The sequence below is a fragment of the Bufo gargarizans genome, chromosome 2, assembly GCF_014858855.1.
Source record: "Bufo gargarizans isolate SCDJY-AF-19 chromosome 2, ASM1485885v1, whole genome shotgun sequence".
Taxonomy (NCBI): Eukaryota; Metazoa; Chordata; class Amphibia; order Anura; family Bufonidae; genus Bufo; species Bufo gargarizans.
This window is the reverse complement of record NC_058081.1, coordinates 675,597,180-675,669,268: the sequence shown is the minus strand read 5'-3', so window position 1 is coordinate 675,669,268 and position 72,089 is coordinate 675,597,180. Positions and strand designations below refer to the sequence as shown.

Genomic DNA, 72,089 nt, shown 5'->3' with positions numbered 1-72,089 from the left:
AGGAGGTATGGCGTGAAGCTGAGAGTACCTCAGGGTGCACTTACAAATTTCGTGTGTACGAGGGGCGAGATTCCCGTATTTAACCCCCAGAAGGTTCCCCCACTCTGGGTGTTAGCGGGAAACTTGTGTGGGACCTTATGCACCCACTGCTAGATAAGGGCTACCACCTGCACGTGGATAACTTTTATACTAGTATTCCCATAGTTTTATATCCGATTGTCAGTGGCTAAAATGGGGAAGGGGAACATAAATTTAGTACTCCATGGAAGTGTGGTACTCCTTGAAGCAACCAATAATGCAGAGGCCCGGATGATCGGGGCACGTGTCGCACTGAGTAGTCGTGTCCTTCCGTATCTCCCTCTTGTGACACACTCTGCACCTTTTTTGGGTCCGCCCTTCTTTCCAGTATAGGGGACCACACCTGGAAAGTGTTGGCCAGGGACGATCCGGGCGCCTCCAGTTCCCGAGGTACTCTGGCCTGCTCTTTCCCGGTCAGAAAAGATCAGGTCCTTGAGGACTGCCTCATAGAACTGAAGGAATGTCCCTGTGTTGCCAGCACTCTGGGACAGCACAAAAGAGTTGTACAAGGCAACCTGCACCAAGCAGACCGCAACTTTTTTATACCATGCCCGGGTTTTGCGCATGGCGTTATATGGCTTGAGGACTTGATCAGGGAGATCAACTCCTCCCATATATCGATTGTAGTCGACGATGCAATCAGGCTTGAGGACCGTTGCTGCGGTACCTCGCACAGGGACAGGGGTGATGCCGTTACCGTGAATTGTGGACAGCATAAGGACATCCCTCTTGTCCTTATGCCTGACCAGCAACAGGTTTCCACTGGTAAGTGCACGGGTCTCACCCCTAGGGATAGGTACCTGGAGAGGGTGGGCAGGGAGGCCGCGTTGATTTTTCCGCACAGTCCCACAAGCGAACGTGGATCTGGCGGTAACCCTTATCTAGCAGTGGGTGCATAAGGTCCCACACAAGTTTCCCGCTAACACCCAGAGTGGGGGGACATTCTGGGGGTTGAATACGGGAATCTCGCCCCTCGTACACACAAAACTTGTAAGTGCACCCTGAGGTACTCTCACAAAGTTTGTACAGCTTCACGCCATACCTCGCCCGCTTAGAGGGAACATACTGGCGGATAATGAGTCTCCCCTTGAAAGCAATGAGAGACTCATCAACCGCGACTTCCCTTCCAGGTACATAAACCTGCACAAATTTGGCCCCAAAGTGATCGATGACCGACCTGATTTGGTATAGGCGGTCATAGGCAGGATCACCTTGGGGGGGACATGCTGCATTATCTGCATAATTGTAAAGTGGGTTCTGGTAGAGGACGTCCCCACTCCAGTAATGCCTGACACTAGGTTTCTTGACTAGGCCCATATGCAGCACGAGGCCCCAAAACGTCCTCATCTTGGCTGCACAGACCGGAGTCAAGCCACCGGGCCTAGCCAAAAAGGAGCCTGGATGTTGAGCAATGAACTGTGGGGCGTACAGGTTCGTCTGCTCCAACATCAGATTCACAAAGGGGTCACTGAGAAAAAGACTAAAGTAGTCACATTCAGTGAAGCCCACTGTGGAAATCTGGATTCCTGGTTGGCCTACAAAATCAGGAATCACAGGCTCAAAACGCTCTGGGGTATACCAGACAAGTTCACCGGTAGGGGGCTCCGGTGGTCTTAACTGGTGGGCCGGAAAACTAGTACGAGCCCCAGAGCTTCTCGTACTAGTGTGGGCCACAGGGTCCCTAGCATGGCGGTCTCCTTGCTCCACCTGGCGGCGTCTCCGCCGCCTTGGGGTCTCATCATCATTGCTAGATGATGAGGAGGACGCGGATGACAACAGGAAAGAGGGGTTATCCTCGTCCTCACTGGGGCTCTCGGACTCGGAGGCAAGCTGGGCATATGCCGCCTAGAACATCTGGCAGGCCATAGGGGAGTGTGTGTGTGTGATAAACTTTATTTGGTGTGCGTGTGTGTGGGGGGACGGGTGTTCGGGAACTTACCCTAAACCTTACAGACACAAAAAAAAAAAAAAAGGCCCAAAAATGTGATTTTTTTATTTATTCAAACTCGCTGATCAACCGTCCGAAGTTGATCAGCGGTGGGGCGTGCGATGCGCTAACAGTGACGCTAAGAGTCCCGGCCACAGTCAGTGTACGCAGAAAAAAAAATATAATATGCTTGTGCCCCAAAAAAAGTTGTGAAAGGGGGCGGGAGGGGGGCAAGCTGCAGGACACCTGGGGGGTCTAGAGTCAGGGTTAAAAACATGGGGTGGAAAGTGGGAGGGGTTTAATCAAATCAAGCACGCAATATCTCGGAAACCAAAGCGGCGCAAACGTTAATTTTTGCAGCACAAACCAGCACAAACACAGCACAAACGAATGGTGTATTTCTTTTTGAAATTTTAAAACATGGGGTGGAAAGTGGGCGGGGTTTCAGCAAATCAAGCGCGCAATATCTCGGAAACGAAAGCGGCGCAAACGTTAATTTTTGCAGCACAAACCAGCACAAACGCAGCACAAACAAACGGTGTATTTATTTTTGAAATGTAAGAACATGGGGTGGAAAGTGGGCGGGGTTTCAGCAAATCGAGCGCAATATCTCGGAAACCAAAGCGGCGCAAACATTAATTTTTGCTGCACAAACCAGCACAAACGCAGCACAAACAAATGGTGTATTTCTTTTTGAAATTTAAAGACATGGGTGGAAAGTGGGCGGAGTTTCAGCAAATCGAGCGCGCAATATCTCGGAAACCAAAGCGGCGCAAACGTTAATTTTTGCAGCACAAACCAGCACAAACGTAGCACAAACGAATGGTGTATTGCTTTTTTAAATTTAAAAACATGGGGTGGAAAGTGGGCGGGGTTTCAGCAAATCAAGCGCGCAATATCTCGGAAACCAAAGCGGCGCAAACGTTAATTTTTGCAGCACAAACCAGCACAAACGCAGCACAAACGAACGGTGTATTTATTTTTGAAATTTAAGAACATGGGGTGGAAAGTGGGCGGGGTTTCAGCAAATCGAGCGCAATATCTCGAAAACCAAAGCAGCGTAAACGTTAATTTTTGCAGCACAAACCAGCACAAACGCAGCACAAACGAATGGTGTATTTCTTTTTGAAATTTAAGAACATGGGGTGGAAAATGGGCGGGGCTTCATAAAAATCTAACGCGCAATAACTCAGGAACCGAACCGGCACAAACGTTCATTTTTGCGGCACAAATCAGCACAAACGCAGCACAAACGAATGGTGTATTTCTTTTTGAAATTTAAAAACATGGGGTGGAAAGTGGGCGGGGTTTCAGCGAATCAAGCGCGCAATATCTCGGAAACCAAAGTGGCGCAAGCGTTCATTTTTGCAGCACAAACCAGCACAAACGCAGCACAAACGAATGGTGTATTTATTTTTAAAATTTAAGAACATGGGGTGGAAAGTGGGCGGGGTTTCAGCAAATCACGCACGCAATATCTCGGAAACCAAAGCGGCGCAAACGTTCATTTTTGCAGCACAAACCAGCACAAACGCAGCACAAACGAATGGTGTATTTCTTTTTGAAATTTAAGAACATGGGGTGGAAAATGGGCGGGGCTTCATAAAAATCAAGCGCGCAATATCTCAGGAACCGAAACGGCACAAACGTTCATTTTTGCGGCACAAACCAGCACAAACGCAGCACAAACGAATGGTGTATTTATTTTTGAAATTTAAGAGCATGGGGTGCCAACTTCACACAGGTTCACTAGGGGGGTATAAACCTGTAGTCCTTAAGTGGTTAAACAGATATGACAGATATGGCCAGGGCTTTTTTTCTGGTGGAACGCACCGGAACAGCGTTCCGCAACCTTTTGACATCACAGCCTGCAATGCTCCAGCATCGCAGGCTGCGATGTATCAGCGGGGAGGGACTGGGATGAGGAGCTGGAGGCCGGTGCATTCACTGTGCTCCGGCCCCGCCTCTCCAGTACAGTTATAAAATGTGTAATTCAATTAATAATGATTCATGCTGCCCCCTATGTAGTATAACATTCAATATATCCTACTCACAGGGCCACTGTTTAATCATAATGCAGGCCGGCCGGGCAGACAAGCGGCAGCGTCACTGACTGATGTCACGTGCCTGCCCGGCCTACTTTATGAATGAAGCAGGCGGCACAGGCACTTGACGTCAGTCAGTCACGCTGCCGCTCGTCGCCCCGGCCGGCCTGCATTAAGATGAAACTGTAGCCCTGTGAGTAGGATATATTGAATGTTATACTACAGAGGGGGCAGCATGAATCATTATTAATTGAATTACACAGATCCCCCATAACAGTGCCATCAACAGATCCTCCACCCCATAACAGTGCCATCCACAGATCCTCCACCCCACAACAGTGCCATCCACATGCAGTGTCCCAGGGGGTCAGTAGTGTATGCTGGGCTTTGTAGTGCAGATTAACCCACTAACCTGGGATCCACTGTCGTCTTCAATTGGGGCAAATACTGGAACAGGCAGGTATTTAATGTTTGTGACGCCAGTGTCAATTAAACGGTGACACGCCGTGTAAAGTAATGTAGAAGAATGAAGCAACCACGGGTTAGCCAACCAAAACTGGAACTTTACTGAATGTCAGTGAGAAGTATACATGGACGCAGTTGGAAGCGCAGTTCCATGGAAGACAGTTGGTTTCTATTTGAATACAGTTGGTTCTTAGAAGTACAGACTGGCCGGTTATAGCAATGTTCTTTACAGAGTGTTAATTACAGGAGATGCAGTACAGGCGGCTTGCACACTATTCCTGACTGGTCCTGAAACATGTGACTTATTCTCCAAGGTCTAATGCCCTATAGCTGGCGTATCCTTGAAGCTGTCTTTATCTAGTACCTCCTCTGTTATCTTGAGTACCTCTTGCTTTATCAGATTGGCCTCTGTTGTATTCTGTGTCCCGGCTGGTTGCTTATGATGTTTCAGCTAATACGGATGATGACTCAGGAGGGGAACCTTTTCCTTGGATCCGGAACCCGGTTACAGGGCCTTTACTACCCTCTCCTAGTCGGCAGGCTTCAGGCCTGCACTACTCTCACAGGCCCATAGCCTGGCCTTGACTCAGACACAGGATCATCTCTGACTCCTTTTCCCACTGTCTGACTGCTTACTACTTCCTGACTGGGCCTTATATAAACTAGGGTTCCCTAGCTCCCTCTAGTGACTCAGAGCTGGAATGACACCCTAGCCGGCCTGCACATGCACATTTCACAGTAACAGGAAGTACATAGCATTACATTAACAAGATATTTTATACCAACCTCCCCATAAATACAGGGGGAACGACAATACCCAAGTGACCCTTCTGTAGTGACGGGGTATTACTCTCCCGTACACTACACACAGATCCCCCATTAACAGTGCCATCCCCAGAGCCCCCATTAAAAGTGCCATCCCCATCTGGGGGGTTTATTTGTTGGGCTTGACTTTTATAGCCCCCCCAAATTTTACTTGCATCCCTGTTCTCTAAAGGGGCGGTTTTAGGGGGCGGTCCTAGGGGTGGGTAGGGGTGTGGCCAGGGGGGGGGCTCCACCACCTTTTCTCTGAGAAAAAAAGCCCTGGATATGGCCCTAATCGGACAACATCTATTTAATCTGGTACAAATATCCTACTGGCCCAAAGTGAACCTCTATTAGACATGGTTCAAAAAGGGGGGATCAGTCCCTGAGGAAGGTCTTTTAAAACAGGGTCGACTAAGAAAGGTGATATAGCAGTCACATGGACACCAGTCCCACCAACCAATGTTTCATGTTGGGGCCCCATGGTTCAGTGAGACCGTCATCAGCGTGCTATACCCCACCATTGCTGATGAGGACCTGCTGGCAGCTTTCACTAAGAGCATTGCTCTCAGAGCCAGCAGCCATTAGATCCCCCTCAAGCCAACGGTGGCGGCTTTCACATTGGGGAGTAGGAACCCAAGTGCTGATCTATAGAATTTCCCTTGCAACGACCTGACCTGATCACGTTCTCATAACCGTAATCCGGTCAGACCTTACACAGTGAGGCATATACAAAATAAACCTACATAACATTTCTAAGCTAAAAATAAATTCCACTATAGTCATCCTATGGTAATAAAATTTTTCACAACAGTTCCCTGCTCTTTGTAATATGTCCCCTGTGTTCCTTGAATCTCTTGCTGAATCTTCAGTTTCCTCAGCTTGCCCTCGTCGATTGTGGTGCTCCTTGGGTGTCATTGCCTCCATGATGACGCTCCATCCATCAGCTCGATTCTTCGGGGAGTTGACTCTGAGGGAGGTCCTGATGTGGGGAGGTGTGGCGTGACAATGGACGTTTAGTTGGACATCCTTTCCATCAAAGACATAGGTTGATCCGTAATATATCCAGGAGCTGCGATAAGGATGCGATCATCTGCACGTGCCTGGGCGATCTGATCGATCAAACAGCAGGAACATCTCACCAGGATATATAGGATAAAGAGAAAAAAGAACAACATGAGGATATATACTCCTACTTTCCTCAACCAGTTACCTATGGAAAACAGGAAATCTCCAAAACCACCCAAAGCCTTGAAAGGATTCCATCCCTCATTAGCTATAGCCCTAGTTCTGCCCTGAAGTACAGTGACCTTATCCATATGGGCCTGGACTTTATCACTGGAATCTGCGATCCAAGTACAGCAGTCCTCTACTAAAAACTCACAGAAACACCCCCTTAGAAGCTAAGAGATAATCCAGCGCCATCTTTTTCTGTAAGACGAGGGTTGGGTTGATTTACTTGTTGGCAAAGGAAACAAGAGCGAAATATCCTCATAATCAATGGTTAATTTCTCAATCAGTTTTGCCACATATTCCTCTTGTATCTGCTGCAAGTCTCCAGGCATCAGAATTAATGGAGTCATTGTCCACGAGGTTGGGAAGGGTCTTCCCATCAAACTACTACTCTTCCTTTGATCATAGACTGTTAGTGTCTTTGGTCAACCCTTGAACCTCCCAATAAGCGGTGTCTGCTGATGTTACAAATGTTTGGAGCTGGGACAACATTATGTTATTTTCAGGTGCTAGCAGGGAATTTACAAAAACTTCGGTCGCGCAATTTTGTGTGACACGGGAGGCTGCTTTTGTGTACCTGTCTGCTAACCTGTTCCCCTGGGCAACTAGTGTTATTGAAGTTGTGTGTGCCTGACCCTTAATGACTGCAATGGCCTCTGTGAGTTGAATTGCTGCAAGGAGATTTGAAATGAGTTGTGCATGTGCTACTGGCTTGCCTGTCTCTTTAGTGAACCCTTTATGCTGCAATATTACCCGAAAATCATGACACACCGAAAATGCGAATCTAGAGTCTGTGTACACATTTACTTGCTTGCCAGCCATAATTTCGCAAGCTCTGCAGCTTGTGCTGATGAGACAGCGACTGGCATGGCCTTAAGAACTCTATCGGGCAATTGTACAACTGCATAACCAGCATGAAATGTGTGATCATCTGGTCGGGTGCAGGAGCCATCTACAAAAAAATCTTTTGCATCAGGAAAAGGAACACTTTGTAGGGTGGGGCAGGGACTGGTAGCCATGTGAATTTGTTCTTCACATTTATGTTGTTCTGAAATCTCATCTTGTGGGCCCTTTAGCCCTAGGAGAGAGTTCAAAAACAACATTGGTGCAGTTGTTGGTGCACAATAATGGACCTGGATCCCTAGGGTGGTGGTAAGGATAACATCATATCCTGCCAACCTTTGGGCAGTCATGTGTTGTGTGCACATATTTTTTAAAAGGTGTAGGACAGAGTGTAATGTGTACAGTGTGGTATCGTGTCCCAGTTTGATCGAGCTTGTCAATTCTACAGCCATTGCACATGCTGCCAATGTCCTGAGACATGGTTACATGCCATGCACAGTGACTGTGTTAAGATATATGACATTTTCTTTATATGCCCTTATACAGCTTATCTATTGATCTACAGTCATATGAATATGTTGTCTGTTTGTTAACCAGAAAGTGTTTAAATAAAGTTGTACACACAGAGAAAAAAAAAGAGAAAAGAGGCTGCACAGTAAGCAGCAGTGTGTGTTCCTGAGGAAACAAAAGCATGGTGTCTGTGTAAATTTTGTCCTCCATCAGAGAGCTGCTGTAATCCACAGGATAAGTTCAGAAGCAACTTAATCCAGTTATCCTGTCTCTTAAGTAAAGAAATGGCAACAGACTGGGAGTAGTTTGGATATATATGCAACAGGCCTCAACCATCCTCCATGGTCCTGAGCTAGCACAGCAGCTATGGTTTCGCAATTTTCACGTGCATACAGGTGAAATGGTACATTGTATTGTGGAATGCCCAATGCAGGGGCTGAAACAAGATACATTTTTAACATCTCAAAGGCATCTATCATTTCAGACAGTGGGTGGTAATGGCTTCATTACCATCTGATTCCCCATTATTACAAAAGGGAATGCTTCAGCTGCTATGGGAGGGATATCTCCTGGTTCAAAACCCTTAATCTTTGCTGCCCTTGCATATATTGTTCTACTGGGCTGTGCGGACTTTACAATAGGTTGAAGAAAACCACAGAAATAAGATAATAATGCACTTATTAAAGCAGATGCAAGCACTATATATGGACTAAGTCCTCACCCTGATATGATAATGTCTGAGACACTTAGTCAATATATTTTGATCAAAACACATCTAAGCCCGCCTACCGAACGTCAAGGTGGTCTCAGGTCAGGCGGGTCCTACGCTAAACCTACCTAAGCCGTTGGGCTTCTATGTTCAGGAGCGCACACGCCGCACATATGGTGTGCTGCTCCTAGTAACCTCCATGTGCATCAAGCAACCAATGGGAGGAGGAGCAAGCACAGCCATATGTACCACCTAATTAAGGCGCTCATTGGATAGGGGAGGGGGGCAAAAGTGCAGAGGAATGCTACTCCCAAGATACTAGGTGCGCATTCACACTTGAAGGTGCCACTCCTTCAAGCAAACACTACATAAACAAAAAAATCACAGAAAAAACTAAGATAAAAACATCCTGCACGATATGATACAAATTTGCGGATGTCCCTGGCCATATTATTGAAGAAAACCACAGAAATAAGATAATAATGCACTTATTAAAGCAGATGCAAGCACTATATATGGACTAAGTCCTCACGTTGATATGATAATGTCTGAGACACTTAGTCAATATATTTTGATCAAAACACATCTAAGCCCGCCACCAAGCGTCAAGGTGGTCTCAGGTCAGGCGGGTCCTACGCTAAACCTACCTAAGCCGTTGGGCTTCTATGTTCAGGAGCGCACACGCCGCACATATGGTGTGCTGCTCCTAGTAACCTCCATGTGCATAAAGCAACCAATGGGAGGAGGAGCAAGCACAGCCATATGTACCACCTAATTAAGGCGCTCATTGGATAGGGGAGGGGGGCAAAAGTGCAGAGGAGTGCTACTCCCAAGATACTAGGTGCGCATTCACACTTGAAGATGCCACTCCCTCAAGCAAACACTACATAAACAAAAAAATCACAGAAAAAACTAAGATAAAAACTTTCTGCACGATATGATACAAATTTGCGGATGTCCCTGGCCATATTATTGAAGAAAACCACAGAAATAAGATAATAATGCACTTATTAAAGCAGATGCAAGCACTATATATGGACTAAGTCCTCACGTTGATATGATAATGTCTGAGAAACTTAGTCAATATATTTTGATCAAAACACATCTATATTGTGTTTTGATCAAAATATATTGACTAAGTGTCTCAGACATTATCATATCAGAGTGAGGACTTAGTCCATATATAGTGCTTGCATCTGCTTTAATAAGTGCATTATTATCTTATTTCTGTGGTTTTCTTCAATAATATGGCCAGGGACATCCGCAAATTTGTATCATATTGTGCAGGATGTTTTTATCTTAGTTTTTTCTGTGATTTTTTTACAATAGGTTGATTAGCATGCTCAGAGAAATCCTGTACTTCAGGTTCTGTAAAGCCAGAAACTTGTGGTACAGTTAAGTGTGCGTATATCGCATCATCTGATTCTGTTGTTAATTTAGTTAATACAGGGTACAATGGCACATATAGGGGTTGGGCAGGAGTTGGAGTCACAATGGGGGTTTTACTTTGCTGTCTTGTATGTAAACTGCCAAAGTCAGTCCAATAAGTTTGCACTGATATCCATGCTTGTCCGCAAGATTTCATATATATTTTAATCCCAGTGAGGGTCTCCTTTGTACCATGGAAAAGTGTCTATGTCATTCAGACATAGGCCCTTGATCATGGCAATATAAAAATCTAAAAGAAACACCTCTTTTGGAAACGGGTCAGTACATTTCATTCCTTCTGTCTATTTGCACATATTATCAACCCAAGGATCAGTATGGACCTAAACACCTCTGAACAAACATGTTTGGACTTTCCCCCAATTCATTTTAGGAGACAGTTTTACCATAGAGTAATTTGCAGCAGACTTAGGAACATGATTTTCAGTTCCAAATTTAAAATTCTGTTTCTTTTTGGGATCCTTCTTACCATAAGAATTGCCCATTTTACTAAGCTAAAAATATACAGTGAGATCAGCTGAATTTGAAGGTTTATCAAATGGTGAAGTGGTGCTGTTCGGCCGAGCGACTCACCCGTGTGTGCTGCAGCTGGAACTACACTATCGCCTGCTGCTGCTAGCACAGTCTGGCCAGCATGTGCAAGGTGGAGTTCCACCGTGTGGGCACGTCGCATATGAGGCGGTCAGTGGGAATCCTCTGTTTGCGGGGTGGCAGGTGGCACTGTCACTCCAGAGGTGGCTGAAGAGGCCGAGACTGTAGCAGAAGAGGAAGCAGGAGGAGCAAGAGACCTTTCTTGGTTTTTGAGGTGTCTACTCCACTGCAGCTCATGCTTTGCACTTAAATGCCTGGTCATGCAGGTTGTGCTCAGGTTGAGAATGTTTATGCCTCGCTTCAGGCTCTGATTGCACAGCGTGCAAACCACTCGTGTCTTGTCAGCAAATTGCCTGAAGAACTGCCACACCAGGGAACTCCTTGGAGCTGGCTTTGGTGTGCTCGGTCCCTTGCTGCGGTGGGCAGTAGCAGGCGTACTATCTAGAGGACGGCCACTCCGCTTTTTCACCCTGCTCCCTCTTCTGCTGTGCTGGTGGCTTTGTGCGACCACGGCCTCTTCCTCCGAACTACATAGGTTACTCGTATGACCTTAATTCCATGTGGGGTCGAGGACCTCATCGCCCTCCACATTATTTTCCACCCAGTCTTCACTCCTGCCTTCCTGGTCAGTCTGCACACTTTCGAAAGCCCCAGCAGTTGGCACCTGTGTTTCGTCATCATCCGAGACGTGCTGCAATGGTCCTCCCATGTACTCTTCTTGAAAGATAAGTGGTTTGGCATCGGTGCACTCAATCTCTTCCACTTCTGGGGCAGGGCTAGGTAAATGGCCCAGGGAAACCCTGCTAACAGAGTCATCAAAAAGCAGAAGAGACTGCTGCATGACTTGGGGCTCAGACTGCTTGGCTGATTTACAAGGGGGTGAGGTAAAAGACTGATGGACATCGGCTGCAGGTGCCAACTGTGGTCTTTCAGCAGGAGACTGGGTGGGAGACAATGTGAAGGAACTGGATCCACTGTCAGCAACCCAATCTACTATCGCCTGTACTTGTTCAGGCCTCACCATTCGTAGAGCCGCATTAGGCCCGACCAAATACCGCTGCAGGTTCTGTCGCCTACTCAAAACTGAGGAAGGGGTTTTACTTGTGTGTGTAGCTGGCACAGATCGACCACGTCCTCCCCCTGCAACAGGAGCTCCACCAGCAGCACCACGACCTGGGCCACGTCCCTTATTTGAGGCTCTCCTCATATTTCTCGAATTTAGGATCTTGCACTAAATGGGTGTTTAATTAATAGTAGAATAGAACGACAGTATGTAAAGGGTGTATTTCACATGGCCTGAACCAGTGTAGGCCTAAATTAAAGATTTCTTTGCCCAAAATGGCTGCATTTGAAATGGCTGTATTTCAAATGCCTGAATCAAACCCCTGTACTCACACTGTCTGAACCAGTTTTGGACTGAATTCAATATTGGTGCACCAAATGGCTGTATTTCAAATGCATGAATCAAACCCCAGTATGTAGAGGGTGTATCTCACACGGCCTGAACCAGTGTATGCCTGAATTAAAGATTTATTTGCCCAAAATGGCTGTATTTCAAATGCCTGAATCAAACCCCTGTATGTAGAGGGTGTATCTCACATGGCCTGAATGAGTGTAGGCCTGAATTCATTATTGGTGCACCAAATGGCTGTATTTCAAATGCCTGAATTAAACCCCTGTATGTAGAGGGTGTGTCTCCCACTTTTTCTTTAAAAGGACCGCGCTGCACCCGGACAGAGCTGAAAAATCCTCTTTTCCAGCTCTCACAGGAATTTATTGAATATGGGTAAGCGATCAGCTCACTTAAGTACTAGTGATGAGCGGCAGGGGTCATATTCGAATTTGCGATATTTCGCAAATATTTTCCAAGGTAATGATTGTGTAACATGCGAATTTTCGTAATTCGAATTTTCGAATTCTAATTTTTATTGCGAATTTTTCAACTTACAACTATTAGACAAAGAAGATTATAGCACTACATTAGCTAAATTGCTCTATATTTGATTTTTTGAATATTCGCTATATTGCTATAACAGTTTTTTCGAATATTCGTAATATATAGCAATATAGCGAATATTCGAAAAAAACGAATATAGAGCAATTTAGCTAATATAGTGCTATAATCTTCTTTGTCTAAAAGTTGAAAAATTTGCAATAAAAAAATCGAATCCCAAAATTTGAATTACGAAAATTTGCATATTACACAATCATTACCTTGCCGATTTTTTCAAGAAAAAAAATCGTGCATTTTCGAATATGACCCCTGCCGCTCATCACTACTCCTAAAGTCAAGTATATTGCAGCCTTCTTATTGGCCCATAAGCTAGAAGCAGGAAGGGATCATGTGTACTGATTTAAAAAAAAAAAAAAAACATCGGAAAAAAAATCTGAAAAAAAATTGAATATTCGAAATTGCGAATATATGTAACTATTCAAAATATTCACAAATTTTCGAAGTACCTATATTCGCGATAAAAATTTGAAATTCGAATATTCGTGATCAACACTATTAAGTACACCTTTCCTCCAGGTAACCTTATGAGAAATCAAGGTGCCACCAATAGTGAAGTACATTCACACGAGGTGCAAGGTTTTTATTATGCTTACAAGATGGATAAAATCACATGCGATGTATACAAATCAATTTACCCAGTGTAGGCCTGAATTACTGGCCAAAATGGCTGTATTTCAAATGCCTGAATCAAACCCCTGTATGTAGAGGGTGTATCTCATACGGCCTGAACCAGTGTAGGCCTGAATCTAATATTGGTGCACCAAATGGCTGTATTTAAAATCTCTGAATCTAAGGCTACATGCACACGACCGCGCTGTTTTTTGCGGTCCGCAAACCGCGGATCCACAAAAAAACGGAAGCCGCTCGTATGCCTTCTGCAATTTGCGGAACGGAACGGGCAACCATTTACAGTCATGTGAAAAAATTAGGACACCCTTTGAAAGCATGTGGTTTTTTGTAACATTTTTAATAAAAGGTTATTTCATCTCCGTTTCAACAATACAGAGAGATTAAAGTAATCCAACTAAACAAAGAAAACTGAAGAAAAGTCTTTTCAAGATCTTCTGTAAATGTCATTCTACAAAAATGCCTATTCTAACTGAGGAAAAAGATAGGACACCCTTGCCCCTAATAGCGAGTGTTACCTCCTTTGGCTGAAATAACTGCAGTGAGACGGTTCTTGTAGCCATCTACCAGTCTTCGACATCGGTCTGAGGAAATTTTACCCCACTCCTCAATGCAGAACTTTTTCAGCTGTGAGATGTTTGAGGGGTTTCTTGCACGTACAGCCCTTTTCAAGTCACCCCACAGCATCTCAATGGGATTCAAATCTGGACTTTGACTTGGCCATTCCAGGACTCTCCATTTCTTCTTTTTCAGCCAATCTTTGGTTGATTTACTAGTATGTTTTGGGTCATTGTCATGTTGCATGGTCCAGTTCCGCTTCAGCTTTAATTTTCTAACTGATGGTCTCACATGTTCTTCAAGCACCTTCTGATACACAGTAGAATTCATCGTGGATTCTATGATGGTGAGCTGACCAGGTCCTGCTGCAGCAAAGCAGCCCCAAACCATGACACTTCCACCTCCATGCTTCACAGTTGGTATGAGGTTCTTTTCTTGGAATGCTGTGTTTGGTTTACGCCAAACATGTCCTCTGCTGTTGTGTCCAAATAATTCAATTTTGGACTCATCTGTCCAAAGAACATTATTCCAGAAGTCCTGGTCTTTGTCAACTTTATCTCTGGCAAATGTCAGTCTGGCCTCGATGTTTCTCTTGGAAAGCAAAGGTTTCCTCCTTGCACACCTCCCATGCAAGTTAAACTTGTACAGTCTCTTTCTGATTGTAGAGGCATGTACTTCTACATCAACAGTAGCCAGAGCCTGCTGTAGTTCTCGAGATGACACTTTAGGGTTTTTGGAGACCTCTTTTAGCATCTTGCGGTCTGCTCTTGGGGTGAACTTGCTGGGGCGACCAGTCCTGGGCATGTTGGCAGTTGTTTTGAAAGCCCTCCACTTGTAGACTATCTTCCGGACAGTGGAATGGCTGATTTCAAAATCTTTTGAGATCTTTTTAAATCCCTCCCCAGACTCATAGGCTGCTACAATCTTTTTTCTGAAGTCCTCTGACAGCTCTTTTGCTCTCACCATGGTGCTCACTCTCACTTCAACAGTCAGGAGCACACCAAACTAAATGTCTGAGGTTTAAATAGGGCAAGCCTCATTCAACATGCAGAGTAACGATCTACTAATTATGTGCACCTGGTGTGATATACCTGTGTGAGATCTGAGCCAATTTAAGAGGGAATACATGTGAGGGTGTCCTATCTTTTTCCTCAGTTAGAATAGGCATTTTTGTAGAATGACATTTACAGAAGATCTTGAAAAGACTTTTCTTCAGTTTTCTTTGTTTAGTTGGATTACTTTAATCTCTCTGTATTGTTGAAACGGAGATGAAATAACCTTTTATTAAAAATGTTACAAAAAACCACATGCTTTCAAAGGGTGTCCTAATTTTTTCACATGACTGTATATAACTGCCTTTTCTTGTTCGTTTTGCGGACAAGAATAGCTCATGTTATATTTTTTTTGCGGTGCAGCGTAACGGAGCCACGGATGCGGACAGCACACGGCGTGCTGTCCGCATTTTTTCTGACAACAGCCGTGTGCATGAGGCCTAACCCAAATGTATTAAGGGTGTATCTCACAATGACATCTGCATCAAAGGCTGCCAACTAAATGTTTTGCGCCCAAACGAGTGTTTGTTTAACAACTGAATTTGACAGCAGTATATAAGCCTGTAATTTCACCTGTGCTGATGCTGCAAGGCCTAAAAATAGTATTTTTTGTCAAAAAAGTGTGTTTTTAATACCACAGAAAATGATGGGTGTATTTCTAGCTTAAATTGCACACTGACTAATCCAGATGTTGTAGATTGCCAAAATATTTCCAATGTCCCAAAAGCTCAGATGCGGTGCTGGTGCACTGAGCTTACATAAAATGGCTGCCTCCGCTGCCCACCTAACTAACAGAATTATAAAAGTTTTTTGTTTTTTTTTGGTTATTGGGTTTAGGGCAGGGTAAAATGACTGTGCCCTGCACCCACACAACTATTTCTCTGTAGATCGCTGAGTTAGATTCTCTCCTATTCTCTCCCTGAAATCACCAGTCCAGCAGCATCCTCTCCCTACACTTGTAACAGCAGAGAGACGTGCAGCGCTATGTGACTTAAACTTACAGTAGGCCTCTTTCACACTACGTTTTTTTTTTTACTGTTTTGCAGGCCGTTTTTTGCTTTCCGTATAGGGTCCGTATACGGAACTATTCATTTCAATGGGTCCGCAAAAAAAAGGAATGTACTCCGTATGCATTCCGTTTCCGTGTTTCCGTATCTCCGTTCCGTGAAAAGATAGAACATGTCCTATATTTGGCCGCAAATCACGTTCTGTGGCTCCAATAAAGTCAATGGGTCCTCAAAAAAACGGAATGCATACGGAAATGCATCTGTATGTCTTTATATATATATATATATATATATATATATATATATAAAATCATCTATTGAAAATGTTATGCCCAGCCCAATTTGTTCTATGCAATTACTGTATACTGTATATGCCAAAAACTGAACCTAAATAGAAACACGACGGAAACAAAAAACTGAACAACAGGTCCGTGAAAAACGGACTGCAAAACACTGAAATAGCCATTCGGTAGTGTGAAAGAGTCCTTATATAGAGCCTGGGTCACATGCTGGTCTTGCTAATCACAGCCATGCCATTAGTAGGCATGGCTGTGATGTCTTCTAAGGTAAGACAGTTAACAGCTTGTTGATTGGCTGCTCTGCAGTCACCGAACCCAAACTTTTACTGAAGTGTTCGGGTTCGGGTCCGGGGTCCAAAAATCCCTAAGTTCGGTACGAACCCGAACTTTATAGTTCAACCCTATTTATTATTTATGGTGAAATTGTTATTTGTTATTAGAAATTTAAAAATGATTTATTGTGGTTAATGTATATTTATTTGGTAACCGTTAATAAAGCAACGCAACCAATTTTTAGCCAATATCCAAGGAGTGGGGTTTTGTCTTGTATTAGTGTTTTAGAATATGACGTGTGACACCATAAATTCTCTCATCTCCTACATGGTAAGTGTGATAACAGAGTGATAGACAGCCAATTAAAAAAAATATATATATCAACCATAACATTAAAGCCACCCAAATGAGGTGAATAACATTGATTATCTGACCTCCATTGACTAAATTTAGTTTACTCATTTTCCATGGCTAGGGCAGCATATACTGCAAATAAGTTCCTGACAAAGACCTAAAAAGTCCAACAAGCTTAATGTGAGAGGCATGTGATTACTAAGCTAATATGTGGAGAACATCAGTCTTCAGGTGAGAGGCATATGATTCCTAAGCCAGTAATTGATTTACATTTTAATACGAGAAAAGCCTTGGCCAATCCTCCATGGACACAGTGTTTAAATTCGTAAGAATGGGATTCCTTATCACATTTTCAACCAGAACCCAAGTGAGGCAGATCGTCTTCTTCGGAGAAGACAATAACATGGAGACCTCATACTCTGAACAGATGTACATAAATGAATTTGATCCTGTAGTCTACTACCAGACATACTATTCTGCGGGGAAAGAAGGCATCGCTACAGAATGGACAGACTTTGCCTTACAGAATCTGCATGAAATATTTTGTTCAGGTAAACTATAAAACTGTTCATTGATAAGTATAGACAGTTATTCTCTATTAAAACAAGTTTATTATTAAAATTCAAAAATACTTGATTGCCTATGTATGAATGTAACTTACCTGAAAAATGTGAAGTAAACTGTTATCCGGTAACCGTGTTATCCCATCAGGACCACGTCGTCCATGTGAGCAATGGCTCTAGGGCAGTCATAGGCAAACTGCGGCTCTCGAGCTGTTGCAAAACTACAACTCCGACCATGCCCTGCTGTAGGCTGAAAGCTGTAGGCATTCATTGCATGCTGGGAGTTGTAGTTCTGCAACAGCTGGAGAGCCGCAGTTTGCCTATCACTGCTCTAGGGGACTTGGGATGTTCATGTGAATGACCGCCATATAATACTGCATTGTCCTTGCAGGGAGCCACACACCTCATGACAAAATCAACTATTCTCTCACCTTGTCTCCCCTGAAAAATTGAAATAAAAATTATCCCCAAAAATTGTACCACTGAAATCTATAGCTTGCCCTGCCAAAAAATGAGAGCTTACACAGCTCAAATGGCAGAAAAATAAAATAGGGTGTCAGAATATGGTGACACAGAGCAATCTGTTTTTTAAGTGCTTTTTTGAAACATAAAAGCATTGTAAGTGTGGTATCTTTATAATCATACTTAATAAGGTTAAAATATTTTTACCGCACGCCGAAAAAACAACCCCCCCATTATTAAAAAAAAAAGTTATAAAATTCCCCTGATGTACCATACAATAAATTGGTATGGTTAAAAAATCCAACTTATCCTATATAAAATTAGCCATCATATGCCTATATTTTTTTATTTTTTTTATTAAAATTTTTATTTTATACAACGCAACAAGGTACAAGTACAGTCACTGACATGCCACGTAGGGCATGTTGCATTACAAAAAGAAGTCAGGATTTATGTCATATGAGATACAGCCATAGTACATTTCATTAAATATCACATACTATGTAGGTATAACACCATTCAGGAGAATTCAGTATCAGCAGTATTGGCAACTAAAAAGCTTAAAATACAGGAAGGTATTTTGCTGAGAAATATTGTGAAAGAGTCACTGCGGGTAGCAAGGGTGCCTAAATTTTTGCCACAAGTGCCATTGACGTTGAAATTTCGGATGGCTCCTCGCTTCCCATGAGGAAATTTCCTCAAAGCGGAAGATTTGATCCACCTTCAACTTCCATTGCTCAATAGGGGGAGGTGAAGTAGATAACCAGTATTTGGGTATTAGCAATCTAGCCGCTATCAAGAGCTGCTTGAAAAGAAAAGGCATAGGATATACTTCTTTAGGCATGTCAAGGTTAAGGTTAAGGAGGGCACTGCTCGCAGATATTGGCACTTTTGTCTTACAGATTAAGTTAGTAATTTGGAATATTTCTGTCCACCAGGTCTTGATGATTGGACAATCCCACCAAATGTGAAAAAAGGTTCCCCTATTTTTACCACATCTCCAACATATATCAGAAGCTGCGAGCGAATATAGGGCTGTAATATCCGGTGTTTTATACCACCTGGTTAGGATCTTATATCCATTTTCCTGTATGCGCACGCATCTAGATACTTGATGCGGGGATGCCAGGGTATTCGACAAGACGGAAAAGGGAATTTCCTGGCCCAGATCCTTTTCCCAGTGTCGGATAAACGCCGGCTTGGTGAAGAGCGGTGGCATGTTGATCCTTTTATACATTAGTGAAATCAATCTTCTTGGGGGAACAGGGTCCGAGATGAGGGCCTCCGACCATTGCAAAGGGCGAAAGAGGTCGCCTCTTGTAACATGTTGTGAGAGGTATGTGTATACGTAGGATGTAGAGGAAATATGTAGGCCGTCGGCATTGAAAAGTTTTTGAAATTCTTTAGGCTGGAGTAGAGGGCCGTTAGCATCAAAAAAGGACAGGATTGGGGTAGGTGAGTCTCTCAATTCTTTTGGAGTACATTCCATTACTGCGGGTAGAGCTGTTCCCAGGATATCCCTGATGGAGAGAAGTGGGGAGGGAAAGGGAATCGAGCAATGGGAGGATTGGAGCCATTTCCATGCATTGATGGTAGCCTGAATAATGGGATATGGTGAGAAGGGTAATGTACACGAGCTTCCCTGGGCTAAAAGGAGGGATCTAAATGGTTTGCGAATTAGTTCTTGCTCCATTGCGACCCAGGGCTTTACGCTATCAGATCTAAGCCAATCAATTGCTCTAGATAATAAAACTGCCTTTCCATAAAGTTCTGGGTCAGGCAGTGCAATACCTCCAAAGCATTTTGGACGTGTTAACAACTCGTATGATAATCTAGGTTTCTTTCCTCTCCAGATAAAGGATCGGAAGAGTTTCTTCAGAGAATTATAGTAAGATTATCATATGCCTATATTAATCAAGAAAAAAAATATGGCTTTGGAAAGGTGGAGATAAAAAAAATATATATATAAAAAAATCACCTAGCCATAAAGTGGTTGTGTCACTTTAGCAAGTGGCATTTGTCATGTAGAGAAAGTTAATACAAGGCACTTACTAATGTATGGTGATTGTCCATATTGCTTCCTTTGCTGGTTGGATTCATTTTTCCATCACATTCTACACTGCTTGTTTCCATGGTTACAGACCACCCTGCAATCCAGCAGTGGTGGCCGTGCTTGCACACTATAGGAAAAAGCAGAGGCCTTTCTGGTGACCTGGACCGTGGGAGCTCACACGGGCTGGTCCTTTTTCTATAGTGTGCAAGCAGGGCCACCACTGATGGAATGCAGGGTGGTCATGACCATGGGAACGAGCAGTGTATAATGTGATGGAAAAATGAATCAAGCCAGCAAAGAAAACAATGAGGACAATCACAATACATTAGTAAGCGCCTTGTATTAACTCTCTCTACATTATAAATGTCATTTGCTGAAGTGACACAACCCCTTTAAGTCCCAAACTAGGCTGCATCATTAAAGGGTTACATGCAGGGGTGGGATCCAGTCAGTTAGCTCCGGTGGTGCCAAACCGTTTGTTAAAATTACAGCAGGTTGGCAGAACAGGTCAGAAGCAGTGTCCCGACCCAGTGCTGTAGCTGTAATCACTACCGCAGCGCTAGCGCTACACTTTGCTCCCAGACTGTCATTCATCATTGCTACGATTGATCCTGTCCATGCGCTGAGCCTGCGCCCATCAGTAATGTGTGTAATTGTGGCTGCCCGAGACTAGGAGGACATCTCCACTGGTCTCAAAATGAATCCTAACACTGATCAGTGCTTGACTTGTTTTTCCTCCTGGCAGTCATGCCGTCAGCACAGCGCACAAGCTAGAGCTGGCTGTGACTCCAGGACCCAGGATGCAGCAGGGAATGGGGCTCCCCCCATCAATAACCCTCCCCCATTAGTGTCAAGTAACATCTACTACATTATCTGTACCCAGAGAGTTATCACTGTTATTAATGGTGTTACACAGGACTGCGGGTGACATCTACTAGATTATCTGTACCCAGAGAGTTATCACTGTGTTATCTGTGGTGTTACACAGGACTGCAGGTGACATCTACTAGATTATCTGTACCCAGAGAGTTATCACTGTGTTATCTGTGGTGTTACATAGGACTGCAGGTGACATCTACTAGATTATCTGTACCCAGAGAGTTATCACTGTTATTTATGGTGTTACACAGGACTGCAGGTGACATCTACTACATTATCTGTACTCAGAGAGTTATCACTGTGTTATGTGTGATGTTAAAGGGATTGTCTCACTTCAGCAAATGGCATTTGTCAGGACGACAAAGTTAATATAAGGCATTTACTAATATATTGTGATTGTCCATATTGCTCCTCTGCTGGCTTCATTCATTTTCCCATCACATTATACACTGCTAGTTTCGATGGTTATAACCACCCTACAATCCAGCAGTGGTGGTCGTGCTTGCACACTATAGAAAAAAGCACTAGCCTATGTGCGCTCCCACAGTCCCGGCCACAAGAGGCCGATGCTCTTCCCTATGATGTGCAAGCACGACTGTCACTGAAAAGGAAGCAATATGGATAATAACAATATATTAGTAAGTGCCTAATCTGGGATTTGGCTCACAATCACCGATGGAAATCACTGACTGAACACTGATGTGTGAATAAGGTATAACAGTTTGGGGATGATTAACCCCTTCCCGACAGCAATACGTTTATATACGTGATATTTGCACATGCCCCGTGCAGATAGCATGTGTATAAACATCAAGCTAGCTCTTTAATTCAAGCGTTGCAAAGCGCTTGGATTAAAACTTCTGCCCCTGCCCTGCTGCTGTCACGGACAGCATACAGTTCAGTAATTCCGGCAAGGGAACAATCAGAGGGGTCCCTTGCTGATAATCGATCTGATTGGTTAGTCTGTGCAGACTAACCAATCGGATCGCGGCAGTAAAATAAGCCTGTTCCAGGCTCTGATCTACGATCTGCAGATCAGAGCCTGAAATCAGGTAATGTGTCCTCGTGCCCCCCGATCTGTGCCCTCTTCCTATGCGCCTCCTGTCCTCACCTGCCCCTGATGCAGTTCCCCCCGCCCCATTCATAATGAATATGGAACCTGCCCCTGATGCCGTCCGCCCCCTCCCCGCCCCCATACATTCATCCTGCCCCCATTTGCTCCTGCCCCTCAATGCTGGCCGTACCTTCCCCCTCCCCCTTTCCAGCGCTGCCCCCTTTTCCCCCTTGCAGTGTGGTCCCCCTGCGGTCCCCCTGCTCTTCATAGCTCCGGCGATCCGCTGCCAGGAAGAGGGCTTATTAACCTCTTGGGGACACACGTACCGGTACGCCCTAATGTCCCAGTACTTAAGGACAGAGGACGTACCTGTACGCCCTGTGTATTTCTGATTACCACTGCGCGGCGGGCAGTGATCGGAACAGAGTGCCTGCTGAAATCATTCAACAGGCACTCTGTGACAATGCCGAGGGGGGTCCTGTGACCCTTCCCCTGTATCGGCAATCGCTGCAAACTGCAGGTCAATTCAGACCTACGATTTTTAGCGCTTTCGGAAGTTTCTGATCCCCGCGGTCCGTGACAGATATTTTCATTTTTAACCCGCCCCTGCAGCCCTTATTGTTATCTGCTGACAGGCTGTGCAGGTGGTGCAGGCGCGTGATCATTCCGCCCGCCTCCTCTCATTTCCAGGATGGCAAAGCAGTTTTAGCAGAGTGTCAGAACATGCCGTGGTACCGCTGTATGAATGGGGTTAACAGGGAGGGAGCTCCCCCCTCTCTCATCGGCGGCTGCTGTGCAGTTTCAGCCCCCGATTCTAAATGGGATCACAGAGGGAGAGGGCACCCCTCTATCCCCATCACCCACTGGTCTGTTGTGGCAGCGGGTGATGGTTACCATGGCATCCGGACGCCTTTACAGGCTTCCAGCTTGCCATGGTAAGGCTAAGTCTCATCAGACTTCTGCTAAAGGCAGAAGTCTGATCAGACTAAGAGTAAAAACACAGTATATAGTGTACTGTACTGTATTATACAGACATCAGACCCACTGGATCTTCAAGAACCAAGTGGGTCAAAAAAATGTAAAGAAAATGTGAAAAAAATGAAAAAATAAAAAAACACATTTTTATATCACCGCGTCCATAATGACCTGATCTATGAAACGGCCATGTTACTAACGCCATAAAAAATAAATACTATGATGAAATTGAAATTTTGCCCACCTTACTTCCCCAAAAAAGTAATAAAAGTGATTTAAAAAGTTGTATGTATGCCAAATTGGTACCAATCAAATTGGCACCTCATCCCGCAAAAAATGAGTCCCTACATGAGCCAATCGCCGAAAAAGTAAAAAGAAATATGGGTCTCAGACTATGGAGACTCTAAAACCCCCCCTTTTTTTTCTAAAATGCTGTCATTGTGTTAAAGTAAAATAAATAACAAAAACTATACATATTAGGTATCGTGCGTCTGTAAGAACCTGCTCTATAAAAATATCACATGACCTAACCCCTCAGGTGAACACCGTAAAAAAATAAATAAAAATAAACTGTGCAAAAAAAGCAATTTTTTGTCATCTTACATCACAAAAAGTGTAATAACAAGCGATCAAAAAGTCACATACACCCCAAAATAGTGCCAATCAAACTGTCATCTCATCCCGCAAAAAATGAGAACCTACCTAAGATAATCACCCAAAAACTGAAAAAATTATGGCTCTCAGAATATGAAGACACTAAAACATGATTTTTTTTGTTTCAAAAATGATATTATTGTGTAAAACTTACATAAAAAAGTATACATATTAGGTATCACCGCATCTGTAAAAACCTGCTCTATAAAAATATTACATGACCAAACCCCTCAGGTGAATACCGTAAAAATAATAAAATAAAAATGGTGTAAAAAAAGCAATTTTTTTTATCACCTTTCATCACAAAAAGTGTAATAACAAGTGATCAAAAAATCATATGCACCCCAAAATAGTTGCAATCAAACCATCATCTCTTCCCGAAAAAAATTAGCCCCAACACAAGACAGTCACCCCAAAAATAAATAAAACTATGGCTTTCAGAATGTGGAGACACTAAAGAATCATTTTTTTTGTCATATTTGGTATTGTCGCGTCCGTGACAACCTGCTCTATAAAAATTCTGCATCATCTAACCTGTCAGATGAATGTTATAAATAGCAAAAAATAAAAACGGTGCCAAAACAGCTATTTCTTGTTACCTTGCCTCTCAAAAAGTGTAATATAGAGCAACCAAAAATAGAGCAACCTAAAAGTACCCTAAAATAGTACCAACAAAACCGCCACCCTATCCTGTAGTTTCTAAAATGGGGTCACTTTTTTCGAGTTTCTACTCTATGGGTGCATCAGGGGGGCTTCAAATGGGACATGGTGTAAAAAAAACAGTCCAGCAAAATCTGCCTTCCCAAAAATTTGTATGGCATTCCTTTCCTTCTGCACCCTGCCGTGTGCCCGTACAGCAGTTTACGAACACATATGGGGTGTTTCTGTAAACTACAGAATCAGGGCCATAAATATTGAGATTTTTTTGGCTGTTAACCCTTGCTTTGTAAGTGGAAAAAAATTATTAAAATTGAAAATCTGCCAAAAAAGTGAAATTTTGAAATTTTATCTCTATTTTCCATTAATTCTTGTGCAACACCTAAAGGGTTAACAAAGTTTGTCAAATCAGTTTTGAATACCTTGAGTGGTGTAGTTTCTAAAATGGGGTCACTTTTTTGGAGTTTCTACTCTAGGGGTGCATCAGTGAGGCTTCAAATGGGACATGGTGTCAAAAAACCAGTCCAGCAAAATCTGCCTCCAAAAACCGTATTGCATTCCTTTCCTTCTGCGCCCTGCCGTGTGCCCGTACAGCAGTTTACGACCACATATGTGTTGTTTCTGTAAACTACAGAATCAGAACCATAAATATTAAGATTTTTTGGGCTGTTAACCCGTGCTTTGAGAAATTGTTGCAATGCGTTTTCATCTATGTGTAGCTGAAATTAAAATGTTGGTCTTTTATTTGTTTCCATGTTGCTCATTAGAAGCTTGAACTGTGTTTTATCCCTAAGCAGGTGTGAAAGGAGACATACTAATTGACTTCGGAGCTGGACCCGGATTTTATCATCTGTTCTCTTCTTGTGAAGTGTTCAACAGCATCATAACCTCAGATTTTCTTGAGCAAAACCGAGAGCAATTGGAAAAATGGCTGAAAAAGGACCCAGCTGCTTTAGACTGGTCTCATTTTGCCAAATACGTGTGTGAACTGGAAGGTAACAGGTACATCATAGGAATTAAAATGATAAAATATTAAAACAATATAGAATTTAAAAGTTATTTGATGAAGCCACATATTTTTAGGTCAGAGGTGAGAAAACCATTTCAAATATCTTATTGGGGCATTCTGAGTGGCAGGTACCAAGAGTTTCTTTCGTTCTGGATGAGCCAATACATATGTGCATTACACAGCTCACTGACTGCACTGAGTACCATGTAAGAATTGGCATATTTAAGTAGACTATAATTTCAGGTCTATTCAAAAACTTGGCAACACAAATAAAATAAGACTGGCGATGAGTTAATCAATTCTAAATTAATAAGATTTGTTACGAATTTTACATGAATTTGAATGCAAAATGAATACAAAGCTTTTTGGGATTAATTCTGGAAAAATGGCATAAAAACAGCGGCCGGCACCATTTTACTGTGAATATTGACAGGGAAAATCAGGCATAATTATTGGACGCTTCATCCCAACAAGCCAGTTTTTTCCCCCATAACACAGTGTCTGTTTAAACACCATTTGGAAAAAAAAATCATAAAAAAATTAAAGATAAGAGAGAACAAAAAAATATAAAAAATTAAAAATCTGAGTCGTAGGAGTTCCATGCTATGCTACTACTGCTGTTGCTAATATTATAGTCACATTTCTCTATTAATCTACCCTTTTCACAGTCAAACTGTACTGCTGCCATTCCTAAACAAAAGGGAATATCTTTGGTGATGGTGATGCCATGGAGCAGTACACGTCGTTGATATTAATCTGGATCAGGTATATTGACGACGTGTTTTTACTGTGGAAGGGGACCAAGGATTTGTTCACCAAATTCGTAGCTGAACTGAATAATAATCAGCTAGGTTCATTATTCATGTCATGACTTTTCTGGACCTGACTGTTGCGGTTGGGGACAGATAGGAAGATCACGACAAATCTGTTTCGCAAGCAGACCGCCACTAACAGCCTACTGAGGTGGGATAGTGGACATCCCCTGGCTCTCAGGAGTGCCATTCCCAAAGGCCAGTACCTGAGAGCCAGGAGCAACTGCTCAGAAATTAGGGATTTCAAGGTGGCTGCTAATGACCTGAGGACACGATTCAAGCGCAGGGGATATCCTGAGCAAACACTCAAGAGAGCATACCATCACTCTATGAGTGTTAGCCGTGATCAACTACTGATTCCCAAACAGAGGCCCTAATTTTCCAAGGATTATAGCAACGTATGCCAAAAGCAGAGAAACATGTACGTGACATCCTTCAGAAACATTGGCCAAATCTGCAGTCTGACCCAGATATTGGCGAGTTGGTGTTAGATCGTCCCTCCTTAACATTTCGCCGTAGTTCCAACATACGTGATCGTCTGGTCCACAGTATTTACTCACATCCAACATCTGACACATGGCTAAAAAATACACTCACTGGTACCTTTCCATGCGGTACATGTATCATTTGTGGTAACATCATGAAGGGGGCATATTTTACTAGTCAAGTGACTAAGGAAAGATTCTCCATCAGATCCTTCATTAGATGTACATTAGATGTACATTAGTGGGAGTGGTGTACTTTTTGACTTGCCAATGTGGTGTACGGTATGTGGGGAAGACCATACGTGAATTACAGAGACGTATTGGTGAGCACCTACTGAACATCAAAAATAAGCGTGATACATCTGTGGCACGCCACGTGTGTGATCATCATGGGGGCAACCCAGATGTGCTGAAAGTCCAAGGGATCGAGCACATTGTCACCGCGGAGCGGACATTGATGTGCCATTGCTCCGCAAAGAGACCGAATGGATTTTCAAACTGGACACAGTACATCCCAAGGGATTAAATGAAGCAGTTTCGTTTTCCTGCTTTATTTAAGATACTAGGATACGTGGTCTATTATTCTGCCACCGTGAATGTGGGTGGCATTCTTCTAGAGTGTCTATTATTTGATGCCACCAGCTCGCATGTTTTGTGGAATTGTGGCTCATATTATAGTTACTCATCTTAATTATATGCTGTCTGTGTGGACCATCTAAACCACTTTTTGATGGCACTTCTCATGTTTTGATCCTCCTTGTATACCCTGATTAATTCTTTTAAGTGTGGTTATTCGACGATTTAAACCGCATTTGGATATTCCCCTATATAATTGAGCATAGTTATGCTCCTCCTCGAGAATGTATGATGATGCACTGTGCGACGGTTTTGTCAGGGAGCGCGTCAAAGGACGCCCCTCCGTCCCTGATTGGAGACCAGAGCCGGCACCCAGTATCGGGTGGCGGGGCTTAGATTATTTATACTCGGCGTGTAGCTGGCCACACACAGCCATCACAGCGCCGATGCACGCACGTTACAGTGCAGTTGTTTCACTTAACTTGACACTGTAATAAAGCAGTTTCGCTCCTGATGAGACATGAGATACATCATTCATGTTGAAACGCGTAGAACGATTGCCGTGTCATCTATCTGTCACTCAACAGTTTCATTAAGTGATAAACTTGTCCCTAGAACTGTCTGCATGTGAGCGTATCTAAGTAGACGCATCATTCATCTGTTAGAGCAGCAGCGTTAGGGTGCACCATAACCCATTAGAGCTGCTTTTACTGCATTGATTGTCCACGGCATTGCTAGGAACCTGGAGCATATGCAAATGATTAGTGGAGTAGACCAATAGTGTCAGTCCCTGCACTGAGTGGTGCGGTCATAATACCCTGTGGAAATACGTCTATCAGTGAGCACCCAACACTGGACGCTGGCCTTATACACAGGTTACTAGTCAGGCTCTCAGAGTGCTGGATGGACTTTTACCTGATCCCTCTCCGCATTTCTGATTTCCTGTATGCCTGATTTTATCTATACCCCTTTATTGAGTTCTATTAAAATATTCATTATTTTCATATTTAACGTTCCTTCAGGCTGAGAATCATATTTTCTATTGAACGTGTACCGCCAATATTACCCTTTACTGTGAATTGCTAGTTGAGAACAAGCCAAGTACTTCCTTTGTCAATTAACACAGCGTGTGTTTAAACACCATCTGGCAAATACACATAAAAAAAACTAAAGATAAGAGAGACAAAATATTAAAAAAAAGTCAAAATAAATCAGAGTATCATATACCAATTTTCAGGCCAATTGGAGCAAATTTGATTAGTATAGAATCGATTCGGGAATAGTAACATAGTAACATAATTTATGAGGTTGAAAAAAGACATCTGTCCATCAAGTTCAGCCTGTTATCCTGCAAGTTGATCCAGAGGAACAATATAACAATATAATAATAGTAAAGACAGGTGCACTCTGCGGTCTTACTAAACCCTCAAACTGATTAATAAATTGATAGATTACCAAAATGTCCTACGGTGTAAGACATGTCTGAGCCCAAGCACCGCGCCACGGTTTCTCAAGTAGCTTGGGACCTAACACTCACCTACCTGGGCCATATGGGCAATACCAGGGGCCAGTAGGCAAATTACAGGAGCATGAGGTCCGACTCACAGACAACTCACCCGTTACCTCCAGCATGTAACCATGCTAGCAATGGGAGGAGGGAGGAGTCTGTGGATCATCATTAGCAACGGGCCACAAGTGCAGGATTTTCTCCCCTGTATATATATGCACAACTGCATGTGGGTTTGAGCCCTTTCTGCCTGTTTAATACCACACCATTCTTTTCAGTTTATATATATTGATCCAGAGAAAGGCAAACAACCATAGTGAGGTAGAAACCAATTTTCCCCAACTCCAATCAGGCAATCAGAATAACTCTCTGGATCAATGACCCCTCTCTAGTAGCTATAGCCTGTAATATTATTACACTCCAGAAATACATCCAGGCCCCTCTTGAACTCTTTTATTGTACTCACCATCACCACCTCCTCAGGCAGAGAGTTCCATAGTCTCACTGCTCTTACCATAAAGAATCCTCTTCTATGTTTGTGTACAAACCATCTTTCCTCCAGATGCAGAGGATGTCCCCTCGTCACAGTCCTGGGGATAAATAGATGGTTGGAGAGATCTCTATACTGCCCCTTGATATATTAAAACATAGTAATTAGATCTCCCCTCAGTCATCTTTTTTCTAAAGTGAATAACCCTAATTTTGATAATCTTTCAGGGTATTGTAGTCCACCCATTCCAGTTATTACTTTAGTTGCCCTCCTCTGAACCCTCTCCAGCTCTGCTATGTCTGCCTTGTTCACAGTAGTCCAGAACTGTACACAGTCCTCCATGTGTGGTCTGACTAGTGATTTTTAATTAATCATTTTATTTATTTTTATTGACAAATCAGGCATGAAACAAATTTCAAGAAATCTCTCATCTCTGAGACCCAAGACCAAGACTCAAGAATACAGACCTCACTAAACAAATACAGACTACAAATTCATAAACTATTATAGAAACCTGATAAATATAAACTCCAGAAAAGGTCCTCTAAATAAATACAAGCCACCAAACCAGACTGTCTAAATACCGACCCAGACCTTATATATTATACTCCCCATACCAAGCACCCTGAACAAATACTGACCCGAGAACAGATACTACAGGTCCTTCTAAAAAAATTAGCATATTGTGATAAAGTTCATTATTTTCTGTAATGTACTGATAAACATTAGACTTTCATATATTTTAGATTCATTACATACCAACTGAAGTAGTTCAAGCCTTTTATTGTTTTAATATTGATGATTTTGGCATACAGCTCATGAAAACCCAAATTTCCTATCTAAAAAAATTAGCATATTTCATCCGACCAATAAAAGAAAAGTGATTTTAATACAAAAAAAGTCAACATTCAAATAATTATGTTCAGTTATGCACTCAATACCTGGTCGGGAATCCTTTTGCAGAAATGACTGCTTCAATGCGGCGTGGCATGGAGGCAATTAGCCTGTGGCACTGCTGAGGTGTTATGGAGGCCCAGGATGCTTCGATAGCGGCCTTAAGCTCATCCAGAGTGTTGGGTCTTGCGTCTCTCAACTTTCTCTTCCCAATATCCCACAGATTCTCTATGGGGTTCAGGTCAGGAGAGTTGGCAGGCCAATTGAGCACAGTAATACCATAGTCAGTAAAACATTTACCAGTGGTTTTGGCACTGTGAGCAGGTGCCAGGTCGTGCTGAAAAATGAAATCTTCATCTCCATAAAGCTTTTCAGCAGATGGAAGCATGAAGTGCTCCAAAATCTCCTGATAGCTAGCTGCATTGACCCTTTGGACCACTGAGCAACAGTCCAGTGCTGCTTCTCTGTAGCCCAGGTCAGGCGCTTCTGCCGCTGTTTCTCTCAAAAGTGGCTTGACCTGGGAATGCGGCACCTGTAGCCCATTTCCTGCACACGCCTGTACACGGTGGCTCTGGATGTTTCTACTCCAGACTCAGTCCACTGCTTCCGCAGGTCCCCCAAGGTCTGGAATCGGTTCTTCTCCGCAATCTTCCTCAGGGTCCGGTCACCTCTTCTCGTTGTGCAGCGTTTTCTGCCACACTTTTTCCTTCCCACAGACTTCCCACTGAGGTGCCTTGATACAACACTCTGGGAACAGCCTATTCGTTCAGAAATTTCTTTCTGTGTCTTACCCTCTTGCCTGAGGGTGTCAATGATGGCCTTCTGGACAGCAGTCAGGTCGGCAGTCTTACCCATGATTGCAGTTTTGAGTAATGAACCAGGCTGGGAGTTTTTAAAAGCCTCAGGAATCTTTTGCAGGTGTTTAGAGTTAATTAGTTGATTCAGATGATTAGGTTAAAAGCTCGTTTAGAGAACCTTTTCATGATATGCTAATTTTTTTAGATAGGAATTTGGGGTTTTCATGAGCTGTATGCCAAAATCATCAATATTAAAACAATAAAAGGCTTGAACTACTTCAGTTGGTTTGTAATGAATCTAAAATATATGAAAGTCTAATGTTTATCAGTACATTACAGAAAATAATGAACTTTATCACAATATGCTAATTTTTTTAGAAGGACCTGTATATATAAATACAGGCCCAGGGCAGACCCCATAATTGCAGATCCAGGGCAGAAACCCTAAACGAATACATCGGAACAGACCCCATGTATTTACTGTATGCAGATCACAATCCTCTGTCTCCTTGCTGCTCTCATCTATGGATTGAGGACATGCAGAGTTCACATGAACATGCACAGGTCCTACTGTAATTCCTTAGGATCATCCCATAAAGCAGTTTTTCCACATTTGTCAAAATATCATAAAACCACAAAATTGTGCACAAAGCTTTTTTATGGTGCCAAAGCCTGCATTGTAATCCCCTATTGCATGTATGTAATGCTTCATTTTCACTGTAGGAGATTTGAAAACGTGTTACTTGTTTCTGCACAGATTGTGGTTAATCAGTGGGGACCCTAGTAATAAAATTCCTTTTCATTATCTTATTTTGGGGGACATTGCAAATGCACGCCATGTAATTCTCAATTTGCGTATAACTGTGCTAAAGGGAAGCCTGCTTCCAGATTATCCCACGGATTACAGTTTGGGAGTTTCAGCGAGGGACCCCCTGCGATGAGTTAACTTTCAGCGGACCCGTCAAACAAAAAGAATTTTAACAAATAGACAGTCCTTTTAACTAAAGAAAAATAGTGGTAGCTTCACAAGAAGCCACCATACTGCTTTATATAGAACTGAAAAGAGCACAGCACAGATATAGAGATTGGAGATTACCTACAATACATGAAGGATGTATATTTTGCAGATAACTTTTGCAAAAAGTTTATAGAGGACTGATCATTTTTAATATGATGCTTTTTAATGTGGTGAAGCATTGACTAAAAACGTATCTGTCTATTCTTCTCTATAGAGATAACTGGGAAAAAAAGGAAGAAACGCTGAGGAGAAAAATATCCAAAGTGTTGAAGTGTGATGCTCTTGCGGAGAAGCCATTTGACGTACCTATGCCAGAAGCTGACTGTCTGATTAGCTGTCTCTGCATAGAAAATGTTTGTCAAGACCGGGAAGCTTTCATCAATGTATTGCAAAAGCTTAAGGAGCTGCTTAAACCCGGTGCTCACATTATAATTCAGGGTATTCTTAACTGTTCATACTACCATATTGGTAATAGCTGTTTTTCCCATCTGCCCTTATCTAAGGATGACGTGGAAAAATCTTTTAAAGAGGCCGGGTATGAAATTGTTAAATTAAAGGTGCTGGCACGGTCTGTAATGTCAGAAATGGAGGTCAGTGATTCTGATGGCTATTACTGCATCCATGCTCGTAAACCACACAAAGAGTAAGGCTGCATTAAGACAGCTCTAAGGCGTCTTTTTATGAGATACATAAAATGTCATTTTAGATTAGCGTTTTTATTACTGTTTTTTTTTTTTTTGCAATTACAATGGATAAACAATAACCTATTCAAAGAAATGACGATTGCCTGCACACGGCTGCCAGCTGACTTGCAGATATTCCGCACAAATTTTTTTGCATTTCCGCAATAAATTTTTTGCAAAAACCGCATGCGTTAATTGCCGTTTGTGGTTCAGATTTGATGCTCTTTTACCTCAGATCTCATCCATGCATAAATTAAAAAGGTGCTCAAAAGAGCACAAAAGAACCACATACAATAATAGGCTTTAACTCAAATATATACAGATCTTTACAACAAATCCAGAAGGAATTCAAGGGATTGTCTCACACCAGCAACTGGCATTTATCATGTCAACAAAGTTAAAACAAGGCACTTACTAACAGGGGTGGATTGGCCATAGACCTTACAGGGAAATTTCACAATAGTCCGAAGCCCAGGGGGCCACCCAAGCCACCATCTCTGAGGCGGGCTGGGTACATAATAAGCTATCCCTGGTAATTAACTCTTTGAGAATCTGGTACTCATGTACCCGGCCAGTGACTGCAAATGCTCTACTGAATTCAACTATGTCTCACATCTCACCTCCTAAGACCCCTGCTCCATATCGTAATCAGAGACAACTGGAAGAGGAAAGAAAATTTTGCGCTATGGCTTTGCTGACCTCCCTACTTTCGATGCCCTCCCACCTGTTAATTTAGACCCTCCTACAATATGGTGCCACTTTTAGGTATTTATTTCCAGGGACATTTTGGGTTCCCAATCCTTCCCTGCTTACTAATGTATTGTGATTGTCCATATTCTCTCCTTTGCTGACTTGATTTATTTTTCCCTCACATCAAACATTGCTAATTTCCAAGGGTTATGACCACTCAGCAGCGGTGGTCATGCTTGCTCTTGTGAATGAACAGTAGTGTTGAGTCCGAATATTCGAAAAACAATTTTTTTGGGCGAAAATCGGCACTTGTGAATTTGCGAATATTTAGAATATAGTGCTATATATTCGTAATGACAAGTGTAAAGGCCGATTTATTGGCCTGCATTTGTGGGAGGGGTGTAGCTGCCTTTATATCCGGCATACGCCCCTCCCTCAATGAACGTCTCGTCTTGTTTCTACCTACCACATGTGCAGGCAGGTGACGGCAGCGTTCCTGGCTCACGAGTCTGCGGTCAAAGGTGAGTATGCTGCCTCATCCAGCAGCCATGTCCACGTAGTCCGGCCGGCGGTGTTTCGGCTCCCTAAGGTGAGGGGGGAGCACCACCGCACCGGAACGATCGGCAGGGGAGCTACGTGCGGCTCCCCACGCGGCCATTCATCGTAGGGTTACAGGGGACAGCGTGTTCCCAACTTCGACGCAGCCGTAAAGTCTTGCACGGGCCACCGTGCAGTTAGATAGGAAGGTAGAGAGCCTGAGCTGGAGCAGGCTCGATGGTCTATTAGTCAGGTCTGCCTGCTCCAGCTCAGTGCACAGGTCAGAACCCTGCTTGCTGGTAAAGATTAACCTCTTAGTGACCAAGTGTTTTTTCATCAATGTACTTGTATGAGGTCTTATTTTTTGCAGGACAAGTTATAGTTTTTAATGCACCATTTTAAGTACATGTACTGATTGATTAAAGCAAGCTGTTTTAGCTAAATCCTCCTTTGTTTAAGTCAGTGAAAGGCATATTAATGGTCACTAAGGGGTTAAAATAAAATATTTAGAATATAAGGGGGGGGTACATATGTGGTTTAGGCAATTATGTTAAGCACCCCTTTTGTAGTTTCTCAGCAGGCTTCTCTGTAAGTTGCAGCACATTGTGTCATATTTAAAAAAAAGAGGCTGAGGCTGTTTGTGTAGGTTAATCAGGATTTATGCTCAGTTTGGTACTATATTATAGTACTGCTACACAGCTAAACTGAACAGGATCAGGGAAGTGATACACAGGTTCACGGTTACTACTGTGACCACTAAGGCCGAGTTCTAATCACTGTTTGGCATGCTGACCTTCGCCATGCGTATAATCCCACAAGGCCGGTCATTCATTTCTCGTCTGTTGACAGTCCTCCCCTCAGCACCTTGTCAGGACAGCCCGGTGCACTTAGACAGTCTGGCTCTAGCGGATCTTCACATGTGGGATCACTTTCTCCACCAGTGGAATGGAATTTCCCTTTTCATTCCCGCAATATGTAGTAGTTCTCCTGTAATTTTTTCTGACGCAGCTGCAAGTTCAGGGATTGCAGCCATTTTTGGCACCCATTGGTTGGCAGGCGAGTGGCCAGTTGGAGTCAGACGAATCCCGGGTTTCTTGCAGACCTCAGCACTATTTGAGTTGTATCCCATTGTCGCGGCCGCCCGTGTTTGGGGTAGCAATTGGTCTAATTGCTCAGTTTTGTTTTTAACAGATAACGTAGCTGTTATCGATATTTTAACCAGCGGTTTGTCTAAGTCCTTACATATTATGAGTCTCCTAAGGCGTCTAGTACAACTTTCATTAATGCATCATTTCCATTTCAGTTGTGCACACTTGCCTGGTACACAAAACATGGCAGCGGATGCCTTGTCACGAGCTAATACCTCCCTTTTCTTTCAGATCATGCCAGAAGCGGACATCACAGGTGCCATGATTCCTCCGCACGAGTCACTAGTCCTTGTCTAACTGAACACCTAGCTACTGCGCACATGTTGCTTGCTAAATCCGTGTACTCAATCAGTTACTGGCAGCATTAGATGGCCTTGGGCCGAGTAGTCCATTATTGCCTTTCGGCCATTCGCCTCTCACAACCCACCAATTTGTGTCCCATATACGCCCTCTGTTGGCCAGCTTAGGTGTGGATCCAGCTTCGGTGTCGGGTCATTCATTCCGCATCGGGGCTGCATCCGCAGCTTCATAAAATCAGGTGCCGACGCACGTCATCCAAAGTTAGGTCGCTGGCGGTCATCGTGTTTTAGCAGGTATATTCCTCATCCTAAGGTCGAAATGTCGCTTGCTTTTCAGAATCTGGTTCTGTAATTTTGTGTTGTGATAAAGGAAATCCTGCCTTTAAGTTTGCTGTTTTTGCCCTCTATTCAGGCGTCCCTACATCGCCGCTGTTACGGCATAATTCTAGCCGCTTTAGAGTTGAGGGGGCCGTAGATGGGGTAAGTTCCTTCTCGCCATCGTTAACCCCGACCACAAGTGTAAAGGCCGATTTATTGGCCTGCATTTGTGGGAGGGGTGTAGCTCCCTTTATATCCGGCATACGCCCCTCCCTCAATGAACGTCTCGTCTTGTTTCCCCCTCCCACCCTCCCTTTCATATTAGCACTCTTATGGGTATGCCCTCTATTCAGGCGTCCCTACATCGCCGCGGTTACGGCATAATTCTAGCCGCTTTAGAGTTGAGGGGGCCGTAGATGGGGTAAGTTCCTTCTCGCCATCGTTAACCCAGACCACAAATATTATTATTATTATTTTTTTTAACACAGTACATTTCAGGTCATCATCTCTCCCTTCTTCTAGCTTGTGGGCCAATGAGAAGGTTTTGTCACAGCTTAGCAACATCCCTAGTAACCAATAGAAAAGTTGCCTATCCCACGCCAATATTTAGCGCGCATTATGTGAATAATGCATTGCCAATTTTCTCAATCAATAATATAATCTCAAATTCGCAAATCCACGAATATATGATGAATATTCTACAAAATATTCGTGAAATATTGCAAATTCGAATATTGCCCTTGCCGCTCATCACTAATGAACAGCAAACAGTGTCTGGAGTGGGACACTACTGGTAGCCAGCATCCCCTTTGCTTCTGGTATTTTGCAATGTGCTATTTAGTTTAATTATTTTTAGGGGTGTTTCGCTTTTTCATTTATTTATAAGGCTGTATGGGGGTGTGGTGCATTATCTAATTTATGTTACTTATATGCAGGGCTTTTTTTCTGGCGGAACGCACCGGAACGGGGTTCCGCCACCTTTTGACATCGCAGCCTGCTATGCTCCAGCATCGCAGGCTGCGATGTATCAGCGGGGAGGGACTGGGAGGAGGAGCTGGGGGCCGGTGCGTTCACTGTGCTCCGGCCCCCAGCTCCAGACTAGTTATAAAATGTGTACAATTAATAAGGATTCTATTCATGAGGCCCCCTCTGTAGTAGAACATTCAATATAGCCATCCTACTCACAGGGCTGTTATCTTAATGCAGGGCGGCCGGGCAGACGAGCGGCAGCGTCACTGACTGACGTCACGTGCCTGCGCCGCCTGCTTCATTCATAAAGTAGGCGGCGCAGGCACGTGACGTCAGAATAGAATCCTTATTAATTGTACACATTTTATAACTAGTCTGTACTGGAGCGGCAATGGGAGGGGGTCTGTGGATGGCACTGTTAAGGGGGGGTCTGTGGATGGCACTGTTATGGGGTGGGGGGGTCTGTGGATGGCACTGTTATGGGGTGGGGGGTCTGTGGATGGCACTGTTATGGGGTGGGGGGTCTGTGGATGGCACTGTTATGGGGTGGGGGGTCTGTAGATGGCACTGTTATGGGGTGGGGGTCTGTGGATGGCACTGTTATGGGGTGGGGGGGTCTGTGGATGGCACTATAATAGGATGGGGGATCTGTGGATGCCATCCCCAGATCCCTCATTAACAGTGCCATCCCCAGATCCCCCATTAACAGTGCCATCCCCATCTGGGGGGTTTCTTTGCTGGGCTGGACTTTTATAGCCCCCCCAAAATTTTACTTGCATCCCTGTTCTCTAAATGGGCCGGCTTTAGGGGGCGGTCCTAGGGGTGGGTAGGGGCGTGGCCAGGGGAGAGGGGGTGAGTTCCACCACCTTTTCTTTGAGAAAAAAAGTCCTGCTTTTATGACTTTTTACCTTGAGGTGGGAAGTGTTACATCTATTGTCCACCAGGTGTCCACCTGCTGTTCCATCTTTTTGTGTGGCACTTTTTATTGTGTTTTCATAGTAATTGATTAATAAAGAGTTTGTGCATTTTTATTAATAATTGGTCTACATAAATTCTTTAACCTTGTGCTCAGGCATGTAGCCAACTTTTCTAGGTTTAGGTCAGTGGTTATTCATGAGAAAAGATTCAGTAACCTTGTTTTTCATTGATTTAAATTCCAGCTTCTTTTGGGCTTTGAAGGCAAGAAGGTGGTCCTATCAGTGATTGTTAGCTATCACACAGTCATAGAGAGAAGGCTGTCAATCACTAAATTCACCCACCTACTTGACTCCAAAGCTCAAGTTTTATTGAAGTTTCATCCAAAGCTCAAGTTTTATTGAATCTTTTCCCATAAAATTAAATATTAATTGTAACGGACCGTTTCAGCAGACAAGGGGTTAAAATCCGTTTAGGCGATATGCCCCTTTCTGAGAGACAGGCATAGCTACTGCAGAACACCAAACTCCCGAACTGGATACAAAATAGCACTCCAAACTGGAACTTCGCGAATAGCTAGCAGACGAACAGGAAAAGCATACAATCAGCTTACACTCCTGGCAATCAGTCTCTAACAGCATACAGAGAATCCCCCCAATAACGAGATAAGGCTCCGTGTTGAGGGTCAAGCAGTGGTCTGACGTACTGGCACACCCAGCCTGGTTTTTATTACAGTTGTTGAAAATACAGGACAGATACAACACATCCCCACAATGCATCATGGTTTCCTCCTCTCTGTCCCGGAGACAACCGAGAAGTAATCCAATTATCTCTCAGGACAAAGGGAAATCGCCAATATACATGGGGAGACAACAGGACAGACATCACCATTTGAACACACAATGGGACAATAGAGACACACCCAGCATATTCCCCCCCTCTGTCTATCCACCCAACTATCTCCCAAGCTGAGAAGTTACACATATTATAAATTGTTACAACTTTGTGAGTTTACATTGTTCATACATATAACTTACATCAATTTAAACAGTATAACTTGGGGACAAACCTATCCAAAATTCACTTGAATAGGTTCAGGTGTTTAAAAGTTAGTATGGGCCATAATCCTGAGGCAAGAGGCTTTTAAACAGCCCCCTCCAAAACACAGTGGCGAGGTTGGTTTCGCCACACATCTCCCCCCCCCCCCCCCCCCCAGGGAAGACTAACCAGATACCTGACCTCACAACCAAATACTGCACCTGTTGAATTTAGTAGCCTGTCTCTGTCCAGTGAATCCACCAAGGTTATATTGGTAGCTGGTACTCCCGGTCTCTGAGTTGCTCCCTGGCTTGGAGTGAAGGTTGCTTTGTGGGCAGGGATCAGCGGTACTCTGCCCTGGTACCAGCGCTACCATGGAAGAAGCCTGGTTGGAGTCTGGTTGTTGGAGGGGGAAACCGACTGTCTCCCCTTTGGCTAAACAACCCTGTTGCTGGGGGACAGGACTGACTGTCCCTACCCCCTGTGCTGTAAGTGCAGAGACCACGGTCCCATCTGCACTGTTGTGGGGCTTACTGTCTCCCCCCTGGTGCGTTAAGCTGCCGTTGGGGAGAGGGGGTAACGAGTTCCTCTCCCATACATACTTCCAGCCTCTGGGGAGTGTGACCGACCGCCTCTGCTCCCAATACAGTGTCCTGCTGCTGGGGAAAGGAGACTGGGCTCTCTATTCCCTATGGGACACTCTGCCGCTGGGGAATGGAGACTGGGCTCCCAATTCCCAATAAATCACACGGCCGCTGGGGAATAGAGACTGGGCTCCCAATTCCCTGTAAATCACCCAGCCGCTGGGGAATGGAGACTGGGCTCCCATTTCCCTGCAATTCACACGGCCAATAGGGAGAGGGGGTAACAAGCTCCTCTCCCATACACACTTCCATACTCTGTGGAGGGAGACCGACTGTCTCTGCTCCCAATACAGTGTCCTGCTGCTGGGGAAAGGAGACTGGGCTCTCTATTCCCTGCTGGACACTCTGCCGCTGGGGAATGGAGACTGGGCTCCCAATTCCCGGCACATCACTCGGCCGCTGGGGAATGGAGACTGGGCTCCCAATTCCCCAAAAATTATGCTGCTGCTGGGGGGCAGGAACAACTACCTCTGCCCCCTGTAACTCAGTCTGCCGCTGGGGAGGGAGGACGCTGCTCTCCTCTCCCTGCATTTCACACTGCCGCTGGGGAATTGAGACTGGGCTCCCAATTCCCTGCAGGACCGGTGGAGAGACCTCGGTCCCATCTCCACCGGCCACCTGGGGTTCTTCCCAGTAACACTCCACAATATCTGCCCAGCTGAATGGGTCTGGATCTGGGTCTGTCACCTTACTGTCCTGCTGAGCCTTCCCAATAGAGTGGAAGAGATCTCGGTAGTCCTGCTCCAGTTCCCACTCCAGGGTTGCTAGGTGAGCCAGGTCTTGCTCTACCTCATGGGGGTCATCCCACTCATGCCTAGCCTCCCACTCATAGAAAATGTCCTGAAGTCTGGACTGTGCAGGGCTCCCGAAGTCAGGCTCTGCAAAGGACTCCCATAACAAGCCAGGACCATCAAACTCCTCTACCTCTGGCTTGTCATGCTCAGCTGTCCAGGGTATATACTGTGCCATATACCACCAGAGCGCCTGGTAGGCATCCTCCAGCCTACCTCTAGTTCCTTCACCCATTCCTCCAGGGGCTGCTCTCCCAGGAAGGGCATCTGCAGGGCCACTTGCTTCTGCTATCGCTGCTCTTCACTGGGGAGACTCTCACCCCGCTGGTATTGTACATTATCCAGGGCCTGGTACCAGATGCCTTTCCTTAAAGCATCCCGGCCATCCAGGTCCTCCTCCTCGTATAACACTGCTGGTTCCATCCTGCAGCTGTCTGGGTCGCTGTACTGGGACATGCGTTGCCCTTAAATTGTAGAATCCACAGAAATGGTGTCTCCTGTAGCTGTCCTTCTGGCTGTAGGAACGATCCCGCCGCTTGCCACCAATTGTAACGGACCGTTTCAGCAGACAAGGGGTTAAAATCCGTTTAGGCGATATGCCCCTTTCTGAGAGACAGGCACAGCTACTGCAGAACACCAAACTCCTGAACTGAATACAAAATAGCACTACAAACTGGAACCTCGCGAATAGCTGCTAGCAGACGAACAGGAAAAGCATACAATCAGCTTACACTCCTGGCAATCAGTCTCTAACAGCATACAGGGAATCCCCCCAATAATGAGACAAGGCTCCGTGTTGAGGGTCAAGCAGTGGTCTGACGTGCTGGCACACCCAGCCTGGTTTTTAGTAGTTGTTGCAAATACAGGACAGATACAACACATCCCCACAATACATCATGGTTTCCTCCTCTCTGTCCCGGAGACAACCGAGAAGTAATCAAATTATCTCTCAGGACGAAGGGAAATCGCCAATACACATGTGGAGACAACAGGACATACATCACCATTTAAACACACAATGGGACAATAGAGACACACCCAGCATATTCCTCCCCTCTGTCTATCCACCCAACTATCTCCCAAGCTGACAAGTTACACTTATTATAAATTGTTACAACTTTGTGAGTTTACATTGTCCATACATATAACTTACATCAATTTAAACAGTATAACTTGGGGACAAACCTATCCAAAATTCACTTGAATAGGTTCAGGGGTTTAAAAAGTTAGTATGGGCCATAATCCTGAAGCAAGAGGCTTTTAAACAGCCCCCTCCAAAACACCGTGGCGAGGTTTGTTTCGCACATTAATCTGCTCAGCTCCTCCTATAACATGCCGCTTTCATCTCAGACACCATTTTCAACATAACACATTTTCTTTAAACCTAGTACCCCAGCACTGCAAAGCACCAGTGCGAACCACTGAGCCACCATACTGCCCAGGGGTGTAGCTAAAGGTTCATGGGCCCTAGTGAAAGAGTTCAGCTTCGGACCCTCTTTCCCTCAGTGCTTTGTGGCCAGGGGCAGGGAAGTACATACCCTTCGTTCTGGCCGAGGAAAAATTTAAAGGGCAGCTCCACCGCCATGCTAAATTCTAGACATACCCCCTTGCTTCCAGGTGTAACTTGACCAGCATGCACTTTTTATAGTACCAGTGTCTTCTTATGCACCACAAGGGTCTTTGTGCTCCCTCAGGCTACTGGGCCTGCTACCTCTGCACCCCCTATAGCTACTCTACTGATGGTGCCCACTGTGCTGCTTGTGACTATATGGACAAAACCATTGGGACACACTTCTCAGGCAGTAAATTCAGGTAATTTATTCAGTCTCATTGCCACAGGTATATAAAATCAAGCACGCAGTCTTCTTTTACAAACAAAGTGGATAGTTCTAAAGATCAGGTTGAATTTGAATAATCTAGAGAAGAGCAAATTTATTTTTATTCGTTTTGGGTCTGATTTGAACGTATCGGTCAAAAATGTTGATGTGGCTCAAAAACTGTTTTACCGGAATCAAAGTGCTCCGAATGGCCTGAAAATTGGTACATGGCATGCTGAGGTCTCCCAGAACTCATTTTTTTTTCTATCTTCTTATCTTTTAATTTTTGTTTTCAAATGTTTCTCTTTTAATTTTAAGCTCTTTTTCATAATGATAGTAATAGTAAATAATATTAGAGTGAACCAAAACTAGGGGAGGGTCAGAAACACAGAACAAATGCAAATCTTTCCATTATACCCTATCTCTGTGGAGGGTCTACTCCTGGATTTGGCTCACAATCAGTGATGGAAATCACTGACCAAACACTGACTGTGTGAATAAGGTCTGATACTGAAGTACATGAGGGTACTCATAGCCACATAAAAATGTCTGAAATTTGCACATACTCTCTTGGACATAGCCAACATCTTCTACAAGCCACAATACATGTTAAAAAAAAAGTGTTGCATTGCTAAATTGATCATGTGCACCATGCATGAGCATGCGTTATTTTCCAAAATGCAGTGCAGCCACAATGTTCCTGCCATTGTTACTGTCCACCTTGCTAAGTTGTAGTTAACTGGAAGACATTCTGCAGAAAATGTAATGCACATTAGCAACTGGTCCACTATGTGGCTTCTCTCGTCCAGGCTAATCAGTTCTCTTGGCAACTCTTGTGCTTCACATATATAAGGAGGGAGGCGGGGTGGAAGCCATGCTCTGCCCTATTTCTGTTATGGAAAGGAGGATGACTATGGAGGATGATGTAAAAGAGGTAGATATGTGGCTGGTGTGGGAATCAGACCGACTCAGATTTGAAGGTTTCAATAGGCCCTTGCCTTGTTGCTGTGATGGTGTGCTGCTGCTTTGGAAAATATTGACCCAGTGGGCTAGGGCAGACATGATTTATACACCAGGTTTCAATGATGGACCGTACCTTGCTACACAGTGACAATTTCAAGTCTATGTATCTAACAAAAATCACCACCAGCTGATATGGTGGGGGTATGCGTGGTGGTCAGGAAAAAAGCCCTTTTTTCCTGACCACCATGCATACCCCCACCATGCTATGCTAAATGATAAGTATTATAGCTTTCCATTATTTATTGTTGATGAATTTCATGCACTTTAACCCCATAGGGACACAGCCTTATTTCACCTTAAGGACCAGGCCATTTTTTGCAAATCTGACCACTGTCACTTTAAGTGCTAATAACTTTAAAACGCTTTGACTTATCCAGGCCGTTCTGAGATAGTTTTTTTTTCATCACACATTGTACTTCATGACACTGGTAAAATGAAGTAAAAAAAATTAATACCTAATTTACCAAAAAATTGGAAAAATTTGCAAATTTCAAAGTTTCAGTTTCTCTACTTCTGTAATACATAGTAATACCCCCAAAAATTGTGATGACTTTACATTCCCCATATGTCTACTTCATGTGTGAATTATTTTGGGAATGATATTTTACAAGGCTTAGAAGTTTAGAAGCAAATCTTGACATTTTTCTGAAATTTACAAAAACCGAATTTTTAGGGACCAGTTCATGTCTGAAGTCACTTTGCGAGGCTTACATAATAGAAACCACCCAAAAATGACCCCATCTAAGAAACTACACCCCTCAAGGTATTCAAAACTGATTTTACATACGTTGTTAACCCTTCAGGTGTTGCACAAGAGTTATTGGCAAACGGGGATGAAATTTGAGAATTTCATTTTTTTTCCTAATTTTCCATTTTAACCCATTTTTTCCACTAACAAAGCAAAGGATAACAGCCAAACAAGACTGTATCTTTATTGCCCTGACTCTGCCGTTTACAGAAACACCCAATATGTGGCCGCAAACTACTGTACGGCCACACAGCGGGGCGTAGAGTGAAAGGTGCAGCGTTTGGTTTTTGGAAGGCTGATTTTTATGGACTGGTTTATTTACACCATGTCCCATTTGAAGCCCCCTGATGCACCCCTAGAGCAGAAACTCCCTATAAGTGACCCCATGTAAGAAAGTACACCCCTCAAGGTATTCAAAACTGATTTTACATACGTTGTTAACCCTTTAGGTGTTGCACAAGAGTTATTGGCAAATGGGGATGAAATTTGAAAATTTCATTTTTTTGCCTTATTTTCAATTTTAACCCATTTTTTCCACTAACAAAGCAAGGGATAACAGCCAAGCAAGACTGTATCTTTATTTTCCTGACTCTGCCGTTTACAGAAACACCCAATATGTGGCTGTAAACTACTGTACGGCCACACAGCGGGGCGTAGAGTGAAAGGTGCGCCGTTTGGTTTTTGGAGGGCTGATTTTTATGGACCGGTTTATTTACACCGTGTCCTATTTCAACCCTCCGATGCACCCCTGGAGTAGAAACTCCCTAAAAGTGACCCCATTTTGGAAACTATGGGTAAGGTGGCATTTTTTAGGGGGACTATTTTTAGGGTTCATATGATTTTTGGTTGCTCTATATTACATTTTTGTGAGGCAAGGTTACCAAAAATTGAAATTCTGAAATTTCATCTCCATTTGCCATTAACTGTTGAGGAACACCTAAAGGGTTAATAAAGTTTGCATAATCAGTTTTGAATACCTTGAGGAGTGTAGTTTCTTAGATGGGGTCACTTTTAGGGAGTTTTTACTCTAGGGGGGCATCAGGGGGGCTTCAAAAGGGACATGGTGTCAATAAAAAAGGCCATCAAAATCGACCTTCCAGAAACCATGTCGGTCCTTTCCTTTTGCGGCCTCCCTTTTACTGATACAGCAGTTTACGACCACAAATGTGGCATTTATGTAAACTGCAGTATCAGGGTAAAAATATAACTTTTGTTTGGTTGTTAACCCTTGTTTTGTTACCGGAAAAAACGGATTGAAATGGAAAAGTGCACAAAATTGCGTTTTTGGCAACTTTTTTTTATTTTTTTTAACCATGTTAATCTGGGGGGTTAGATCATGGGATATTTTTATAAAGGAGATTCTTACGGACGCGGCGATACCTAATAAGTCTACTTTCTTTTTACAATTATTTTGGTTTTTGACTATATTATACATTTTTTGTATCTCTAAAGTCTAAGTGTTTTTTTATTTATTTTTTATCCGGTTATCTTATCTGGGGGCTCATTTTTTGCGGGACAAGCGGACGGTTTTATTGGCACTATTTTGTTATGTAAGGTGACCCCAAAAAAACTTTTTTTTGCACTTTTTTAATTTTTTTTTCCTTGATCGTGTTAATCTAGGGGGTTAGGTCATGGGGTATTTTTATAGAGGAGATTATTACCGACGCGGCAATACCTAATATGTCTACTTTAAATAAATGATTTTAGTTTTTTTGGGTGTCATGTCTGAGAACCAGTTTTTTTATCCGATGTCAGTGCTAAATTGGGATATAAATTTAGTACTCCATGGAAGTGTGATACTCCCTGAAGCAACCAATAATTCAGAGGCCCGGATGATCGGGGCACGTGTCACATTGAGTAGTGGTGTCCTTCCGTATCCCCCTCCTGTGACACACTCTGCACCTTTTTTGGGTTCATCCCTTCTTTCCAGTATGGGGGACCACACCTGGAAAGTGTTGGCCAGGGACGATCCGGGCGCCTACAGTTCCCGAGGTACTCCGGCCTGCTCTTTCCCCGTCCGAAAAGATCAGGGCCTTGAGGACTGCATCATAGAACTGGAGGAATGTTCCTGTGCTGCCAGCGCTTCGGGATAGTACAAAAGAGTTGTACATGGCAACCTGTACCAAGTAGACCACAACTTTTTTGTACCATGCCCGGGTTTTGCGCATGGCGTTATATGGCTTGAGGACTTGATCAGAGAGATCAACTCCTCCCATATACCAATTGTAGGCGACGATACAATCGTGCTTGAGGACCGTTGCCGTGGTACCTCGCACAGGGACAGGGGTGATGCCGTTACCATGAATTGTGGACAGCATAAGGACATCCCCCTTGTCCTTATACCTGACCAGCAACAGGTTTACAGTGGTAAGGGCACGGGTCTCACCCCTGGGGATAGGTACCTGGAGGGGGAGGGCAGGGAGGCCACCTTGATTTTTCCGCACGGTCCCACAAGCGAACATGGATCTGGCGGCAAGGGACTGGAACAAGAGGATACTGGTATAAAAGTTATCCACGTACAGGTGATAACTCTTATCCAGCAGTGGGTACATAAGGTCCCACACAAGTTTCCCGGTAACACCCAGGGTGGGGGGACATTCTGGGGATTGAATCCGGGAATCTCGCCCCTCGTATATACGAAATTTGTAAGTGTACCCTCACAAATTTTGTATAGCTTCATGCCATACTTCGCCCGCTTGGAGGGCACATACTGGCGGAAAATGAGTCTCCCCTTGAACGCATTTAGAGACTCATCAACCGCGACCTCCCTTCCAGGTACATAGGCCTCCATGAATTTGGCCCCAAAGTGATCGATGACCGGCCGTATCTTATGCAGATGGTCATGGGCAGGATCACCTCGGGGGGACATGCTGCATTATCGGAATAATGCAGACATTTCCAGATGGCCTCAAACCGGGAGCGTGTCATGGCAATACTGTAAAGTGGGGTCTGGTATAGGACATCCCCACTCCAGTAAAGCCTGACACTGGGTTTCTTGACCAGGCCCATATGCAGCACGAGGCCCCAAAATGTCCTCATTTCCCCTCCACTGTGACGCGTAGAAAACATCTTAGGTTGGATCTGCTTGACATGCCAGTAACGTTGGAAACCATCAGGACCATCAAGGTTAAATTTTTTCTCATCAGAGAATAAAACTTTCTTCCACCTTTGAATGTCCCATGTTTGGTGCTCTCTTGCAAAGTCCAAATGAGCAGTTCTGCGGCGTTCAAGGAGATGAGGTCTTTGAAGACTTTTTTTTGTTTTTGAAGCCCTTCAGTCTCAGATGCCATCTGATGGTTATGGGGCTGCAGTCAGAACCAGTAAGGGCCTTAATTTGGGTTGAGGATCATCCAGTGTCTTGACGGACAGCCAATTGGATCCTCCGGCTCAGTGATGAATTTTTTTGGGGTCTTCCACTTTTTTGTTCCATAACCCTCAGGATCATTTAAGAATTTAAGAAATTCCAAATGACTGCCTTACTGCGTCCCACCTCAGAAGCGATGACGCGCTGTGAGAGACCCTGCTTTTGCAGTTCAACAACCCGACCACGTTCAAAAAGGGAGAGTTTTTTTGCCTTTGCCATCACAACGTGTGACTACATGACAGAAGGTGAAAAATGAATCCACATCTTTGCACAGATTTGGCCTTTTAAAGGCATGTGGTCCTAAACTTTTGATCAGCTGAAAAACAGCCTGTTTCATTTTATTTTGTTTTCATTAAATTGAATGCTCAAAAAATGTTTTGTCTCACTCCCATTTCTTCTTGTTGCATGTTGAAGCTCTACTTGGAACCTTGTTAAGATCCAGCCATGCGGGGGCGGAGCCTGCAGCCGTGCTGAATAGCCGTGTGAAAACAGAGCTCCGTTGTAAAAGTGCCCTTACAGCCTGGATTTCAGCGTGATTCGGCCTAACTATGGTGAAGATCGGAGGCTCTAAAGCAGGGGAATCTGCCGCTCAAGCGAAACCTGCTATATCAAGCGGCAATATGGACAAGTTTATAAAAAAAGTCTGCAGCTACCTACGCCAACAGAGAAGCTAAGATGGCGCCGGCGTCTCCACATGCGGCCAGCAGAAAACAAGGAGACTCGTCTCTCGGCGCACAAGGAGGTGAGGATGATTCTGACACCCTCCCGATCTCCCGTTCTTACCTCAGAGACACTCTGACTGCTTCGCTGGCGTCTGCGCTGGAACCAATAAGCACTGATATCGGCGCGATAAAACAGGACGTTCGCCTTATAGGCCGTAGAGTGGAGGTGCTGGAAGAGACACAAATAGCCCTGTTAGACCATCAAACGGCAGTGGCACAAAAGTTGCAAGCAGTACAATTGAATCTGAACTCAATCTACAGCTCCTTAGAAGATCAGGAGAACAGAGGCCGCCGCAACAACCTTCGCTTTAGAGGGATACCTGAAACAGTTGCCCAGGGAGACATCCCCAACACTATAGTACAAATATGCTCTTCCCTGCTGGGCCCTGATTCAGTACATGAGATTTTGCTAGAAAGAGCTCACAGAGCCTTGAAGCCCAAGCCTGCCCCTTCAGCACCACCCAGAGATGTCATCTGCAAATTTCTAAGCTAATTAAAGCCAGAGATATGCAAGTGGTGCAGTGGGATGGCCATGAGATCCTTGTCTTTCAGGACTTAGCTCAATCCACATTGAGGAAAAGAAGAACCCTTAAGCCATTAACAGATTGGCTCAGGAGGAACAACACCATGTACAGATGGACTTTTCCCTTTGGCCTCACATTTGTTTATGATGGCCGCAGGATGTCTATTTCTTCTTATCTGGATCTGGACTCAGTCTACAAACATCTGAACATCGCTCCACTGGATATCCAGGACTGGGACCCAGTTCAAGATTTATGCGGACTACCTGCTCTCCCTCCTATTGAAGCTTAGGACAAACAACATACACCCAAACAGCAAAGAAACAGAAGAGGAAACCAGAAAACCACCCCGAGAAGACTTCCTATGGGAGAATAATAATCCACCAATATACAGATGGTCATGAGGTCTCGTATTATCTGGACTTTCTCCACCCACTGCAATATCTCCCTCTCTTTATTTCCATTTTTGTCCTATTTTTCTCCTTCTTGCTATTGATATCTATATCCCCTCCTCGGTCTAACCGGACCACCCTCTTGGTATAAGAGCACTGAAACTGAACTGTTTTCTTTCCCCTACCTTTCCACTAGAATATTATTTCACATTCCTACTTCTATCCTACACTTATATCTAATTTTTTCTTTATTCCACCCTATTTTATTTCAGTCCGCCCCACCGCAGTGACAGAATATTTTTTTTCTGATCACTGCAAAAACACCGTAAAATCACTGCAGCGCTATAAAGATAACTTTTGAGCTTTTTGGATCTTTATTAGCGATCGCAGCTTTTATTTTTGCAGAGGTTTTTTCATCCACATTGATTGATGCGAATGAAGAAATCTGTGCCGTTAATTTTTTATTTCAGCCCAGAGGCTGAACGGAAAAAAAAAAAATCTCATTACCCGTATGCTCAATATAAGGCCTCATGCACACGACCATGCAGTTTTTTGCGGTCTGCAAACCGTGGATCTGCAAAAAACGGAAGGCGTCCGTGTTGTCTTCTGCAATTTGCAGAACGTAATGGGCGCCGGCAATATAAATGCCTATTCTTGTCTGCAAAGCGCGGACAAGAATAGGATATGTTATATTTTTTTAGCGGGGCCGCGGAACGGAGCCACGGATGCGCACAGCACACGGAGTGCTGTCCGCATCTTTTGCGGCCCCATTTAAATGAATGGGTCCGCATCCGAGCCGCCAAAACGGCAGCTCATATGCGGACCCAAACAACGGTCGTGTGCATGAGGCCTAAGGAGAATAGCAGAAACTCCTAATGCTGGCCATACATGTTCGCTGAGGGGCATATTGAGTCCATGAAAGATTGAACTTTTTGTCACAAGTTAGCGGAAAGGGAGACTTTGTGAGAAAAAAATAAAATAAAATCTATTTCCGCTAACTTGTGCCAAAAAATAAATCTGATATGAACTCGCCATGCCTCTCCGGAATACCTTGGGGTGTCTTCTTTCCAAAATGGGGACACATGTGGGGTATTTATACTGCCCTGGCATTTTAGGGGCCCTAAAGCGTGAGAAGAAGTCTGGAATCCAAATGCCCTCCTAAAAGGTACTCGTTGGACTTTCGGCCCCTTTACGTACCTAGGCTGTAAAAAAGTGTCACACATGTGGTATCGCCGTACTGAGAAGAAGTAGGACAATGTGTTTTGGGGTGTATTTTTACATATACCCATGCTGGGTGAGAGAAATATCTCTGTAAATTGACAACTTTGTATAAAAAAATAGAAAAAGTTGTCATTTAGGCCTCATGCACACGACTGTTGTGTGCATCCGTGGCCGTTGTTCCGTTTTCCGTGATTTTCTGTGGACCCCATGACTTTCAATGGGTCCGTTGAAAACTCGGAAAATGCACCGTTTGACATCCGCGTCCGTGAACCGTGTTTCTTGTCCGTCCAAAAAAATATGACCTGTCCGATTTTTTTGACGGACAACGGTTCGCGGACCCATTCAAGTCAATAGGTCCGTTGAAAAACACGGAAGCACATCCGATTGTCATCCGCGTCCGTTTTATTTTTCTTGTTTGCCATGGCAAAATTGTCTACCAGAACTTGTGCCAATAAAATAAGATAAAAAACTGATACAGGAAGTTTAATATCACAGGATATGCAAATTGCTAGGCACCTGAGGTGAAATTGCAGACTGGGGAGACATTGCTGTCTGGCTACTGTGATTTCTCTTTTTGCCTATATTCACTTTGGAGGCCCCAAAAATACCAAGGTGGAAAGTAGACAAGTTAATATGTCTGGTGCAGGAGAGGCCACAACTGTGGGACACCCATTCCCAAAACTACCAGGACCGTGTCCGTAAAGATGCTGCGTGGGAGCAGGTGGCCCGTCAGCTGAGGCGTGAAGAATGGGCCAAAGCAGATGGCCGTGGCCGTGCAGCTTTAGGTAAGTGCCAGCAATGTCGTTGTACTGTCCTTGCCTAGTCTGTCCCTATAAAATTATGTAGCTATAATTTCCATGCGGTCAGAAGAATTTTTATTTTGGGGTCCAGCTTCATTTGGCTTCAAACCTACACATGGTTTATGGATCTGTCGTGCACTAAATACTATACCCCATATCTTTTCTGCAAAATGGCGGAGCCTACCTTTGCTCCAGCAAACAGTACTCCTGTCACAAACCTGTATGTGCACTTGTTATTTTGTGTCCCTTTTATAATTGAGCATCTTATTTAGTTGTCTCAATGTCATATTCTAAATTCATGAAGGACAAATGGCTTGCACAACTCATCTCCTCCTTCCTGAACTTATTGTTCATTAGTATCCCTACACCTGCAGTACAGTACCATGTGCTGCTAAATTCGGCCTTTTCTTCAATTTTTCACAGTTGCCATTTTTTTTTTTTATGTTGCCCTTTACTATTTCTCGAGATATATTTTCATTGTTTAAACTGGCTTTTTTTTTTGTCAAGCAAACAAAAACACGTTGGAACAGCTGCCGGGACCAGTTTCGCCGGGAAATGAATTCCCAAATGTGCAGTGGTGAAGGGGGTTCCAAAAAACGCCCCTACATATACACTCAACAATTGCAGTTTCTTCGGCCGGTCATGGATTTGAGGCCGAAAGTTTTTTTGATGTTAATAGAAGTGTTTCTCATGCTATTTATTACTACCAAATTTTTAATTATGCCATAGTGGTCGACAATAAAATGAGTAGTGTGGCGCTGCCAGGGGTGTATCTAACGGCTCATGGGCCCTGGTGCAAGAGTTCAGCTTTGGCCCACCTTCCCTCAGTGCATTGTGTGTCTTCTAATGTGGTACAAGTGTAATCGGGAAGGGAGATGGCCCGTGCACCCTGCACGCATTGTCTCCTCATTCAGTTGTTCGTCATGGTGGTTGTTTGTTTTTCCTCGCCCAATATGATCTTGTGTTGTTATCCTGTGTATATCGGTAATAATTAAAAAAATTGAACGAGAAGCCTGTTTTTTGGGATGCCCAGAATAGCGTAGCCTTTTTTTAAAGTTTGGTGTATAGTTCATAATTGTTGGTACATACATGCAAATTTGATTATGGTGGTTTTAGGTTTCGGTACCTCTTCGGAACTGAAATTGACAGTTACAATTTTTTTTTTTTTTTTGGTCAAAACCACAATATATAGTTTTTGTAAAAAATGTATTAATATAGAATAAAAAGCAAACTTAAACCACTTTATAAAATAGAGCATACTGATGCGCCAACAGTGTTCGTACAGCTGAATTGTAACTACTACTACCAAAATGGCCTTGGACTGCGTGCTAAATTAAATTTTTTAGGAATTTATGATTTATTAAATTAACATTACATCTGGATGGTAGGCAGTTCAAAGCTGTCCAGATATAGAAGAGACGATCTGAATTTCAGCACTGATTTTGGTCCATGAATGTGTATAACTTGTTTTGTGCTTCCCAGATTCAAAAGGCAATCATATGTTTCAGTAGTTTGAAATTTTGCATTGTCAGCTAATTGACCTTGTAAAATATATTTGAACAAATGAAAAATTGTATTATAAAATTTCTTATAAAAATGACATTTCAGAGTAATAAATTTGCGATGTATGCATGCGCCACGTATATCTTGTTCACACAAAGTTGTTTTGTTTAAGTTAAATAAATGCAATTTTGGAACTGTTGTAGTCAAATGAGGTAATTTATGTTTTGATGTCATTTTCCCATACAGTACTGTGGACAGTCTGGAACAGCCTGAAGACTCAGAGGAGGCATTAAGTGGCGAATTATCGCCAGTTTTTTCCCCGGCCACTAGCCCTGCGCCAACGCCAGCTGAGGAGCAGGACGAGCCATCCCAGGCTGAGGCCTCCAGATCTCCACGCAGTCCATCACCTTTACAGTATCCGCAGCCCAGGAGACGCCGCAATGTCCCTTAATCTTCCTCTGGGCAAGCAACTCGGGAGGCTATAGATGCCCGAGTTATTGAATTCCTTGCCCAGAGGAGGAGTGATGGCATTGAGGAGTCGACGATGAGGGGCCTAGCCAATATCTTGAGACAAGTCCCCGTGGCTAGACATCCCGAATGCGTGGCATCACTCGCCCTGGTCATCCAAATGTATGCCTCCAATTATCAAGGAGACATACATACCCAAATGAATGACCTACGGCGGAAAATCCTCAATATTCCACCGCATGTACCTGACCCCGGCTATTACCAGCCTCAAATGCAGCCTCAAGGGCCATCTTTCCCACAGCAGCCAACTTACCAGCGTTTCGAAACCCCAACTCCATCCAATATTCCTCCAAGGATGGCAACTCGAGCCAATGATCCTGGCCAGGTGCGGCCACAAACTGCATATCAGCCTGGGCCATTTACCAGAGAACTATTCGACCTCTAATCTATTAATTTGTGCAAATTATTAGATTTTTGATGTGTTAATGCTTGATTCTTATTGGGTTAAATATTTGTGTTCCATAAAACAAATTGAACAGAATTTTTTTATTTCCTTGTCTGTTTTTATATTAAACAAACCAACATTTACAGTTCATAAACACATTTCATACACACATATAGATGCACACGAGGTCACAATATACATAATATTTATTTGGTAGGGACAGATTACGTTTAGGGTATTATGTGAACATGAGGTATTAGAAGATTTTTTGGCCAATAACATAAATTTCTAATGATGTGAATGGGGGTGACAGTTTCATTCAAACATCATTAGTATGGATATGTACGTTAAAAAAAAAAAGGCGAAAAAACCTCAGCCCGCAAGCCCACGTCAAGGGTCCTCAGTCTCTTGCGAGTCCCTACACTCAACTACTGCAATAAATGTAATTAATCTATCTAGAAAATAATAAACAACTACAGAGCACAGAAGAAATTAAAAACTGCCACAAATAGCGTTCCCCTGCCATAGCAAGGACCCCTCTGGGCTGTAAAAGTAGTCTGCATAAAGTTCCCGAACTGCAATGCCTGCAGTCCCAGGTCGTCTATGCAGGATCCTTTCCAAACCCAAATATGAAGACGTAGGAAAATCTTCCAGGTCAACAGAAGAGGAAGCCTCGTGAATCCTGGTGAAGTTGTGTAGAACAACACAAGCTTGAATCACCAGGGTAGCATTTTAAAGATCCATTTGTATGGATGACAAAAACATCCTCCACTTGCTAGAGAGTATCCCAAAAGCGCAGTGAACATACCGATGGGCACGAGTCAACTGGTACTTGAAAATACACCTTTGGTCATCCAAACCACGCTTAGGAAAGGGCCGCATAACATGGGGAGTCAATGCAAACCCTTCATCCGCCACGATGACAAATGGAGCTGGCGGACCTGCATATCCAGGCAGTCTTCTGGACTCAGGCAGGGCAAGCTGGTTGGCACAAAGCCGCTCACCTATTCTAGAAGCACTAAAGATGCGAGCATCCGCAGTGCTTCCATAGGCCCCGATATCAACCATTATAAACCGGTAGTTACTGTCAGCAACAGCCATCAGCACTACCGAAAAATACTGTTTATAATTGAAGTATCGGGACCCTGAGTGTGGCGGCTTCTTCACACGGATGTGTTTACCATCCATTGCCACGATGCAGTTTGGAAACTGCGCTGAAATTTGAAAGCCCTCAGCAATCCGAACCCAATCGTCCGCCTTGGGCAGCGGCATCACCGTCTCTCGGAGTTGCTGCCAGATGACATGGCAAGTGTGACGTATAATCCGAGATATCGTCGAGGTTCCTAAAAGAAACTCAAAATGCAGGGATACAAATGAGTTCCCAGTGGCAAGGAATCTGTGGAAAAAAAAAAAACTGTAATCAGGAAATCAAAGGGAACAACAGATTCATGAATCACGTATAATGTTGTATACAAGACATGATATTAGACACCATATGTCAGTGGTTGCGAACCTATGGCACGGGTGCAGAGGCAGCACTTAGGGCCCTCTCTGTGGGCACCCACACCCTTGAAAAAGTCTTTGGTTTTACAATATACCTTCGACTTTGCAAAACATTCATCTGCGCAGGGCGCACTAGGATCAGGACAGGCAGCACTGCATGTAAGCAGGCTATTATAGCTCAATGATCAAATACATGGAAGATAAACTATATTGGACTATATATACAAACTAAGAAGACAGGGTGGCATTAGCAGGAGGTGCTCAAACCCACATGCAGTCGTGCATATATACAGGGGAGCAAATCCTGCACTTGTGGCCCGTTGCTAATGGCGATCCCCAGCAAAATGCATACGGTGGAGGATGTCCGCGGCGAACCACAAGTACCACAATAGACATCTCACACAAGGTAACAAGTGCGGATGTCATAATCAATATTACAATATAACAAAACAATAGCAAAGACAGGTGCACTCTGCAGTCTCACTAAACCCTCAAACTGATTTTAAAATTTAGAGATTAGTCAACATGTCCTACGGTGTAGAACATGTCTAAGCCCGGGCACCACGCCAAGGTTTCTCAAGTAGCCCGGGACCTAACACTCTCCTACCTGAGCCGTATGGGCAATACCAGGAGCCAGTGGGCAAATTACAGGAGCATGAGGCCGACTCACAAACAGCTCTCCAGTTACCTCCAGCATGTAGCCATGCTTGCAATGGGAGGAGGGAGGAGTCTGCGAGTCCCACTCAAGACTGGCTGATATGGCCCAGGGTTTGAGGGTTTAGTGAGACTGCAGAGTGCACCTGTCTTTGCTATTGTTTTGTTATATTGGACTATATAATTCTAGTAAAATTGCCGTGTTGTCACTTTGCGAAAAAAATGTGGGTTTTGGGTTGAACTTTGGAAACTCAGTTTGTAACCGGATCGCCATCACTGACCTTTGTCGTTTAGACTAAAATAAAAAATAAAAAAAATGGTTTATTGGAGCAAAACACTTAACAGCTACTTGGGTGTGGGCAGTACTACCACAAGTAAGTGACAACAAGTGACTTTAGCCCCTTTGAACTGCTACAAGTAATAAGAAAGATTTAGGGGAACATTATGCATGATGAGGATGTTAGCTAAAAATCAATGGGGATGGCAGCACCACAATCCACCAAAATAGTGTACAGACCGGTATCTAGGCTTCAAGGCTTCAGATAGGGATCCTGACTGAGGGACCAAATTGTCCCAGACACTACAATAATCCTCTGCACTCACCAGTAATTGATCAAAAAAGATGATTTATTCACTCAGACAGGCAGGTTACAGCCTGCTGTAACATGGCTGACTGAACGAAAAAAAAAAAAATTTTTCACAAACTACTGCCGAGTGTCTGGAGGCCGTTAGCTGAACTCAATTTTTAAAGTTGCATTAAAGTTAAAAAAACAAACAGTATTAGGAGGTTATGTGTCAGGGATTAATGGTATAAAAAAAATACAAAGAAAATTATTTCAACAAAACATTAGGGGTAAAGAAAAGTTACTTCAGCAAACAGAAGCACATGTCTAACGGCAGCGATTTTCTGTTACTGTTGATAATTTAATTTTAAAATATTGCTTACCTCAACGTGACGATGAGCCTTTCCTCAGGAGAAATGCTGCGCCTCATATTGGTGTCCATAAAGGTAAGGACAGTACTTAGAGACGACAGCAAGCGATCAAAGGTACCCACTGACATCCGACAGAAGGAACAGAACGCAGATCTTTGTAGAGGGTATGGAAGTGTCCTTTCCGGAAACGTTGTGAAACAATCGGATGGACCTAAAATCGCCGCCTTCTACTCGGTTCCTCATCCATCAAAGGAGTCCACTGTCCCCATCGCTGAGAAACAAGCCAATGCACCAAGACCTCTCCCTCAGAATCCAACATGGTGATACAGCAAAGTGAAGCAGCCAAAATAACCTCTGTACTCTGGAAAGACTACAGAAAATGGCCACAAATCCAAACTCAGGTGACCTTCATATATACCAGTATCCTGGGTGGAGTTAATAAAATTAAAAATTTTCTTAATTTCTTGATTTTTGACGGTTTGCAAAAAAAAACGACACACGGAGGCACAACGGAAGAAAAAACGGACACGGATCATGTTTTGCGGACCGAGAAAAAATACTGTCGTGTGCATGAGGCCTTACAAAGATATTTCTCACACACAGTATGGGTATATTTAAAAATACACCACAAAACACATTGCCCTACTTCTGAGTACGGCGATACCACATGTGTGACACTTTTTTAAAGTCTAGGTGCTATTTGGATTCCAAACTACTTCTCACGCTTTAGGGCCCCTAAAATGCCATGGCAGTATAAATACCACACAAGTGACCCCATTTTAGAAAGAAGACACCCCAAGGTATTACGTGAGGGGTATGCTGAGTTCATGTAAAATTTAATTTTATGTAAAATCAATGTAAAAGAAAAAAGAAAAAATTTCTGCTAACGTGCCAAAAAAATAATAATCTTCTATGAACTCGCCATGCCCCTCACGGAATACCTTGGGGTGTCTTCTTTCCAAAATGGGGTCACTTGTGGGGTATTTATACTGCACTGGCATTTTAGGGGCTCTAAAGCGTGAGAAGTAGTTTGGAATCCAAATACCTAAAAATGCCCTGTGAAATCCTAAAGGTACTCATTGGAATTTGGGCCCCTTTGCCCTTTGCACACCTAGGCTGCAAAAAAGTGTCACACATATGGTATCGCCGTACTCAGAAGAAGTAGCGCAATGTGTTTTGGGGTGTATGTTTACATATACCCATACTGTGTGTGAGAAATATCTCTGTAAATGACAACTTTAAAAAAAAATTGTACAAAATTGTCAATTCACAGAGATATTTCTCTCACCCAGCATGGGTATATGTAAAAATACACCCCAAAACACATTGTCCTACTTCTTCTGAGTACAGCGATACCACATGTGTGACACTTTTTTGCAGCCTAGGTGCGTAAAGGGGCCGAAAGTCCAACGAGTACCTTTAGGCTTTACAGGGTTGCTCACAATTTAGCCCCGCCCAAAATGCCAGAACAGTAAACACACCCCACAAATGACTCCATTTCGGAAAGTAGACACCCCAAGGTATTCACTGAGGGGCATAGTGAGTCCGTGGGAGATTTTTTATTTTTGGCCAAAAGTTAGCAGAAATGGAAACTTTATTTTTTATTTTTTTGTCTCAGAAAGTGTCATTTTCCACTAACTTGTGAAAAAAAATTAAATCATGCATGAACTCACCATGCCCCTCAGCGAATACTTTGCGGTGTCTTCTTTCTAAAATGAGGTCGTTTGTGGGGTATTTATACTATCCTGGCATTCTAGCACCTCAAGAAACATGACAGGTGCTCAGAAAGTCAGAGCTGCTTCAAAATGCGGAAATTTACATTTTTGTACCATAGTTTGTAAACGTTGTGAAGTGCCAATTTGTAAAAAAGGGCCTGGTCACTAGGGGGGTATAAACCTGTAGTCCTTAAGTGGTTAAACAGATATGACAGATATGGCCAGGGCTTAATTTCTGGCGGAACGCACCGGAACGGCGTTCCGCCACCTTTTGACATCACAGCCTGCAATGCTCCAGCATCGCAGGCTGCGATGTATCAGCGGGGAGGGACTGGGATGAGGAGCTGGGGGCCGGTGCATTCACTGTGCTCCGGCCCCGCCTCTCCAGTACAGTTATAAAATGTGTAATTCAATTAATAATGATTCATGCTGCCCCCTCTGTAGTATAACATTTAATATATCCTACTCACAGGGCCACTGTTTCATCGTAATGCAGGCCGGCCGGGCAGACAAGCGGCAGCGTCACTGACTGATGTCACGTGCCTGCCCGGCCTACTTTATGAAAGAAGCAGGCGGCACAGGCAATTGACGTCAGTCAGTCACGCTGCCACTCGTCGCCCCGGCCAGCCTGAATTAAGATGAAACTGTAGCCCTGTGAGTTGGATATATTGAATGTTATACTACAGAGGAGGCAGCATGAATCATTATTAATTGAATCACACAGATCCCTCATAACAGTGCCATCAACAGATCCTCCACCCCATAACAGTGCCATCCACAGATCCTCCACCCCATAACAGTGACATCCACAGATCCCCTATTAACAGTGCCATCCCCAGAGCCGCCATTAACAGTGCCATCCCCATCTGGGGGGTTTATTTGTTGGGCTTGACTTTTATAGCCCCCTCCAAATTTTACTTGCATCCCTGTTCTCTAAAGGGGCGGTCCTAGGGGTGGGTAGTGGCGTGGCCAGGGGAGGGGGGGAAGTTCCACCACCTTTTCTCTGAGAAAAAAAGCCCTGGATATGGCCCTAATCGGACAACATCCATTTAATCTGGTACAAATATCCCACTGGCCCAAAGTGAACCTCTATTAGACATGGTTCAAAAAGGGGGGATCAGTCCCTGAGGAAGGTCTTTTAAAACAGGGTCGACTAAGAAAGGTGATATAGCAGTCACATGGACACCAGTCCCACCAACCAATGTTTCATGTTGGGCTCCATGGTTCAGTGAGACCGTCATCAGCGTGCTATACCCCACCATTGCTGATGAGGACCTGCTGGCAGCTTCCACTAAGAGCATTGCTCTCAGAGCCAGCAGCCATTAGATCCCCCTCAAGCCAACGGTGGCGGCTTTCACATGGGGGAGTAGGAACCCGAGTGCTGATCTATAGAATTTCCCTTGCAACGACCTGACCTGATCACGCTCTCATAACTGTAATCCGGTCAGACCTTACACAGTGAGGCATATACAAAATAAACCTACATAACATTTCTAAGCTAAAAAGAAATTCCACTATAGTCATCCTATGGTAATAAACATTTCCACAACAGTTCCCTGCTCTTTGTAATATGTCCCCTGTGTTCCTTGAATCTCTTGCTGAATCTTCAGTTTCCTCAGCTTGCCCTCGTCGATTGTGGTGCTCCTTGGGTGTCATTGCCTACATGATGACACTCCATCCGTCAGCTCGATTCTTCGGGGAGTAGACTCTGAGGGAGGTCCTGATGTGGGGAGGTGTGGCGTGACAATGGACGTTTAGTTGGACATCCTTTCCATCAAAGACAAAGGTTGATCCGTAATATATCCAGGAGCTGCGATAAGGATGCGATCATCTGCACGTGCCTGGGCGATCTGATCGATCAAACAGCAGAAACATCTCACCAGGATATATAGGATAAAGAGAAAAAAGAACAACATGAGGATATATACTCCTACTTTCTTCAACCAGTTACCTATGGAAAACAGGAAATCTCCAAAACCACCCAAAGCCTTGAAAGGATTCCATCCCTCATTAGCTATAGCCCTAGTTCTGCCCTGAAGTACAGTTACCTTATCCATATGGGCCTGGACTTTATCACTTGTATCTGCGATCCAAGTACAGCAGTCCTCTACTAAAAACTCACAGAAACACCCCTTTAGAAGCTAAAAGATAATCCAGCACCATCTTTTCCTGTAAGACGAGGGTTGGGTTGATGCACCTGTTGGCAAAGGAAACAAGAGCGAAATATCCTCATAATTAATGTTTAATTTCTCAATCAGTTTTGACACATATTCCTCTTGTATCTGCTGCAAGTCTCCAGGCATCAGAATTAATGGAATCATTGTCCATGAGGTTGGGAAGGGTCTTCCCATCAAACTACTACTCTTCCCTTTGACCATAGACCGTTAGTGTCTTTGGTCAACCCTTGAACCTCACAATAAGCGGTGTCTGCTGATGTTACAAATGATTGGAGCTGGGACAACATTATGTTATTTTCAGGTGCTAGCAGGGAATTTACAAAAACTTTGGTCGCGCAATTTTGTGTGACACGGGAGGCTGCTTTTGTCTGCTAACCTGTTCCCCTGGGCAACTAGTGTTATTGAAGTTGTGTGTGCCTGACCCTTAATGACTGCAATGGCCTCTGTGAATTGAATTGCTGCAAGGAGATTTGAAATGAGTTGTGCATGTGCTACTGGCTTGCCTGTCGCTTTAGTGAACCCTCTATGCTGCAATATTACCCGAAAATCATGACACACCGAAAATGCGAATCTAGAGTCTGTGTACACATTTACTCGCTTGCCAGCCATAATTTCGCAAGTTCTGCAGCTTGTGCTGATGAGACAGCAACTGGCATGGCCTTAAGAACTCTATCGGGCAATTGTACAACTGCATAACCAGCATGAAATGTGTGATCATCTGGTCGGGTGCAGGAGCCATCTACAAAAAAATCTTTTGCATCAGGAAAAGGAACACTTTGTAGGGTGGGGCAGGGGCTGGTAGCTATGTGAATTTGTTCTTCACATTTATGTTGTTCTAAAATCTCATCTTGTGGTCCCTTTAGGCCTAAATGAGAGTTCAAAAACAACATTGGTGCAGTTGTTGGAGCACAATAATGGACCTGGATCCCTAGGGTGGTGGTAAGGATAACATCATATCCTGCCAACCTTTGGGCAGTTATGTGTTGTGTGGACATATTTTTTAAAAGGTGTAGGACAGAGTGTGATGTGTACAGTGTGGTATTGTGTCCCAGTTTGATCGAGCTTGTCAATTCTACAGCCATTGCACATGCTGCCAATGTCCTGAGACATGGTTACATGCCATGCACAGTGACTGGGAGTAGTTTGGATATATATGCAACAGGCCTCAACCATCCTCCATGGCCCTGAGCTAGCACAGCAGCTATGGTTTCACAATTTTCACGTGCATACAGGTGAAATGGTACATTGTATTGTGGAATGCCCAATGCAGGGGCTGAAACAAGATACATTTTTAACATCTCAAAGGCATCTATCATTTCAGACAGTGGGTGGTAATGGCTTCATTACCATCTGATTCCCCATTATTACAAAAGGGAATGCTTCAGCTGCTATGGGAGAGATATCTCCTGGTTCAAAACCCTTAATCTTTGCTGCCCTTGCATATATTGTTCTACTGGGCTGTGCGGACTTTACAATAGGTTGATTAGCATGCTCAGAGAAATCCTGTACTTCAGGTCCTGTAAAGCCAGAAACTTGTGGTACAGTTAAGTGTGTGCATAGCTCATCATCTGATTCTGTTAATTTAGTTAATACAGGGTACAATGGCACATATGGGGGTGGGGCAGGAGTTGGAGTCACAATGGGGGTTTTACTTTGCTGTCTTGTATTTGAACTGCCGAAGTCAGTCTAATAAGTTTGCACTGATATCCATGCTTGTCCGCAAGTTTTCATATATATTTTATCCCAGTGAGGGTCTCCTTTGTACCATGGAAAAGTGTCTATGTCATTCAGACATAGGCCCTTGATCATGGCAATATAAAAATCTAAAAGAAACACCTCTTTTGGAAACGGGTCAGTACATTTCATTCCTTCTGTCCATTTACACATATTATCAACCCAAGGATCAGTATGGACCTAAACACCTCTGAACAAACATGTTTGGACTTTCCCCCAATTCATTTTTAGGAGAGTTTTAGAGAGTTTTTCAGTTCCAAATTTAAAATTCAGTTTCTTTTTGGGATCCTTCTTACCATAAGAATTGCACATTTTACTAAGCTAAAAATATACAGTGAGATCAGCTGAATTTGAAGGTTTATCTAAGGATGATTATGTTTGTGTTTAGTGCAAAAATACTTACTAGACAAACCTTATGTTTATCAGTTTATGTGTTTTTCATCCTATTTCTTTTAATCCAGGCTCATGACTACTGAATTTATGGCTGATTTTAAGCTATTCTGGATGGTATTACTTCTAATCCAAGCTCATGACTACTCCTGAATTTATGGCTGATTTTAAGCTATTCTGGATGACCAATTTTATACCTTCAATTTCAACATGAACTCGCATACAATCTATACATAATCTATACACAGTCTATACAGTAAAATTCAACTTTATATATATATATATATATATATATATATGTTGTCCTGGCTACAGCGCAAAGCCTAGCATGCAGGTCCTAATACCTAATCTAACTAGGTAGGCTAGTGGTGTGCCCTTAGCCATGGAACGAGGGTAGGCAAATAAAGGGGGCATACACTGAAGGAGATGTATTGAAGAAGGTCCGGGAGGGTGGGGCGAGAGAGCACGCGCACCCCATGTGTGGGGCGGCGGGGCTTATGAAGTCCCCTACGCCCCTCCCACAAATGCAGGCTGAAATTCAGCCTTCTAGATTTGTGGCCGTGGCTACGGTGCGAAGCCTAGCATGCAGGTCCTAATACCTAATCTAACTAGGTAGGCTAGTGGTTTGCCATTAGCCACGGAACGAGGGTAGGCAAATAAAGGGGGCAAAAAATGCGAGTAGGAAATGGTTTATTGATACAACCCTTTTATTGTTTTTATTATTTTTTTACAGTACTAAGTCGGAGAAAGCTCTGGCGATCTCGGCTTTCGGATGTGGAATGTACCGCGAGAAACACGATGATTGCCATCGTCCCATTTTGCGTATGATGTGTGTTTAGATGCGGCGGAGGCGGCTCCGATCCGGAACGAATGACCCGATATATTCCGGGGGTTAAGCCCTGAACCTGATGGGAGGCTGCGCATGTGCTTGGTAAACTGCGAGGACGAGAGTGGCCGTGAAGGGAAAGGAAGTAAAGGGCTAGCTGGAGCCCGGTTGCCTAGGGTGGCTAGTGTTAAGGAAATTATCCAGCTTTTCTGAAAGTGGATATCAAATTCATAAAATGTTTTTCATTTTCTCTGTAAATGTGATATAATGTGGTGACATTTGAAAAGAACAAGCGTAAGCTAAAAACTATAGAAGTGAACTGTGTGTGTTAAGATAAGATAACATTTGTACTACTCCTTGTAATTTTGCCTCTTTTGCTAAAAATTCTAAATACATTAGTTAACACATTTTTGTAAAAGTGAAACTTGAAAAATAACTAACCAATCAATAGATGGATTCAAAAGCCATTATTGAAATGTCTGTAAACCAATCATGTTTTACTTTGAGGGGTTACACCCTGTGAACTGTGTATAAATAAAGGGTGCAGGACACTTTCACTTTAGGGTCCTGACAAGGTTTTGAACTATACTCAGACTTCTGTCATTTTCCTCCGTCGACGTCATTCACCTGAACACGAGGCAACGATCATCACGTGGCTGACCCTTGGCCTGCCGCAACATTTTCTGGTGGAGAATGCGGGCACCATAACAACACTCCTAGCTGCAGATCGCGACACGGAGACCAGGACCCAGGAAGACCGCGGTAAGTAACCCATTGTGTTACTACCTGTCTCCTGAGCTCTGCTCGCTGTTCTGCAGTGTGGTGTGTGAACGTGGTGCCTGTACCGTGTTCTGGTGAATGTATTATTTCCCCTATATGTGCTAAACAGTTTTTAGGCGTATGAATGCACGAATGTGTGAGTGGCTGAGATAAGCTGAATCTTGGAGGGGTCTGGCCCTGCTCCTCCTGAGCCAAGCTGAAAGTCTAGAGCTCGCTGATTGTCCGGTCCCTGACTCTGGAGGCCTCTGGTTCTGGTGGAGAAAGGGTTGACAGACCTATACTGGAGGAGGCTGTGAGAAGTGGCAGTGTATAAAGCTGTCCAGTAAGTTTTGATAGGGGCCCTGCAGTTCCTTGTTGGTAACTGAAAAGGCGCATAAGGTCAGGGGTTGTTCCAATGTTATGTCATACTGTGTGGTTTCACATGTACTGAGTGCCTGCTGATATTGTGTGAGGTAGAATTACTGCATTGCTGCCAATTCCTGTGCTGTACAGTGTATACATGCGTGGGTATTATGATTCCAGTTTGGATTGGGTGGTTGCAGTTATAATCATTTGGATTGCAGTATTTGTTTGCTTCCTGTGCCATAGAAAGAACGTAGAGAGGTTTAAGGGGTTTCCAGCGAGTAACCTCAGAGAGGACGTGTGAATTACTCTGTGTGAGGGCAAGACTATATTGTAGTATTGCCAGACCAGTGGATCAGTGCTGCCTCGGAAGTGTGCCCACAGCACCACTGGTAGTAGGAAAATTGGTGCCGCCTCGGAAGTGTGTCCACGGCACCACTAGTAGTGCCGCCTCGGAAGTGTGTCCACGGCACTACTGATAGTGCTGCCTCGGAAGTGTGTCCACAGCACTGTTGTAATTCACCAGGTGTGTGAGTACCTGGATAGTGAATTACAAGGAGCCACCCACGGGATGGGGGCTACACAGAGTAAGCGTTCCTTTGAGAAGGGAGCAGAGAAATGGGTCTCTGCAATTGATATTATGCAATGCGCAAAGGGCACTGAAGCAACCAAAGACTGTAGACAAATGCTAAAGAAATTAGGAGCAGGTGTGAATGGAACATTGGATGAACCAGTATGGCAGAAATTTCTTACTAATTTTAAGGGGTGGTTGGAAGACCATAACAAATATGACCAGGCCACAATGTGGTATAATGTAGCCCAGGGAATGACTTTGAATGCCCATAAGGCAAAAGACACTGACAAAGGGACTATGTATGAAATATGGGATGAAATTAAATTGCCAACAAAAGAATTAAATATCCCTTCTGAAGTACGGTGTATTATCCCCCATAAACCACAAAAATCTCTCCCTCCCACAGCACCACCTCCATATAAAAGCCTGGAGGGGTGGACTTGTCCTAATTGTGGACAACAGAACCCAGACACAAGAGTGAGATGCTCAGCCTGTGGGGGGCCCAAGCCATACTCTCGTGTGGGCTTATACCCATTAGTCAATAAAACCCTCCCCACAGTAAAAGCTGGGCAACTGGAAACACATGATTATGAGGTTTATAGGGCATGGACTCCTAGTTGCTGGCTATGTGTAACACTTTGCCAGACCCCCGTACTGTCCCCAGTACTTTCATGGCCCTTAAACCCTGGGTAAAAGAGCAACAGGACAATCAGACTGACACTTTTATGATGCAAACACAAGACGCTAAGCAGACTGTAGCTGACTATGCCACAGCTTTAGAACAGCTCTGGCTTGACTATGGGTATGAGACAGGAGACAGTAAGGACATGAGACTACTAAAACATACATTCATGTCTGGATTAAAAGCACCCATACAGGATGCTGTGAAGAAGGCTCGCCCTGATTGGCGGACCTGCCAGTTCCCTGACCTAGTGGCCATAGCAAAGGGAGCTGAGCTAGACTTGTAAAATAAAAAAATAAAAAAAAGCCAATAATGGCTAACCAACCTTTTAAACCTAAGGGCAGGTTTCAGGAAAGAATACCAGGTGGGGATCAGTCTCCACGTAACTGGGACCAAGTAACATGCTGGAATTGTGGGAAAAAAAGGCATTACTCAGTGAAATGTCCCTGGAGAGGTCAGGCTACTGCCCGGACCTCTCAATGAAGTGACGGCAATCCTGTGAGTTCTCTAAACGTTAACTACCCCCTTGACGCAATCCCAGGTCCACAACACATTCACATCCACATGTGAGGACACGGGGAATTCAATTTACTTTTTGGTAGACACAGGAGCAGCCCATACCCTAATACAAGAAAAATATGTGCCTGAGGAGCTTATCTCCTCAGATTACATCTACTGTCAAGGGGTTGAGGGAACAACTGTTAAACTCCCACTAACAAAGCCTGTTAAACTTAATATTCATGATGCCTTATCTATTGTCACGCGTGTGTTGGTAAGCTCAGATAGTCTATACAATTTGCTGGGGACTGGCATACTCAGTGCCATGAGGGCATCTGTGGATTTCTCTTCAGGAAAACCCCAAATTACAGCCCCTGTGCCTGAAGAGACTCTGTGTGCACTTATGTACTTAATGACATTTAGTGCCCCCTCTACCTCTCAGAATACACCCCCAGATTGGCTGTCTGAAGTGCCATCACATTTGTGGGCAACTTCCAAGACAGATGTGGGCAGACTACCAGTAACTCCGGTGGTTGTGCAGCTGAAACCTGGCATTAAGCCGCCACGTGTGCATCAGTACCCACTAAATTCTTCACAGGAAGATGCCATTGCAAATGATCTGAAAGAGCTGTTGGGGAAAGGGTTAATAATCCCTATAAAAAGCCCCTTTAATACACCCCTATTTCCTGTAAAGAAGAAACAGACTGTGAAGGGTCAGCCTCCAGTCTATCGTATGGTACATGATTTAAGGGCAGTGAATGCTGTAACTGTCATAAATACACCACAAGTGCCCAATCCACACACGCTGTTAAACCAAGTGCCCATAGATGCCACATCTTTTTCTGTCATTGATCTTGCAAATGCTTTCTTCTCTGTCCCTTTAGATGAAGAATGCTGGCCCTATTTTGCTTTCACTTTTCGTCACAAGCAGTATGCATGGGTCGTTTTACCACAAGGGGCTGCCAATTCCCCTGATATTTTCTCCACTGCTTTACACTCTGTGTTGCAGTCCTGGCAGCCGCCTATCCGGACACTGTTTTTTACAATATATTGATGATCTGTTGCTTTGTTGCCACAGCTCTGAACAGTGTAAAGCAGAATCTTTATCTTTGCTTATTTTCCTTGCTGAAAATGGTTGTAAAGCCTCCAAGGAGAAGCTGCAACTTTGTAAATCTACTGTGATTTTCCTAGGTCACTGTATTTCTCCAGGTACCAAACACCTCACAACTGAGAGGGTTACTGCTATACAGCAGCACCCCCTGCCAAGTACTCCAAGGGCTCTGCGTGCCTTTATTGGACTTGTCAGTTACTGTCGACCCTGGATTAAGGATTGCTCTCAGATGATGCAGCCACTATATGACTGCCTCAAAGGAGAGACCTTTGAACTCACACCAGGAGCTGTGAGTGCATTTAATACTCTGGAATCATGTCAAACAAATCTTATAGATTTTTTTGACTGGGTGACTAAAATAATAGACGGTGGAGGTGCAGTAGACATCGCATATCTAGATTTTAGTAAGGCTTTTGACACTGTCCCACATAGAAGACTTATCAATAAACTGCAGTCATTGAGCATGGACTCCCATATTGTTGAGTGGATTAGGCAGTGGCTGAGTGACAGACAACAGAGGGTTGTAGTCAATGGAGAACATTCAAAACAAGGTCATGTTACCAGTGGGATTCCACAGGGATCTGTACTGGGACCAATTTTGTTTAATATCTTCATAAGTGATATTGCAAAAGGCCTCGATGGTAAGGTTTGTCTTTTTGCTGATGACACAAAGATATGTAACAGGGTTGATGTTCCTGGAGGGAAACGCCAAATGGAAAAGGATTTAGGAAAACTAGAAGAATGGTCAGAACTCTGGCAACTGAAATTTAATGTGGATAAGTGCAAGATAATGCACCTGGGGCGTAAAAACCCAAGGGCAGAATATAGAATATTTGACACAGTCCTGACCTCAGTATCTGAGGAAAGGGATTTAGGAGTAATTATTTCAGAAGACTTAAAGGTGGGAAGACAATGTAATAAAGCAGCACGAAATGCCAGCAGAATGCTTGGATGTATAGGGAGAGGTATAAGCAGTAGAAAGAGTGAAGTGCTTATGCCGCTGTACAGATCACTGGTGAGACCTCACTTGGAGTATTGTGCGTAGTACTGGAGGCCATATCTCCAGAAGGATATAGATACTCTAGAGAGAGTTCAGAGAAGAGCTACTAAACTGGTCCATGGATTGCAGGATAAAACTTACCAGGAAAGGTTAAAAGACCTTAATATGTATAGCTTGGAAGAAAGAAGAGACCGAGGGGATATGATAGAAACTTTTAAATACATAAAGGGAATCAACTCGGTAAAGGAGGAGAGCATATTTAAAAGAAGAAAAACTACCACAAGAGGACACAGTTTTAAATTAGAGGGGCAAAGGTTTAAAAGTAATATAAGGAAGTATTACTTTACTGAGAGAGTAGTGGATGCATGGAATAGCCTTCCTGCAGAAGTGGTAGCGGCAAATACAGTGAAGGAGTTTAAGCATGCATGGGATAGGCATAAGGCTATCCTTCATATAAGATAGGGCCAGGGACTATTCATAGGATTCAGATATATTGGGCAGACTAGATGGGCCAAATGGTTCTTATCTGCCGACACATTCTATGTTTCTATGTTTCTATGTAATACATTAAAACTCACTCTCACCACGACACCAGCATTGGGCATCCCCAATTACAAACAAACTTTCACGTTGTATTGTCATGAGCAAGGGGGATTTGCCTCAGGTGTACTGTTCTAAATCCAGCTACTTTGATGCCAGTGGATTTAGAAGAGGAGGGGGGAGTGGGAGGAGTAGAAATGTCTGATCCAGCTGCAAATCATAACTGTCATGAATTGATGATTGCAGAAACAAAAGGGTTACCAAATGTTACTGAAACACCATTAACTAATCCTGATGCTGAGTATTTTGTAGATGGCTCCAGATGGTGGAATGTCGAACAAGGACACTTTGTCACCGGGTATGCGGTAGTCCAGGATGGTAAGGTAATCATACAAAAACCACTCCCATCTTGTGCGTCTGCACAGGAGGCGGAGTTGAAGGCACTCACTGATGTACAATGGGTAAGGGACTGAGAATAAATTGTTACACTGATTCCAGGTATGCTTTCGGGGTAGCACATGATTTTGGTGTTATCTGGAAAACTAGAGGATTTCTGACTTCATTGGGCAAACCAATTAAAAATTCAGAAGCAGTACAGAGCCTCATAGAGGCCCTAGAGCTGCCCACAGAGGTAGCCATTGTTAAAGTGCCAGCCCATGTGAAGCAAGATGATCCGCTAGCTGTGGGAAATGCTCAAGCAGCTCCTGACATTGTTTTTTCCAACTATGCCAGATTTGTCGCTCTTGCAGGAATTACAGGCCCAGATAATGCCTCAAGACAAAAAGGTATGGATGGAGGCGGGGGCTACGAAGACAGGAGAGCTCTGGCAGGTAAATGGCAGAACATGTTTGCCTCAGAGTTTGTATCCGATGATGGCCAATTTAGCACATGGCCCTACTCATTTGTCGAAAGGAGCTATGAGCGCACTAGTGTTAGAACATTGGTTTGCACCTGGAATTCAGACCCTCTTTGAAAAGTTTGTTCAGGGTTGTCTTACATGTGCCAGACATAACCCTGGGAGGTTTGTAAAGACCCCCAAGAAACACACTCCCAAACCCTTGTACCCGTTTCAAAGAGTGCAGGTGGATTACATACAGCTACCCAAGGTGAGCACATATGAGTATGTCCTTGTAGCCATTGATGTATTCTCAGGCTGGCCAGAAGCTTGGCCAGTAACTACAGCTACAGCCAAAAATACTGCTAAGAAAATATTGTCAGAGGTAGTCTGCAGATATGGGATTCCAGAGGTGAGAGTCAGACAGAGGTACCCACTTCACTGGGGAGACAATGGGACACATACTGAAGACCCTAGGGATCACACAAGCTCTACACTCTCAAAAGTATGGAGTCACTATAGTGGTGGTCCAAGATGGAATCACTCATGTTGTACGGTTACTGCGTTTATTACTTTCTGTTCTGTATTAAGTAGCTCTAGGACCTAAGTGGAAGTTCGGATGGAGACGCATCTTTTGCAGGAAGGAAGTGTCCATAACGTTGACTAGAGGAGGATGGAGGTGGACTTTCAAGGCGGTTCCAGGCCTACTCACCATATTGGTCAAGGGATATGCCATGATTGACAGCACTGTCCAGCCAAGGGACAGCAACGCCCAAGATGATGTTCATCTTCCTGATTCTACAACAGAGGCCCACAGCTACACAGAAACTTTTAGGCTTACTGCTGATGCTCCTAGCAGGTATAGCTGACCTACCAGCTCCTAGAGATTCCAACAGAGGAGCAGAAGAAGGTGTATCCAGAACTATGGACAATGATGCATGGAACAACAATGCTGCACCTACATCCACTTAGTGTTTGTGTGTCGTATGTGGTTTTAATAAAATGTATGTATGCTTAATCAAATGACAACTTTTAGACAGGCTGGAATCGATGCTTGCATCGCATGGTCTATGCAGCTTATCTGTATACTCTGTGAAGTACGGGCTGTCTAAGGGGTCATTTGTTTGTTCAGGCAGGTTAGTAGTTACCAAGACACACATGATACAATGAAGCCTTCAGAAGGAAAAAACGTCTACCACGTGAACAGAAAAATTGAAAAAAAGGAGGGAAATGTTAAGGAAATTATCCAGCTTTTCTGAAAGTGGATATCAAATTCATAAAATGTTTTTCATTTTCTCTGTAAATGTGATATAATGTGGTGACATTTGAAGAGAACAAGCGTAAGCTAAAAACTATAGAAGTGAACTGTGTGTGTTAAGATAAGATAACATTTGTACTACTCCTTGTAATTTTGCCTCTTTTGCTAAAAATTCTAAATACATTACAGGGAGTGCAGAATTATTAGGCAAGTTGTATTTTTGAGGATTAATTTTATTATTGAACAACAACCATGTTCTCAATGAACCCAAAAAACTCATTAATATCAAAGCTGAATATTTTTGGAAGTAGTTTTTAGTTTGTTTTTAGTTTTAGCTATTTTAGGGGGATATCTGTGTGTGCAGGTGACTATTACTGTGCATAATTATTAGGCAACTTAACAAAAAACAAATATATACCCATTTCAATTATTTATTTTTACCAGTGAAACCAATATAACATCTCAACATTCACAAATATACATTTCTGACATTCAAAAACAAAACAAAAACAAATCAGTGACCAATATAGCCACCTTTCTTTGCAAGGACACTCACAAGCCTGCCATCCATGGATTCTGTCAGTGTTTTGATCTGTTCACCATCAACATTGCGTGCAGCAGCAACCACAGCCTCCCAGACACTGTTCAGAGAGGTGTACTGTTTTCCCTCCTTGTAAATCTCACATTTGATGATGGACCACAGGTTCTCAATGGGGTTCAGATCAGGTGAACAAGGAGGCCATGTCATTAGATTTTCTTCTTTTATACCCTTTCTTGCCAGCCACGCTGTGGAGTACTTGGACACTTGTGATGGAGCATTGTCCTGCATGAAAATCATGTTTTTCTTGAAGGATGCAGACTTCTTCCTGTACCACTGCTTGAAGAAGGTGTCTTCTAGAAACTGGCAGTAGGACTGGGAGTTGAGCTTGACTCCATCCTCAACCCGAAAAGGCCCCACAAGCTCATCTTTGATGATACCAGCCCAAACCAGTACTCCACCTCCACCTTGCTGGCGTCTGAGTCGGACTGAAGCTCTCTGCCCTTTACCAATCCAGCCACGGGCCCATCCATCTGGCCCATCAAGACTCACTCTCATTTCAGCAGTCCATAAAACCTTTGAAAAATCAGTCTTGAGATATTTCTTGGCCCAGTCTTGACGTTTCATCTTGTGTGTCTTGTTCAGTGGTGGTCGTCTTTCAGCCTTTCTTACCTTGGCCATGTCTCTGAGTATTGCACACCTTGTGCTTTTGGGCACTCCAGTGATGTTGCAGCTCTGAAATATGGCCAAACTGGTGGCAAGTGGCATCTTGGCAGCTGCACGCTTGACTTTTCTCAGTTCATGGGCAGTTATTTTGCGCCTTGGTTTTTCCACACGCTTCTTGCGACCCTGTTGACTATTTTGAATGAAACGCTTGATTGTTCGATGATCACGCTTCAGAAGCTTTGCAATTTTAAGAGTGCTGCATCCCTCTGCAAGATATCTCACTATTTTTGACTTTTCTGAGCCTGTCAAGTCCTTCTTTTGACCCATTTTGCCAAAGGAAAGGAAGTTGCCTAATAATTATGCACACCTGATATAGGGTGTTGATGTCATTAGACCACACCCCTTCTCATTACAGAGATGCACATCACCCAATATGCTTAATTGGTAGTAGGCTTTCGAGCCTATACAGCTTGGAGTAAGACAACATGCATAAAGAGGATGATGTGGTCAAAATACTCATTTGCCTAATAATTCTGCACTCCCTGTAGTTAACACA

The 72,089-nt window shown here is 43.7% G+C and overlaps 1 protein-coding gene across 4 annotated transcripts; it reads left to right on the top strand.

Annotated features, from left to right (window-relative positions):
* Positions 1 to 17,151: 17,151 nt before the first annotated feature.
* LOC122928944 (nicotinamide N-methyltransferase-like) lies at positions 17,152 to 52,829 on the top strand. Of its 4 annotated transcripts, none has more exons than XM_044282290.1 (4): positions 17,152 to 17,386; positions 24,930 to 25,134; positions 31,935 to 32,158; positions 52,110 to 52,829. In XM_044282290.1, the coding sequence occupies exons 1-4, from the start codon at positions 17,167 to 17,169 to the stop codon at positions 52,154 to 52,156; spliced, it is 696 nt and encodes a 231-aa protein (XP_044138225.1). In that variant the 5' UTR covers positions 17,152 to 17,166; the 3' UTR covers positions 52,157 to 52,829. The 4 variants fall into 4 exon arrangements, with proteins under 4 accessions (XP_044138225.1, XP_044138224.1, XP_044138223.1 ...); XM_044282289.1 differs by lacking the exon at positions 52,110 to 52,829 and adding an exon at positions 47,119 to 48,642; XM_044282288.1 differs by lacking the exon at positions 52,110 to 52,829 and adding an exon at positions 35,010 to 36,441.
* The last annotated feature ends 19,260 nt before the right edge of the window (positions 52,830 to 72,089 follow it).

What these genes read in the sequence shown, in the direction of transcription:
- LOC122928944 (XM_044282287.1), top strand. Translation starts at nt 17,167, where the DNA reads ATGGGATTCCTTATCACATTTTCAACCAGAACCCAAGTGAGGCAGATC. An exon ending in GCATGAAATATTTTGTTCAG is followed by an intron (nt 17,387 to 24,929) that starts GTAAACTATAAA and finishes ATCCCTAAGCAG; the next exon opens with GTGTGAAAGGAGACATACTA. An exon ending in TGTGAACTGGAAGGTAACAG is followed by an intron (nt 25,135 to 31,934) that starts GTACATCATAGG and finishes TCTTCTCTATAG; the next exon opens with AGATAACTGGGAAAAAAAGG.